The sequence below is a fragment of the Coccinella septempunctata genome, chromosome 2 (genome assembly GCF_907165205.1).
Source record: "Coccinella septempunctata chromosome 2, icCocSept1.1, whole genome shotgun sequence".
Taxonomy (NCBI): domain Eukaryota; kingdom Metazoa; phylum Arthropoda; class Insecta; order Coleoptera; family Coccinellidae; genus Coccinella; species Coccinella septempunctata.
Window position 1 is genome coordinate 11,422,475 of NC_058190.1, and position 72,089 is coordinate 11,494,563.

General features: G+C 35.2%; 3 protein-coding genes and 1 long non-coding RNA gene across 5 annotated transcripts in view; all 4 read right to left on the reverse strand.

Annotated features, from left to right (window-relative positions):
* LOC123307598 (M-phase inducer phosphatase-like) overlaps window positions 1-1,172 on the reverse strand; it is a 1,704-nt gene extending 532 nt beyond the window's left edge. The window contains exon 1 of the mRNA XM_044889971.1: window positions 1-1,172. This exon is cut by the window's left edge and continues 532 nt beyond it. Coding sequence (XP_044745906.1) covers window positions 554-970 — 417 coding nt within the window. The 5' untranslated portion in view covers window positions 971-1,172 and the 3' untranslated portion in view covers window positions 1-553.
* An 18,420-nt stretch (window positions 1,173-19,592) lies between these two features.
* Window positions 19,593-21,602, reverse strand: LOC123307759. Its single transcript, XR_006537004.1, has 2 exons — window positions 19,851-21,602; window positions 19,593-19,772 (listed from the first exon to the last, which is right to left on the reverse strand). It is a non-coding gene; the product is annotated as an uncharacterized LOC123307759 (long non-coding RNA).
* A 17,194-nt stretch (window positions 21,603-38,796) lies between these two features.
* Window positions 38,797-52,538, reverse strand: LOC123308204 (phosphatidylglycerol--prolipoprotein diacylglyceryl transferase-like). 2 transcript variants are annotated; one of them, XM_044890781.1, is made up of 4 exons: window positions 51,728-52,538; window positions 51,244-51,282; window positions 49,780-51,006; window positions 38,797-39,841 (listed from the first exon to the last, which is right to left on the reverse strand). In XM_044890781.1, the coding sequence occupies exons 1-3, from the start codon at window positions 51,737-51,739 to the stop codon at window positions 50,611-50,613; spliced, it is 447 nt and encodes a 148-aa protein (XP_044746716.1). In that variant the 5' UTR covers window positions 51,740-52,538; the 3' UTR covers window positions 38,797-39,841; window positions 49,780-50,610. The 2 variants fall into 2 exon arrangements, with proteins under 2 accessions (XP_044746716.1, XP_044746715.1); XM_044890780.1 differs by lacking the exons at window positions 51,244-51,282; window positions 51,728-52,538 and having other exon boundaries at window positions 38,797-39,195; window positions 39,292-39,841; window positions 49,780-50,590.
* Window positions 52,539-61,858: 9,320 nt separating this feature from the next.
* LOC123306972 lies at window positions 61,859-62,491 on the reverse strand. The gene is made up of 2 exons (XM_044889173.1): window positions 62,059-62,491; window positions 61,859-61,956 (listed from the first exon to the last, which is right to left on the reverse strand). The coding sequence occupies exons 1-2, from the start codon at window positions 62,273-62,275 to the stop codon at window positions 61,859-61,861; spliced, it is 315 nt and encodes a 104-aa protein (XP_044745108.1). The 5' UTR covers window positions 62,276-62,491.
* Window positions 62,492-72,089: the final 9,598 nt, after the last annotated feature.

Sequence of the window (72,089 nt, forward strand, 5' to 3'; positions counted from 1 at the left end):
TACACATTTTTGACTCAACCTGTATATAGAGGTATCACAACTTCGAATTCAAAATCGATAATATACTTTAACCTTTGGCTGGAACACATATGCTGCTGCTGCATTATTTATTACTGAGCTTAAATTAAGAGGTAAAAATGAAGATTTCCAAATAAAAACCATGAGCTTCAAACAAAATTCTATTTACACTTTTTTACCGATTTTTATTTATTTTGTGTTTGTCTCTATTCCACGTCTTCGATTGCATTTTATAATGTTGCAGCTCCTCAGCGTATTCCGGCTGCAACATTTCTATATAATTTTGAGGACTGCACATCCCCGCGTACTCCCTGAAGAATGTATTATATCCACCATCCAAGAGATAAAGCTCTGGGTAATCTAATGCAGGGTATGCAGTCCCGTTTTTTTTCTATCTATCTATCTGCAACTGGAAAAAATGAGATAAGTATTTTCTTAGCTTCAGGTTGCTATAGAAAATTAATGGGAGGGACGTTTGAGTACTTACAGGTTAGGTCCACGTTCACTTGAAAATTCACAGTGGAAAATCAAAAATTTAATTTTTTCTTTTCTTGTATGATTTATTGAGAAATTCAGAGATTTGCTGTCTCATATAAAGATTCACGGCACCACTTATATGGCCGCCATTAAACTCATAGGGATACCGGCAATCAATTATTTTGAATTCCACATTTATAATTCTTCCTGTAATTAGGTCAGCCACAGTTGAGGCAGTTATGGACTTTAGGTCCTGATGCCTTCCTTTCGTAATCGGCAGGGTATAGGGCCTGCTGAAGTCCTCTATGAGTTCCTCCTCAGTTGACCTCTGCACGGCCATTATTATTTCGTCTCCAGAGAAGGCGGGTTCAAGTACCGGCTCTTTATTACTCGCAAGCTTAATCCTCTTGGTCTTCACCGGACTGGTGTCGTTTGGCCGCTTGATCGAATTTTCCTCAATTTCCTGGTGCGACATCTTTCTTATTTCGTTCTGATGAATGTAATCCTTAAAAATGCAATTTTAAAATAAAGTATATTTCTTTTCAGCAGCTCTTCATTTTTTTGTTTCTTTTGGCAACATTCCTTCAATTTTTTTGATGGAGTGATGAACAAATCAGGTGTGGAATTATTTCAATTATGTTCCGATTATCTGTTGATAATTGACTAATTTTTTCAGTATCGCGTTCGAAAATATTCAAAATTAGCACATTAATACAAATACTCCACAGAAAGAATTTTTTTGGAGCACGAATTATTTTCGGAGTTATAAACATTTCTCTCTTTGAGAAAACCGTGGCTGGGTCAAAAATACGATTTTTCACTATTATGGACGGCGGGCTAAATTCATTTTATGATCTATTCTGATAGGGCACCTTAATACAAATACTCCACTGAAAGAATTTTCTTGGAGCACGAATAATTTTCGGAGTTATAAACGTTTCTGTCGTCTATCTATAAGTCGGAACAATACTCCATAAAGTTTTGTGAAATGTTTATTGAAATAATAAATTTTTGTTGGTCAATGATTTAAGTTGTGATTGCAAAAAATACATATCATTTTTTTTCCTCCAGTATACTTGTTCAATTCAGGAATTCAGAGATCAACACAAATTCCTGGTGATCAGAAGGCCGGAAAGGTGTGGCAACGCCGCCGGCCGAATCGCCTCTATCCCACCTTTATCGCACCGCTCGTCATAATCCGTGGCTGGAAACCCGTGGATAACTTCACAGGAGTATCTAAATACGACATTATTTATTTATTTCAAAAATAGTAAGAATACACAAAATATTATATACAACGAGAACATAATTTTATCTGGATATATTATTATTAACTACGTTCAAAAACAAAATGTTAACAATAAATCAATTTTTGTTATAACTGCTTTTTCAAGGAAAAAGCGAAGGGATCTAACAACTCTTTAACTCTAGTTCGTGCTCCAAAACAATTCTTTCAGTGCAATGTTAGTATGTACTTTAACAGAATCAATCATAAAATGAATTTCATTATTATAAATAACAAATTGAATTTGAAATATCCTTCAACAATTAATCAATCGCACACAACTAATAGAGTGTAGATGAAATCTCTGAATTTGGTTCAGATATACATCTTTTATGCAAATTCCGCAAAAAAAGCATATTTTGGACATTACTATCTGAAGATCGAATGATGACATCTTTCAAATTTACTCTATGATTTTTAAAATTGATAATGTTGTTCAAACCAAAGATTATAGAGTAGAAAGATAGGAAACGCCCTCATATCGCTAGTACTAAAAACCGACTACATTTTGGCCAGTGAAAACACGCGTGACAATGAGGTGGCGCTAAAAACGCACTGTCAATACAGGAAAACTTTTTGATAACAGTTTTCTGTTTTTTAATTGAGGGGCGCGAAATTCGAATTCTATTTCTCATATTGCATTCAAATATTGACTTTGTTTCTATCAGAAAACAAACATCCTGAGTGACAAAACAAAAGTATGGTTTTGTTTTGTGATCAGGATGTTAGTTTTCATCTAAACATTGTTTGGAATCAATTGATATCAACGAGAAACGCTGTTGGATGTGCTATATGTTTATTTGCAATTCATGAAAAATTCACAAAAATTGAAATAGTGGGCAATAAATGAAGCTTTAACTAGGACACTAAAGTATATGGTAATCTGCTATACGTCGAAGGTGTTGTTTCTGTACAAATGGTTGTTCTGAATTAATGAAGTTGAATTCGTAAAATATACATATATCAGAAATCAATAAGAACCAATATTCAATATACCATCATAGCATACATATTCCAGTTACTTACATGTGAAGGTATTATTTAAAGAATTTTCAGAACCACACTAGAAAAAAACCTTACAGACATATGCAAGACCTGTATGTCAGTATAGTTTCTTGGTGCTTTTTTTTATGATTTACTTATGATATGGTCTCTTCATGACACAATATACAAATTGATTGATGAATGAACAAAACACTCACAGCAGGTTTCATAAAACTTTGACTTTCTAAACAATAATTTGACAGTCACTCCGTTCCCAAATGGAAATCAATAAAACCTCTGCATTTCTGAATATATTGAAAGAGTAGCAATTGAGAATCATTGAATGGACCTATAAAGATCATAGTTTCCCCTTAATAGACCGTTCATGCAAGGGATGCTTTCTGCATACAACAATTGACGTCGATGAACAGTTCTCAATTGATCTGCAGTAAAATGTTCATTGCACATGGTGTAGTAAGTAGTTTTATCCACTTCGGAGCACTGAAAATTAGAATCAATGAATGACCGATTCACATGTTACGATTTTTGATACTTACGCTTCCATTTTCCTTAGTTGAGTGAAAAACTTGATCACGTAAAATACATTTTATTATTTGATCCACCGTTCTTCACCATTCAATAATTTTCGAACAATATTTTGATGTTTTCACCAAGAAATAAGACAAAAAAAATTCAAAAATCATCAACTAGAACGAGCCAGATAAACAAAAAGCGGAATGAGAATCAAAACATTCAAAACCTCTTTGATCAGAATTGACGTCTGAATCTTAAAAAATTTCATATATTTCTGCAAATGGCACTCAAATTAATATTTTAACCAGTCCTAGCGTCTTAAAAACACGCGTGACAAACAGATGGCGCTCATATCGCTTTAGTCGCCTCGTTTCCCATCTTTCTACTCTATAATCTTTGGTTCAAACGTTATCCACTGACTAATTTATCAAAATAATATAGGACATAAACTCCGCAATAAGAGCCGTCGTCTTGTTTATCATGTTGCTTCAGTTCGATGGACCATTCAAACATCTATACAAACATTTTTTTTATAAAATTCTACTTAGTTTAAGAAATTACCTAGATACAATAAAGATTCTCTTTCTGTGCTGCCGTATGGCAGCCAAACCAAAATGGGGGAAACTGGACCATTCCATTTTATCCGAGTAATTTTGAAGTATGGAAAATATTGAAATATCTTTCTTGAATTCTACATTCGAAAGTGAAGTGTGGTTTGCACCGAAACCACCCTTCAGTAGTAAAGTTGGAAAAACTTGAAACTCATTTTCATTCTTATTGAATATATTCAAACAAATATCTATTATGAAATTAGATAACCGTCTCTAACCGATAATATTTCAAAATCCTCAGAAGTAATTCCCTTTACATCACATTCAAAATCTGCCAAAAATGAAATATAATATTTTATACCTATATTTTTATAATAGCTTGAAGCAGAAACTAATCCGTTCGGTAAAATAACTATTTCACTTGATGGTCTCCATTTGATTTCTGATTGATTTGGAAATATATGGCTACATTATGAAAAAAAAACCGCTTTAATTTTGGAAAAATATCCCTCCAACGCTTATTATTATTATCTTTATTACTTATCTCGAGGAGGTATTTGATAATAATAAGGGTGCGTTTTAAAAATAGTTTTTATTTCAAATGCTATTTTATTAATTTTTCCTAACGAGATTGCTTCATCCGGTAAAAAAAATCTACACCAGTACGGACATTTCGCTTCAATTAAACCATTGTCATTCATCAATCCATCCCGAGAAACCTCAAGAAATTGATACGAGGCAGGGATTAGGTACCAAACCCGAAGAAATGCACTTCGTATTATATTAGTAGCTGCTTCATAGGCTTGGACCGCACGTTTTTCTAGATCTATTCCATGTTTAACAGCTACAGTCGGATATTGAATTCCTCTTTATTAAAAGGAATAAAAAATTTATTAAACTACCCGTGTACCTACTTCTTGCATTGCAGATCCTTCTGAAAAGGGATGCCGTGACATGCATTTTTTTCTCTGAACCAAGCTAGTGATTATCTTTGTGTCCTTATATTCTTTCAAATCTCCTACAAATATTCTAGGGATTGTCATTGAAATATTTATTACATTGCTCTTCAAAATTAATCGTAGAGGGAAGGCCTTCTTTCTGTGGCTTTACCTGCACAAAATTTACAAAAAACATCTCCGCTAAATGTTGCTTCAAGATCTCCATCTATCGGCTCTATCGCACTTAGCATATAATTTATATTATTAATATCAGACCCACTAAGTTTCGAACTCAAGCATTCCGTCTTTACCATAAATGCAGAGATCCGACGATAATTTATTAGGCTGAACCTATTAAGAATTCTTAAGTGCCCTATTCAAGAACGTTTCCAGACAGTTATTATGCATCATTTTTTCTTCCTTCTTCCAAACCTCATGTGAAGCAAGACCATCATCTTTTTTTTATTATAAGTTTTAGTGCACTTGGATTTAGTAATATTTTCGGAGCATTCTTTATAAACAAAAATCACATATTTACTTGCATATTACCGTCTATACGACCACGCAATACTCTCTTTGCTAAGATATATTTCAAAATACCAAACCATCTCTCAACAGGAGCGTTGCTCAATCTCTCCTTGTTTTTCAACAATATTCCACTCCAGAGAGGAGGAAGGGTATATAATGTTTAAAAAAATACAGAAAGAACTCACAATTTTTATATTCGTTCTCGCTAAAATTACCTGGATCGGAGTTCAATGACAAAGGTTTTAGAATTTCTCTCAAATACTGACATAATAATGTCGAATCAAAATTGCCACTCTCACTTCTATTCAATTTCAAATTAACTTCAATCTGAATATCATCTATTAAAGGACCTGAATAACTCGATATTTCAAGTAACGTTCTGAAGGCCTTTGAGAACGTTGAATTTTTAGTATCCGAATTCGTTACAAAATATAAATATTTGAACCAAGAACAAAAAATTTCCTTATCATTAATATTATGTATATGCCGTGGCTACAATTTCTTTTACAAGTCGACTTACGTTATGGTCTTTGTAATCAATAATTTATAATCAATATCTCGAGCCATTAATTTAAAAAAATGCACCTCTATTTAGCAGAGGTGCAGTTCTATTTTATTTAAATTAAATATAAATATAAATATAATTCGTTGCTTGACAATATACGAAAAGTCACATCCAAATAATCTTTCAATTCTAGAGAATTCAATGCTATCGATGCAGCATTCAACAATGCTCTCGTCAATTTCTTGTGAGAAGCACAAAAATCCCTGAATTAGGAGTCACGCACCTATGCTGCCCTCATCATATTGAGAGAAAATCATTTCCACAGCTGGACATATTCTACCAGAGTTTTCTACTTGAATTACATCCGCATAAAAATAAACTTTATTTTTCATATTATTTGGACGACGCACTATAGTTGAATCTAAGTATAAAACTTTACCCTTTCCATCAAATCAATTACATCATTTACATGTCTGTCATTTTTTGCCAAGGCTTCTGATGAAACTTTTCTATAGGCTGCGTCAAATTTTACAGTTTTTTTCCGCAGAGTATCTATCTAAATTTATTATGTCAATCTGACATTGTTCTGAAGCCTTTACATTTAACATTTCTTTCTTTAACGATTTTCTTTCAATTCTTCTCATTCTGTCGCTTTATTATTCAAATGGCTGAAATTAATATATATCCGAGTCCATTACCTCGGCCATATAATCTGTTGTGTTTAAAAGAGGGGGGTTAAATGATGTATACATTTTTTACAAGAAAGTTGGACACAAGAAGCATGTATTTTGAAATACATAATTAGATCTCTTCACATATCGATAAGTTTTATAATTTAAATAACAGGTATTTTTGACAATTGTTTCATTGATTGAATATACATACTTTCCCGAAATGAATTTTCCATCTTTACAGCTATTAAAAATAAACCTTCCCTAACGGGGCAATTTTTATATGGAGTACATTTGTTTTCATCAGTTTTTAATTTTTTTGTTCCTTTTGGCAACATTTCTTAAATTTTTTCATTGAGTGATGAACATATAACAAATCGGGCGAGCACGTGAAAAAATCGAAACCTATTTCTTTTCTTGTTCTATAGGAGATATCCGATATATTTTTTGTGCAATCTTGCATTTGAAAAGAACTTACTATTAATATTTCTGAAGAAACTGGCGTTTGTAACTAATACCTTAAAACTGGGAGGTGATGAACTTTCATAAAGAGTTTATGATTTTGAAGATAAGTACTAACATACCCAGCTATTAAGTTGGAAAAACTCCATCAACACTCTTTCAGCACTCAGGAATTTGATGCTATTTGATACTGCATTCAACATTGCGAAGCTGAAATCAGTCACGACTTTATGACATCATTTTAACATGCCACCATCCTCACAGCAGTTCAAAGTCTTTTGGATTTTAATTACCCCAGCATAATAATGCACCCTTTTACTTGTACTGTTGGGGGGGGGAGGCGAATTATAATTCCAGTTTAATCTAGATGTAAAGGCTGATGCATTACTGAATGCTTATAATTCCAATTTCTCCACCAATAAATATGAACTCGTATACACTTAGGAGATGTTTTGGATGCCCATTACGCATTTCTATCACATCAATTGCATCTCTTGCTAGGGCTCCAGAATGCACTTTTATATTTCACTTTATTGAATTTCACAACACCTAAATTTTTGTTTCGCACTCCTCATCTGAAGTAACGATGTCGTTTTTTCATTGCCCCTAAATCTTTCACATTTCTTTTTTAACAATTTTCTGATCTAAAAATCCAATAGGGGAGTGATGTTCAGTACAAATTTTTCACCTGAAGGGTAGATTTAATATGCATTTATTTTGAATGACTCAGATCCCGTCCTGAAGTTGTTATTTCATATTGTTCTTTTATAATTTACAATTGGTATGTAATAATCTCGAGAATAATCTTCTCATTCATTAAGTAGATATACTTCTGCGACGCAAAATATTCATTTTTATGTATCGATAATTAATTTTTATTTGTTGAAAAAATCCCGCCTTAAATTTTCTGTTCTTGTGACGTTCGTTCCTTCTTACTTAAAGACACATTCTTTCAATGGCTCCTATTATATCCCTGCTCTTCTCCTACTACTATCTGGCTGAGTTTCTTTTGGTAGAATTATATTTCCATTATTGGAAACGTCTTTTCCAGTGACTTCATCTACTTGAAGTAGGAGCGAGCACTTCAGGTACCACGCATTTTTTGTGTCCTAAGTTTTGAGCCATTTCATCGGCGTATTCCAAATCACGCCGTCAACTGCCTGTCTGTTGTCTATGTCAGGAGGACCCTGATATGTTGCCCTGTCAATCTGCTTCCATTATCAGGCACTGCTAAATTCACAGCCGAAGCAAGTCTTTCCGAAGAAACTGATGAGGCACGACAAGTTGAATATTTCAGGGAAATTTTGGAAATCACTGAAGCGAAATGCTGGCATTTCACCCAGAATTTTATTGGATTAGACTTTCATTCCAGTAATGGTGGTCCAGATATTGTTTCAGCTCATTGAGGACGGAGCCAGAATTTGGAACCTCTTGTGTTGCAGTACTAAGGGTTAATAGTTTTTCATTCCTGCTCCAGATTGACAATTCATGGCTCTGTTCGGCATTTACTTCAAGAGCGTTGCTATGCATTTACTTCAAGAGCGTTGCTATTCGAAGAGCTCTGACATCTACGCCTATGCTCTGATCGAACTTCGTTACTTATTTTTGTAAAAGCATTCGAAACAGCTATTGGAGAGGTGAGAGAGAGAAAACTTTTTAACCTGACATCCAAAATAGTGGCTATTGAAAGAAAACTATTCCTTTCTGACGGAGCAAGCTTAGTCAGCCGCTTTTACAGTCATCAACAGTGGTTGATGAAGCAGCTTGGTCTGTTACTAGTTAATAATTTCTTTTATAATGTAGGCTTTTTCATCTGGTCTAGGGTATGATTCTCTTTCAGACAAAAGTAAACCTATATTTCCCTTCTTCTTAATGATGTTGTTAATAAAACTCGAACTCTATTTACAAGTTGGTTATCAAATCTCGTCCTTATAATTAGTCAACAATGGGTAATCTCAGCTTGAGGACTGGTGAAACATCAACGGGAAACAAAAAACCCTTGTTAAAATTGCCAACGTTTCGAATCTTTATTGATTCTTCATCAGGGCTACAAAAATACACAAAAATATAATATTAAGTGATATCTCATTAGAGGAACAGAACAAACGACAAAACAGGTTGAGTAAATCATCAGTATATAAAGTTTTTTGTAAAAAATAAAAACACGATATAACTATATAAGGAATAAAAACCTCACTAAGCCAGATGACAGTCGCCCAAGAAGTCGAAACAATAAAAGAATACATGTATATTTATTAATTAAAAATAGTCATTGATCTTAGATTTCATAGATAAGTATGAGACTCACCTATTTATTGGGTTTTATAAATTTCCTCATTAAATTTCATGCTAGACCCACCCTGATCTCGATTAGGTCCATGCAGGCATTCAAAGGCACCTCTTGAGCATTGCACAACCCAGAAAGAAAACTCACACTCGCCAGTTCACTCTTGTAACAAAACTGCTATGTCGAATAGTTTTTGGAATGACAAGAATTAAAATGAAGTTTTCAGGTAAATGCGTTCCTTGAACAACGTAGACTCCAATACAGGCAAAAACGAAATGAAGAAGTGAAAGATAACACATGCAGAATAGTCCAAAATAACTCCTCCACCTGGAACTAGGCAACACGAAATACCAACTGATTAGGTGGATAGAGTGTATTCAACAATTTTCCCCTCATTGACTGAGTTTCCGAACATAGTTTCCGCATACCTATGACAACCATACTCAGCCATAATTTTCCAACACGTTAGCATATATTGCACTCAATAAAGATTCGAAACGTTGGCAATTTTAACAAGGGTTTTTTGTTTCCCGTTGATGTTTCACCAGTCCTCAAGCTGAGATTACCCATTGTTGTCTATTTACAAGTTTATTCACAAATATACACGTTGGGATCACATCGGATCAGAGACATTTATCTCTGATCGGATAATGGGAATGCTGGCATTCGTAGTTCGAATCGTTGAAAGATCGGCGCGTCGGCGTAATGTCAAAATCGTTTATTCGATTTTTGGCGCTGATCGATTTAATTGGGATCGTTCATTTGACGATAGATTTTTTATTCTTATTGAACGAAGGGGTACAGAGTTGGAGAATAATGTATAAGAAATAAAAATGTAGATATGTATTAGAAAATAATATATTATTATTCTTCAATAAAACAATATCAATTAATATATACATATTTTTTCACAAAAACATCGAAATTTATTTTTATTTTAAGAATTCGAATTTAAAAATATAATTTTATCCAAATTCTTTGGCGATAGTCTGTTTCTTAGCAGATTAGTAATTTGGCCAGTATTAGAAAACACTCTTTCTGAAGGAACGGATGTCCCAGGAACCGATAGATATTTCATGGCCAATTCATCGAGTTCTGGTAGAACCGACTTATGCTTCGACCAGAATTCCAGAGGATTCATTCCTCTCTCCAGAAGAGGCAAGTCCAAATATTGTCCCGTTGTATAGCCATACTTGCTGTGATTGTTGTTGTCTTTTTTTCTGAAGCGATCTTGTCGAAGAAAGTCCATATTTTGATTTTATTTTGTGGTGGCTCTTGTTCAGGTGACTCATTCCGTAAGGTGCTTTGCGTGGGTGCAAGGGGATGCCGAAGAGCGAAAATTTGTTTCGCTTCATCTGTTACCCACACTTCTGCTCTCTTCGCATTATCCTCTATTCCGAAAGCTAATTTCTTGAATCTCGGGTCAAGAAATGTAGCTTTCGAATATGGTCTCGAGCAGCTTTGTTTTAAGTGTTTTTCCTGCATCGGTGCATGGGTTGAGCATCCTTAGAGAATATTGAAATCCTCGGACCAGGGGTATTATGAGGGAAACAGTTGGGTAGGTTTCACTTGATAGAATCGTTGTCAAGTCATACAGGTTCCAATATTTCGAGACTTTCCTTCAATATATTCCATTCTTCCGAATCAGGAAATATTAAACGTGCCGACTCGTCAGCTACCACAACACATAGAGGATCTTTTATTTGGTACAGCCTTTCCAACATTAGGTTACAAGAATTCCATCTGGTTGCAACATCCTGTTTCACTTTTAAGAGAGGAAGTCCCATTTGCTGTTGAACCGACTTCAATGTTTCACTTGCTAAACTGCTGTGTTTGAAGTGACCCGCAAGAGTTGTACATTTTTTCAAAATCTGCCCTAATCTCTCATTGCCATTTATAGCCTCGGTTACACTAAGATTTAATGTGTGGGCGACGCAAGGTAAATGGTATAATTTTAAGTGTTCATTTACCGCATTCTTAAAATTTGCACCGTTGTCAGAAACTATTGACACCACCTTACGGTCGATTTCCCACTCACTCATTGTACTTTTCAAGAAGGATGCTATGTTTGTACCTGTGTGAGATCCTGGTATTCTCTGGTAACTAGAACACGTGCCACTAATTCTGTCTCATAAATGAAATGTGAAGTCCCATAATGTAGGATTTCGCACTGTCTGAAGTCCAAATGTCTGTTGTTAACGACACATATTTTACACTACTCAGCATATTCCTTAAACATGAAACTGCTTTTTCATAGGTAACAAACTATATAAGTCAATTTCTTTCTGCTAGGAGGTTTATACATAGGGCACAGTTCATTAGAATATTCAAGGAATAAGGAATCCTTTATTCTCTTCAAGTGAAAGAGGCTGATATAATCTTTCGTTATCATATTCAAAAGTTTTCTGTCAATTTCGGCAATTTTTGTTTTCGAAAGTTGATTTGAACTTCTTACAGCGGTAAGTTTCAGTTGCCTCGGTTTTTTTTTTGGGAATTTGAATTTGTTCCGTTCTTCCTTGGAAAGGACCTGGTATTGCATCCAAATTCGAAGGAGCTGCCTGTGACGTAGATGGATTTGCAAAATCTTCAGCGATTTCAGTTTCTGCCTCAGGGCGGGTTTTTTCTTCTTCATCTTCTTTTATATGAAGTGGATGAGATGCTGTTTCAAATTAGTTGTGCCTCCAAAATACTTCAAGCTTTTTTGCAAAAATTGCAGGAAGCACTCTGGTTGTCCATCTTGGTAAAATACTTCCAAACCAGATTTTTTCGCTCCGGGTGCCATGATTATCGACTATCGAGCCTGTTAAAATGTTATCAAATTTCGAGTTTAAAGATCGACTCCAGAAATGAATTTTTCTAATTGAAGATGTATTTTTATGATAGAAGATCGTACCTAAGGAATGCTTTCAATGTTTTTTATACAGAAAATATATTTACAATTCACACTTACCCCAATAAGTCTCATAATCGAATTTGAATTCCCTGCATTTTTAAAACTTCATTAAAAAGTAGATCCAGCTTTTGAAGAAACCCTTTCACATGACACAGAAGTAGGTGGCACACATAATCGGTGCTTCATTAAAATATATAAATTTGGGTATAATAATTTACGCTGGTGCCACCATTGGAGAGGATCATCAGTTCTCTTGATTAGTGGATCATTCAAATACTTATCAATTTCAATTATACTGGCTGCGATGGGGTTTCGGATTACATCCTTCTTCACTTCCTGATCAAATTCCGCCTAGAAGTTCAAACTTTCTGCATTGTTTGATGCATTGGGTAGCTGCTTTGATATTACTGGTAATGATAAATTATCCTCAGCAACAATCAATGCTCGCAATTTCGATTATATGGATCTGAGGCACTGTTCATACCTATCCCTACTAAAGAATCCATGTTTTTTTCAATCTGGGATCCAATAGAGCAGCACCTGTCACCAGAGGATTATTCTCTATATCACCGAATCTGTGGATCAACTGATCACGAAGAATATAGAGGAACCTCAAATATTTATCAGGACCATTCGTCTGAATCGCTCTCTCCACATGGTTTTTTATAATAATGAGAAAGATAACGCCTTAAGAGGAAGGCACTGAATAATAAGATCGAGTAACGTCAATTCCAAACGTTTTCCATCGGAGAAAATAGCCATGTTGCCCTGACGAGGTCAAACGAGACAGAAAGCATGGTCAGCATTCTGCTTTTCTTCGATGGAATGAATAATGACATCTTTCAAATTTACTCTATAATTTTTAAAATTGATATTTCTATTCAAACGTTCTCCACTGACTAATTTATCAAAATAATATAGGACATAAACTCCGCAATTAGAGCCGTCGTCTTGTTTATCATGTTGCTTCAGTTCGATTGATTCATTAACATCTGTAAAAACATTTGTTTTATAAAATTCTACATATTTTAAAAAATTACCTAGATACAATAAAGATTCTCTTTCTGTGCTGCCGTATGGCAGCCAAACAAAAATGGACCGATCCATTTTATCCGAGTAATTTTGAAGTATGGGAATTTTGAAATATCATCTTGAATTCTACATTCGAAAGTGAAGGGTGGTTTGCACCGAAACCACCATATTATACAAATATTCTTTTACTTACAGTAAAGTTGGAAAAACTTGAACCTCATTTTCATTTTTATTGAATATATTCAAACAAATATCTATTATGAAATTAGATTACCGTCCCTAAATTTTGATTGATTTGGAGATATATGGCAACGTTTTAAAAAAAAACGCTTCAATTTTGGAAAATATCTCTCCAACGCTCATTATCACTGAATATTCGATCTATTTGAATACCCTTGAAGGTCCAAATTACAAAATCACACCAATCTTTATTTCTTATCTCGAGGAGGCACTGTATTTGATAATAATAAGGGTGCGTTCAGGGGCGGATGGGCTACCTCGAACCGGCCCGGGAATTTCCTTCCAGACCGGCCCACTTCAAGAACGAAAAAAGTACTTTTAAGGTGGGGGTTCAGTGGAGTAGCTAGCATGAGTTGCCATGAAAAAAAAATTTTGATGAGCAGCCCCTAAAGATGGCACCTTAAAAGCAATTTTCAAATGTTTTTTTACAATTCAGAAAACTGTCAAAAAATTGTGCAGACATTTTGTGGGAGCGAGAAGGCGATGAAAGAATTGGGCCATGTTCCCATATAATTGCGAGGGATATTAAAAACACCTCTAAAATCCCTTCGCGAGAATTTTTTTTTCTTATTCATATAATACTTTCGAGAAATTAATTTTTGATTTCCTGGTTTAAGTGAAAGTTTTCACCTAGTTGGCGGATAGCATGCAGACATTATAGGAAAACATCAAAAAATTTTTTATTACCTATATAGAAAAACTACTCAATTTGATTTTTGTCCGCTTTCTGGTTTCTAAGAAAAAAATTGAACATTTCTTTTCATATGCTTTCTTCAGGAAGCTGTATATAAACATGGGCTGCTCAAAAAAAAATATATTATATGAAAGATCCACTGTTTTTCGACTATAAATCGACCCTTAAATTAACTAGGTACTCCTTTACAATCTGCATTATGTTAGTTTTATATTTATTTCAATCCATTTTATTCAAAACAACTTTGAGTAAATAGAATCAACGGAAAATGTATCTATCTTGTCTATAGGTGTGGTTGAAAAAATGAAAATTTTCAAATTTTCTCACATTTGACATCAAGTATTTTCTGAACCATACACAACATGGATGCATAGTTTCCAAATTCCGATTTCAAATTTCCTTAGGGTAATTTTGAATGAAATTGGTGAAATCTTAAATGAAAAAAAAGGTTAGAAATAGTCTCTATGTACCATTAATTTCTAAGCCAGTCGACACTGAAGAATTTTGACTAATTTGAAAAATGGTTTTTTAGTTTTTTACCATAATACCTTTCCATTATGTTAGATAGTTTTTTCGATATCATATTTTTATATACCTTGAATTATCATCATATTGATTATTCACTTCAAGATTTTGCTAAACGAATAAGGTTCAATCCAGTGACCCACTTACGTAAGATACCCACTGTACCTACATAAATTTTGAAGAAACACTCATACATATTATTCAAAACTTAAATAAAATCTATAAACTATTGACACTGCAACTAATTAAATGTCCACTAAGCAAAACACGCCTAATGTTGCTAGTTTCGTGATGTGGAGAACACAAAAATTTATAATAATGATAATTTTGACTGTAGAAACAAGAAAATTGAGTTGTAGGAGTTTTTTGTTAAGAAATAAGAATACTTATATAACTCGTTTCAGTGTAGATTATATAAGGAGCTAGATCTCAAAGGAGAGACCTATCCTGTCAGAAAATATATATTTTCTCAATAACCTTAAACTTTTTTAGGAGATTTTCGTTTTACATAATTGAATTGCAATCTATGCATCTTCAAATACTAAGTTGGCCGACATAGATTTTGTTTTTCCTATAGCGAGCAAGCTTCTGTTAAATAATATAATATTAAGTAATAAAGTTTGGTAGTGTGATATTAAAAACAGAGGTTTAATATCACATAACACATAACTAAACTTTACTTTCACAACCCGTGTTCCATGGACTGGCAACTTAAAACATTCGTATAAGGCAAGTTCAGCATAATAATCATACAATCACTAGTAGAGTTTTTTGCAACTTCTGTATTTCATTACATTTCAAGCCACCCTGTTTATGCCAGTGGTTCAGGAATAATTTATTTTTATCAATTATTTTCAAAACTTATTGAAACATATATTTATTGGTAGTTTTCCAACATTCATTTTGAATTGGTTTTCAATATTTGTAAAAATAAAAATATCGACGTCAAATATGTTCCGACTGACCAGCCCTCTGGCCCAACAATCGACCGGCCCACCGGGAATCTTCCCGGTTTCCCGGTGGTCCCATCCGCCCCTGGGTGCGTTTTAGAAAGAGTGGCCGTTTTTATTTCAGATGCTATTTTATTAATTTTTGCTAGCGAGATTGCTTCATCCGGTAAAAAAAAAACTATACCAATACGGACATTTCGCTTCAATTAAACCATTGTTATTCACCAATCCATCCCGAGAAACCGAAAGAAATTGATACGAGGCAGGGATCAGGTACCAAACACGAAGAAATACACTTCGTATTATATTAGTTGCTGCTTCATAGGCTTGGACCGCACGTTTTTCTAAATCTATTCGGGGTCACGGGATGCCGTGACACGCATTTTTCTTTCTCTGAATCAAGCTAGTGATTATATTATTATCTATCTTTAAGTCCTGATATTCTTTCCAATCTCTTTCAAATATTCGAGGGATTTTTTGTAATTTTTGTAATTGCATTGAAATATTTATTATATTGCTCTTCGATATTAATCGTAGAGGGAAGGCCTTCTCCCTGTGGCTTTACCCGCACAAAATTCACAAAAAAAATTCCGCTAAATGTTGCAATATCCATCTATCGGCTCTATGCCACTTGGCACATCAGACCCACACAGCTGCGAACTCAAGCAATCCCTCGTTACAATAAATGTAGAGATCCAAACCTCTTGTGAAGCAAGACCATCATCTTTTTTCTCCTTATAAGTTTAGTGCACTTGGATTTAGTAATATTTTCGGAGCCTTCTTTATAAACAAAAATTACATATTTTCGTATTTTCCTGACGATACGACTACTTTTTTCACGTATTACTCTCTTTGCTAAGATATTTTTCAAAATACCAAACCATCTCTGAACAGGAGCATTGCTCTCTACTCTATTCTTGTTTCTTAAATTTCATTTTTCAATCCCTGATTCCAATCATAGAGGCTCAGGTTTACAAAAGATAATGCATATTCAACGGTCGATATGGTAATTCCAGCCTACTTATTAAAAAGGAAAAAGTATTAAATTTTTTTCTATTGCAATATTCATGTGAATAGCGACATATGATACATTTTTCAAATAAGCAAAAAAATTGCAGCAAGATTGAAGAACTTTCTCCTATAGTTTTTATTTGAAAAATCAAAATTCCCCGTCGTATCTCGAAAATGACTGAATCAAAAAATTCAATAATATAATAAAAATAACCCGTAGAATGTAACAGCGGATTTCGAATACGAGTTCACATAAGCGAGTTATTCAGCTTAATTGAAAATGACAATTTCTCCATTTTCGTTCATAACTCAAAATCCATTAACGTTAGGATAGATCTGTTTTCAGTTCTAGTTTAGTCAAGAAAAAAGAGCTAGAGGATGTGTTATCAGTTTTCCTCTAGATGCTATAGTTCTCGAGATCCCTTCAGTAGACAACGAATTTTGCCCACCCTGTACATACATCTTCTTTGAATCATTCCTGGATATTGACATTTCAATATGAACATCCGACTTCTATCCGAAATTGCCGAATTTTCCAGTATGATTGTGACCTTCTGGATTCTGGAGTTCGTACAGCGCCTTGCAACAAGTTTGCTTTTGGTGAGCCATTGTTCCGACTAACCAACAAAACTGGAAATCTTCTCAATGCCCACAGTCAAGGACCGTCGACTTCGTGCGTACCTCAAACTACAACTCGAAGTCGCCAGAATTTTATTTCCAACAGAATATTCGGTGTGTGGAATGGTCTACAAGTTGACGTCGTGAATGCAGTGAGTTTAAATTTCTCAAAAACAATTAGGATAACCTACTCTACTTATTCTTCAACAATATTCCACTCCAGAGGGGAGAAAAGGGAATATAATGTTTAAAAAAATACTGAAAGAACTCAAAATTTTTATATTCGTTCTCGCCCGGATCGAAGTTTGGTGACAAAGGTTTCAGAATTTCTCTCAAATACTGACATAATAATGTCGAATCAAAATTGCCACTTTCACTTCTATTCAATTTTAAATTTATTTCAATCTGAATATCATCTATTGAAGGATCTGAATAACTCGATATTTCAAGTAACGTTCTGAAGGCCTTTGAGAACGTTGAATTTTTAGTATCCGAATTCGTTACAATATATAAATATTTGATCCAAGAACAAAAAATTTCCTTATCATTAATATTATATGCCGTGGCTACAATTTCTTTTACAAGTCGATTTACGTTATGGTTTTTATAATCAATACTATGTAATCAATATCTCGAGCCATTAATTTAAAAAGGTGCAGTTCTATTTTATTTCAATTGAATAATTCGTTGCTTTACAATACACGAAAAGTCACATCCAAATAATCTTTCAATTCTAGAGAATTAAATGCTATGGATGCAGCACTGAAGAATGCAAAGCTGAAGTCTGTAATGATTTTCTGAAAAGCCGTTAATTTCTTGTGAGAAGCACAAAAATCCCTGAATTGTAGGAGTCACGCACCTATGCTAACCCTATCATGTTGAGAGGAAATAATTTCCACAGCTGGACATATTCTACCAGAGTTTTCTACTTGAATTACATCCGCATAAAAATAAACTTTATTTTCCATATTATTGGGATGACGCACTATAGTTCCAGTTGAATCTAAGTATAAAACATTACCTTTCCATTAAATATCAATTACATCATTTACATGTCATTTTTTGCCAAGGCTCTGATCAAACTTTTCTATAGGCTGCGTCAAATTTTACAGTTTTTTCCGCAGAGTATCTATCTAAATTTATTATGTCAATCTGACGTTGTTCTAAAGCCTTTACATTTAACATTCCTTTCTTCAACAATTTTCATTCAATTCCTCATTTTGTCGCTTTATTATTCAAATGACTCGGCCATATAATCTGTTGTGTTTAAAAGAGGAAGTATACATTTTTTACTAGAAAGTTGGACACAAGAAGCATATATTCAGATTGGGGGTTATTTGGGATTGCAGTCAAAAAAACGAATGGATCACTCTTTATTCTTTATACTCGAGCTTTCGGAATGTATTCATTCCTTCCTCAGGAGCAGCTACAATTCAAAAAACAACACAGATTAAATCGTACAATCAAAAAATAATTTCTCTTACAATGTGAGGTTGTCTCGTTTTTTTGACTGCAATCCCAAATAACCCCTAATCTGAGTATAAGCAGACATTCGATACTTATTTACCTGAAGCATATATTTTGTAATTCATAATTAGATCTCTCCACATATCGATAAGTTTTATAATTTAGATAACAGGTATTCTTGACAATTGTTTCATTGATTGAATATACATACTTTTCCGAAATGAATTTTCCATCTTTACAGCTATTAAAAATAAACTTTTCCTAACGAGGCAATTTTTATATGGAGTACATTTTTTCTCATCAGTTTTTAATTTTTTTGTTCCTTTTGGCAACATATCTTAAATTTTTTGATGGATTGATGAACATATAACAAATCGGGCGAGCACGTAAAAAAATCAGAACTTCTATCTCTGAAAAAGCGTCATAAATTCGCCCTATCTTACAAATTTAAATCAATTCTCACACAATTTGTTTTACAGAAGTTCAGGGAAACTAACTTGTCTAGCTATCTTGTCTCATATACAGTAAACAGATACAACCACCCACATGTTTTTCTTAATGATACTTCTAGGAAAAGCCATTTCAGTGTTGACATCCCACTTTTCGAGAGCATAATCAGATGCTCAATACCATAGCCACGGATTTCAGACCTCATCGTTGTCTTTGGCTGTGTTCGGCTTTCTGACAGTCCGAGAATTGTTCTAGGACTGCGCAAAACTGTTGCGCCCTAGTATTAAATCCTCTGCGTAGTTCTAGAACCATTCTCGGACTGTCCAAAAGCCGAACCCGAAAACAGCTTTTGTCTGTTAGTATTGTTCCGAGATGACTTGAGTCTTGACTAGGGCTGCCATAAATGTCGGAATATCGACCGGGACAAAGACAAAAGAAGGTTCAAAATCTTAAATATTAAAAACTCATCTGATAGGTTTATGATTTTTTTTTATTATTATTATTTTTTTGTTTGATGTCTTGTTTGTCTACATGTCATTAATTTATCATCTGTTTATTATGCACTGTATGATCATCTGGGAAAAACTCTTTCAATGGCACATATAACTTTAGCAATCGTTCGACAGCTGGAAGTAGTTAAAGCCATCGACTTCTAGAATGAAAGAGTTTATTGCTATACCTAAGTTATTTCACCATACTCACAAAAGCTATTTAGTCGTTCTACCCTTACAGTAGGTAAATTTGAAAATTTTGAGAACAATAGACTCCACATCAATGGACATCATATCGGCGGCACTGGAAGCAGTATTGTGAAGTATGTGCGCAGGACAACCGATGCCTTTGATGTCTTCAGACAAAATCTCTTTTAATTAAAAAAAAAAAAAACATTACCTATTCACTCCACGCCTATCTTTTCCTCCGAAATGAGCATTCGTATTATCCGCGCTGAAAGCAGCAATATTTTGTATTGGAATATTTAGATTCTCTGAAGATTTAATGAAGAATGAATCAGACGATTTATTTGGCAATGTATCTAATTTTAATAATTTTGATTTCAAACCTCAAACATCTTTTCGGATTTATGATTACTGAAATCAGTTGAAATTCCATAAAACGGAATATTTTCCATTTCTGTTTTGATTTGCTCAATGGAGTGTGGAACTAATAGTTATTTATACAACAAGTAAGTTGAATGAATGTTTATTTATGAGAAGAAAGTTTAACCCACGAGCCCGAAGGGCGAGTAGGTTTATTTCTTCGGATGGATGTTGCTAGGGCATTATTCAATCCATAGCGACAAGATCAAGATGACGTTTATCTAGTTTAGTTCATGTTATTTAATTCAACTTGTGAGTTAAAAAAAAATTATTTCACTGAATGGATAAACGTCAACTTACCCTTGTTTCTATGGGTTGAGTCGTGTATAAACGTCAAAATGGAATAAAATATTTTCAACTATTGTCGTACCATTGGTTCTGGCAGTTGATTGTTTTACTGCGATGCTCGAATCCGGATACATGACAGCATTCAGTTTTGTCGAACAATCTATCGAACTAAACGATTGGTGGTGCTTCACAACTTTATAAGCAGTGGTAAGTTCAGCAGCGCATATCAGAGTATCTTCTGTCGAATTTTGTTTGATCATAAAAGACAATATATCTTTCGACGTTGATGCAACTGACAATCTGGAGTTGTGATTTTTGATTTGAATATGATCTTTCACACTCGATTTACCGCCATGACTTACGGATATATAAAGTTCAAAAATTGAACATAAAGCTTCCTGGTCATTTCTTCATTTTTATTGAATGACCACTCTTTAGTGTATTCGGCGGAAAAACTACACTTTCTCTTCGGCATAATTTCTTTTGAATATTGAGTATTACGATTATTACAAATCCTACGTAAAACTGGGCAGCGCTGTACGTTTTTGACGGAATGGTGAATATGTACTTATTATCCGCCGCGCCGACGCCGTACGTGGAGTGTGGGTGACATGCCATTGGTGTGCGATTGCGTAGAGTGTAGACGTAGCGTAGACCCTCCTTTATTGGACTGCCAGGGAGACGTCGGCTGATTACGTGCTTACCTCTTAACTAACATATGTAAGGAAATATGAATCACGATAACGACCAAATTAATGACCGGGACAACCGAACAACTAACCGGGACACGGGGACTCAATGCCTCAAACCGGGACATGTCCCGGTGTACCGGGACGTATGGCAGCCATAGTCTTGACCCTTATCTGTCGAAAAAATTATCATTTCTTTTCTCATATATCGGATGCTGAATATCCTTATGACGAATGACCACCCAAATTTACTGCCAAACTTAGCAATGAGAATTTTCAATGAGATTCAGGAAAATGATACTCTGCTAGTTCGCAGACGTTTAGGAAAAATTTATTTCCATCATCAGGGCTAGACTAAACAAGTATATCTTCCCAAAATCATCACGTTAAAATCAAAACAAATTGCCAATCGTGTAGAAAGAAATCATATACAGGGTGTGGCGTAATGAATGGATAATATTGAGCCAGGGGGTAGAGGACTCTATGGCGGTTCAGAAAAATATATTTCACGTTTAGTAAAAGTGCCTTAGTTTTCGAGATATTGGAGATTTTCGAAAATTCAAGAGAATTACACCCTTCGCCACTCTTTTTGCAGGCAAGACACCAAATGAAGGAATTTTTTCAAACTGTTTTTTGGATAGTATTCCTGGATAGATGATCTATCGAATGTAATTCATTATTTTTGAGGGGCATGAATAGTTCTTCATGAAAAAAAGATCTAACTCAACTTTTCCGTTTTGCTAATTTTTTTTCATAAATTCAAACTAGCGCGGTGTAAAAAATAATATGGTTACCTAAGAGCCAATGCAAGAAAAAACATGCCAGTTTCATTGAGATTCCGAAATGGTATAACTCTCTGTATTCTCAGCATTTAATACAAAATAAATTCCTATTGCAATCAGTTGAGGCCTAGTTTAATGTAAACAGTGTTTCTAAAATTTTTAGCATCTAAAATGAGAAATGCAAGCAGAATGAAGCAATCGTCTATAAGAAGGTATAGAGCATTTACTGAAGCTCATAATGGCCTCTTAGAGATTCTTTTGTGATATTTAATTCAATGAAACGATACTCATTTTGAAATTGTTGATATCTATGCAATAAAGCTATGATTTATTAGAAAGTGTAGACTATAGAGTATGTATCAGAACTCATGGTGGTCAATTTAAGCATCATTCGTGATTTGTGAAACTTTATTCAATGAAACGATATTTTAAATTTGTTATTTTTTTCTCGTTTTTTTTTATTATTGAACCCCAACGTTGTGAAATCAATATTTTCAAGTTATGCATTAAATTTCAGCATTTTTGTAACAACGGTCTTGATTCAGTGTAATAAAAATTGATTAATTTTCAGCTTTTTTTCTTAATTACAAAAGTGCTAAAATTCACTTCGTTACTTGAAATTCGCTTAACAACTATTAACTTTATAACTATAGGGCTTAATAATGAAAGAATACGAGGGAAAAAAACAATTTTAAAATATTGTTTAATTGAATCGAGTTTTACAAAAAGTGTTCAAAGTGTGCATCAGGAGCTGTACTAGATGCTCTACAACTTCTTATGAATAATTGCTTTATTCTGCTTGCAAGTCTCATTTCAGTTGCTAAAAATTACAGAAAAAGGCTTACGTCAAACTCTGCCTTGACTCATTGTAATAGAAATTTATTTTGTATTTAATGCTGAAAATAGAGTGAGTTATACCATTTCAGAATCTCAGTGAAACAGACATGTTTTCTCTCGCTTTGGCACTCAAGTAACCATATTATTTTTCACACCACGCTGGGTTGAACTTAGGAAAAAAAATAAGCAAAACGAAAAATTTGAGTTAATTCTTTTATTTATGAAAAACTATTCATGCGCCTCAAAAATAATAATTTACATTCGATAGCGCATCTATCCAGGAATACTATCCAAAAAACAGTTTGAAAACATCCCTTCATTTGGAGTCTTGCCTGCAAAAGGAGTGGCTAAGGGTGTGATTTTCTTGAATTTTCGAAAATCTCGAATATCTCGAAAACCAAGGCACTTTTACTAAACGTAAAATATATTTTTCTGAACCGCCATAGAGTCCTCTACCTGCAGGCTCCATATTATCCATTCATTACGCCACACCCTGTATATAACGATTACAATGAACAGAAAAAACAATATTTATCCACTGGTGAACTTTTGTTGATCAATAACCATTTCAAGTCGTTCCTGATTTCATTTATATTGATGGAGTCAGTTAGACGTTCATTTTTCACTAATTTATGGGAATAGTAAATTACAAAAAAACCGCAATTAAACGCATCCTGCTGAATTATGCGTGCGAGTATTTCTTCCTTCCACTTTAGGCTGTCCATCAGTGTCAATCCCATAATATCTGAGATTTTTCTTGAATGAAAATCTAAATTTTTTGATTTATGGCAGGGTGGATCAATAAAAATTTTATTAGAACGAAATGGTGATTTCTTACGATTGGAAGAATCTCTTTCACCTTCGAGAATTCAAAGATTTGCAGAAACTCAATGGAAAATGTTTTGTTCTTGAAAATTATTGAAGAGTTTTCCTAGGTCAATATTTGATAACTCTTATCGTTGATCAGTTGTAAAAATTGATCGATAGCAAAGCTACTCAAACATTGCTTTTCAGAGAATGTCTGAAAATCCTCAATAAAAATTTCATTCTCTGCGAGGTCTGGGCAAGCATTAATAGAGCAGACGTAGCTTCGATTATTTGAATTTGAATTTGATTTATCTCAAATGTGATTAATTAGACAGTTGCACTATTACTGTACTCGAAATCGAAAGTCAGTCAGCGCGACCGTGGTGGGCGTGGGCGTGGGAGGCGGTGAAACTCGCCGGAAAAATCTCAGAAAAAAGTGATTGATCTCCACGTGAAACTTTGTAATAATGTAAATTATTCATGATTATCAGTGAAAATGGGCGTCAGTCACTTTCCCGATGGTAGAAACATCTTCAGTCTGGCGGTTGAAGTGGTCGGAAAAATCTGAAAATTGACAAGTAACCGATCTTCACTTGAAATTTTGAAAAATGATTATTTCAATCAAATTGAACGTAAAAATGGACGTCAGTCACGTTTATAGTGGTGGATTCTTGTAGTTTCCTACAATCAGGAAACATTTCAACAATTTCGAGTTTTCATTTCTTAGAAACGCGTCATAAGGCCTATATTCAAACTTCGGCCACGTGATTCATGTCGTCCGATTTTCAGTTAGTTTCGTATTCTTCCCTTCCCTTGTAAATTCATCCTTAATTGACTTGTTTATATCCACCTGAACATCGGAAAATACAGGAAATGCTCTGATTTTCATGGGCATGAAACATGACACACTGATACCGTAGCCTTCCCCAGGCATCATACAGTTAAATATGAGTCCTCACCGAGTTATATAGGTATCAAATTATATAACCATTTACCCAGTCGCTTGAAATCGATGAGTGGAAATTCTTTCAAGAGACAAGTTCCTTTCAACTAACAGGTGTTACTATAGTGTGGAGGAGTTCCAAGGACTCCATTTGTTGAATTTATTATTATTTTTTCTCTTGTATTTGTCATAATATATGACATGTCCTATTCATTTCATAAGTGTCCAAAAGAATCATTAAAGTTTATTTATTTATTTATATGATAAAACACCCTGTATAAGCAACAGGGGCGGATGGGCTGCCTCGAACCGGCCCGGGAATTCTCTTTCAGACCGGCCCACTTCAGAAATGAAAACTAAGTAGGGGTGGGGGTTCAGTGGCGTAGCTAACAGGATGAGCATTGTTGAAGGTGTCATCAAGCATAAAGGCTGATATTATGATTATGATATTACGTACACAAACGTACGCAGAGTGTAGATGGCAGTGGATATCCATGTATGTTCAATAAATATATTTCAGACAGTGATCAAATTCAATGGATGAGGATTGAGAAAAAATAGTGTGCTAAAAAAGAAAAAATATATATTCTGACATATAACACATGTAACATGTAGAGTCATTCGGGGTAACTGAGCGCAGTGGGTAAGTGTGCGAAGTGCGTATATCTCGACTATGCAATGTATGAAAGAGGGGTTCATTTCGGTGAAGCAAGGGCGCAGAATCGCCATATTAGTTTTTCATAGGAGTGCGCCGTGACACGTTTCTTTAACTTTTTATTTGCAATCAATCAAATTCACTAGTTTTCTTGTTAATTTTTAGCATCTCTGCACATTCTGCCAGGTCCAAGTTCCGAGTCCCTCAGTGTTAAACAATATTTTATTCGATCATGGGCATATTAATCTAAATATATAATAAAAATTTTAGGTTCTCTTAGCTGCTCAACTCTATAAGAACGTCAATTCAAATTTTGGCTTACTGGGGAAAGTGTGCGCGGGTAAGTGTGCGCATAGATTCATTATATGGGCATTTGTTCAGTGAGGAATAAATTATGACATTGTTGATTTTCTTCGTTAAGACTCGATCAATATGGTCCTATTTGTTCAGGAAAATATGAAGAGCCACCAACAGGGGAATGTATCAAGTGTTGTGTTCACCAAGAATTGTGGAACGAACAATAATGCACTGCTTGTAAAAAGGCGCTTCTGTATTGACAATTTCAGCATTTCTCTAATATTGTAACATTTTGATGACATTATTTTGTAATTTGTTTCGATTGTGTGCTTCACTAAGCACTGCGTTCACTTACCCCGTGAGGGTGCGCACACTTACCCGCAATACGGGGCATGTGAACGCACTCCGACTTTCTCTACTAAATTCTTTTTTGCGGAAAGAAAACGTTTTTATTTGTTTGCTTTTTGATGTTTTCTTATAGATTAGAAAATTCTCTATCTTATGAATATGTTTTAATTTTCCTAGCTTCAACATTTGAAACAGGGTATGGCTTGAAAGGCAAAAGTGCGCACAGTTGCCCCGAATGACTCTAATGAAAAAAAAAATACAGATAACAAAAAAAATAGAACAACATGGAAATTCTTATATCTTGAGTGGTATATGAAAAAAGGTATGAGGTATATGAGTTATGAACACTATAGAATTTTATCGTTGTTGTATATGAGCGGAGTTCATTCATTGATTGCTGCTTTTACTTCAACAAAAAAAAATGAACAACAATGACATCTTTTGCATGCACAACCAGGATATTATTACTAATATTATAACAAGAATACATATCACATCAAGTCTTCTTCGAGAAATCACGAGACCTATCTATATTAATCAAAGAGGATCTATGGTTTACTTCAAAATGCTTTATTGTTCAAACGATCGCACCAAATTGGACAATTCTTTTTTTGTTGTGTTTATTATTGTTAGGGCAAGGTTTATATAACAAAATATTCCCAAAAAGAATTGTACAGAACAGAAAAAAAGGCATTCCTTTTTCTTACGACCAATCGAGCAATCATAGAGTACTTATAGGTTTGCCGGGTCAGCTAGTATCACTATAAATAGGAAATAGTGTTTGTATTAGTTCAATAAGCATTCAACACACTAAAGACTTTCGCATCAAACTGCTAGTATCTACAAGCTCATTTATATTGTGTTCATTATCTATTCCACACAATTTTTTTTTTCAATATTCATAATCATTAAAGATTTCAAGTGCTCATCACTCATGATATTTCTGAGACTGTTTTTTATATATTTCAAAATTGAAAAACTTCGCTCACATGATACTTGTGTAACTGGCAAAGTTAAAATATACTTATAAATAATATATAAAAAAGGTTAGGCATTTTGATACATATTATATTTCAATATAATCAAATAACAACAGTATACACAGTTTTTACAATAATTTCCTCTACTCTTACGGCATATACTCTTTGGGTTCTCATTGTCTTCATTCTCAATTGGATGCTCGAATTCGACACATTTTCGGATGAGTCTTGAAGGGTCATTTTATAAACGTTCCAATTGCTAACAAAATTATATAATTCCTCCCTAATTTTAGAAGGAGTGGCATCTGTTCGATATATAAATTAAACCCCTGTTAGGTATACCATTACTTTGCAAATCATTGAAAGATCTGCACATATCAAGAATTTATACGGCAGAAAATATTTTAATGGATCATTACTATTCAACAGCTCTTTGGCCAAGCCAATAGTCCTCTTCATTGACACAATAAAACCTTGACAAATTGTCTTTCTACTATGATGAATTACATCTATGCCATCGATTTTCAAAGTTTTCATATAGTCGATGCTCTCTTCGAAAACTTCCTCAAAATATCTAAGTGAAGTGAAGTCTGATAGCAGTTTGATAACCTCACTCGATTGGATTCCTTGCATTTAGCATATCGAATATTCTATTAATAGTTCGGATGAATTGAACCGTAGCAGAACTATATTTAAATTGAGACACTTCACATTTGCTATCTAAAAATTCTATAGCATCTGCTACTCGACCGATTATAGTTTGTGTCGCTAGTTTTACATTCATGATTTTATTTTTATAATTCGCATGCTGTGAAGAGAGGCAATTAGCTAGCTTCAGACCTTCACTGCTTTGAAACTTTTCTAATTCTTTTATATATTCCCAAGAAATATTACCTTTCGGAGAATGCAAATTCTTCTCCGCAAAAGTGTTCCGGGCAAACTTCTCCATATGACATAGATCTAAACTACAATACACATTTATATTGGCATCAGAAAAATGCTTGAATGCTACAATCAGATACAATATAATGAACAGAATTGAGATTTGAAATTTGAAAATAAAAACTGTAATCTCACAATGATAATATACGAAAAAAGAAAGCATAATTTTGAAATCACCTTTATAAAATTGAATTTAGAAATGAATAAATTGATGTATTAATAAACCAAATACGATATTTTATAGAATAAATTGTTGCATACAGATTGCAATTTTTTTTAATGATTTTCATTTTTCTTGCGAAATACCTGAAAGCCTACAAGAAATGGATATTATAATAGGAAGAAGATGGAAATGATAGAAATAGTTCAGCTTTTTTAACATACCATTTCAGAAAACGTTTGACCGGATTACATGAACAATTTTTATTTTTTTATGGGTGTAGATCATACCAATCACGGTTAGCAATTTCCCTTTTCTATGAAGCTTTAGATTTGGTAATGATATTGGTTGATGATCAATATCTGATTTTGTTCCTTATTCAAATAATCGAATTTGAATTAGAATGGATCAGCATGTCCAACGGAAAAGGAACATTTTATTTTTCCTAAAACACCATCTTCTCCGACTAGACCATCAAGGGTAGTACCAAGAAATGAATATTTCGGGTGAATTAATAGTCCTTATTTCCTCACTTCAGTGCCAGTTTCTTTCATACATGAATCAACGAATGTTGCAGTTCCCTTTTGCTCAAAATACTCTATATTATACCTGTAAACGAGATAGTATTCCTTATTTTACATAAATGCGACCGAAATAGGAGCTTGTTACTCTCCTTTTCCTCTCTTGACGCCCGCCATAAACTGCTCTGGTGCTCTGATGTTCTGATGTACTATTTACACTCAACTGCCTCCTTTCTTCGGCCGTCAACTCCAAAGTTTTCAAGAAATTTCCAGTTTTGGACTGCATTTTTATCTTCATTTTTCCGTGCTTTATTTTATGTCTTCGGGTGGATTGAATGAATTATTTCTCATTTCGCAATAATTGCCTTCAGATGCAAAATGTTTCAAAAATCTTGCATTGAAGTGTGAACCCTGTTTCTCGGTCTAAGGCACCATGATTCTTGGGATGTTTTCTCATCATAATCGTTTTTGGTGAGACGAGATCTCTCAAGTTTTGAAACAGCCTCAACTTTCAAATTCAAATTATCCACCATTAGTTTTCTGATGAAATGAGTGCATTTAAGATCCTCTCCCTTCATTTTTATTCTTCAATTGAGAAAATTAATTTTCTACTATGGAGTTGCTCAAAGGAGTAGCCATTTTCAAAAGAAGGCAACCCCATAATGGAAAAAACGGCATATATTTTCTTATTATCAATTCTAGGAATTTTGGATTATACCATTATTGCCGATGTTTTTTTTTCAGAATATCCGGGATATGACTTTCGACATTCAACTGAATATTCTTATATCTTTTATAAAAAGGACTGTTATTATAAAAGATATCCGATTCTTCGTTATCATCGTTTGTTATTGATTCTTGATCAATTTCTTCCGTGACGAATGTCTTCTGGGATAGGAGGTTTAGCAAATATAATTTGGCCCTTTGCACTTCTGGTTTTTTCTTCTTGATGGCTAATAGAATTACATATAATTTGTTTCATATAGCGTTCCAGGTTCGCTAAATTGTCTATTCGCTGTTCACTCAATACAGATAACTGTATGAGAGACACTTGTTTTATGTATTCATGATGATCTGATTGCATTTCTATTGAATCAATCAGATCATCCTTAAACCTGTCTAAATGAGAAAGAGCCTCTAACATTATTTGCCTTCGAGTACAGTCGGATGCGATACTCTGTAGTTTTTTTTTCTCTCTCACAAGTTTTTTCTTGAGGAAATCCATCTCTCGCATCCTGTGATGGAACTGTTCAAATACCTTCTGTGATAATAATCTCGCGAAGAGCTGTAAACTGAAACCATTTTAGTTTCAAGGAATATAAATATTTGGAACCCCTTGCATCCATAATTATTTTGTTTGAACTGAGCATTAATTATATAAGCATTCCTCCTTTCAGAATATTTCACATATTTGAATATAATGCAACAAACGTTGTTCACATTTTTTTCATCCGGTTTTTCATATATAGCCCTTTTTTTCCGCTTGGAAATAAAAATTCCCATAGTTGAGGTTATATTGGAAGTATGCCTCCATAAAGGAACAAAGAGTTTTTTTTCTCAATGGGCGTATCTGAAAACATTTGTTCGTTATGCTAAATTGTGAGCATTCGTAGTTAAAACTTGAGAATTATCACCGATACCTGATAGGCTGAGAATTTCTTCATGAATTCTTATTTCATTTGGCGTAATGTCGTGTTTCAACTTCTCCTCGGCCTCGGGATTTTGCTCATCACATTCTTTGGGGACATCGGAAGTTGGGGAGCAATTATTTATTTATTATTCTATGTAATTAGAACTAGCAAAACCGCTAGTTCTCAACGGTTGTGAACTGTACAGTGCAAGCGCAAATGGATTTTCACTAACCTAAAATAAAATTGCGCTTGCTCTGTACCGTTCACAACCGTTGCAAACCACTCTACGAACCTATTCCTTCAATTCGATGGAGCAATTATCAATATCGAAACAATAATCTTTTTTTATAGTCTTCTAGATATTTCAGGAAATTACTAAGTACAATGAGGTTTTAGTTTCGGTACTACTATAAGAGTTAAGAAAACAAAATTTTCTACTTTTTATATTTACTATCGCCAAACAGAAATGGGGTGCGAACTTGACAGATCAACCTTAGCCGAGTAATTTTGAAGTATTCGAAATGCCAACATATCCTACCTAAACTCTACATTTGAAAAGATGGTTCCTACTTGAACCATATAAAAATATTCTAGTTGCTGATAAGGTCGAAAAAATTTGTTATTCATTTTTGTTTGTATTAAATATAATTAAACAAATATCTACTATAAAGTTGGACAACTAATTCTTTCCTCACAATATATCAAAATCCTCGGAATTAATTTTATTTGTATCACATTCAAAATGAGAAAAAGGAAATCTAATATTTTCTTGCGATACCACCATTTAAAAAAGGTGGGATTTTTAACTGATCTCGAGAGATATGGCAGCATAATGAAATTAAAAAAAAATTCAATTTTGTATACATATCACTCTAACATTGAGCATCTCTAAGTATTCGTTCTATTTTGATACCTTGGAAGGTCCAAATAACGAGATAACACCAATTCCTGTTAGTTATTTCTAGGAGACTTTGTATTTGGAAGTAAAAAAGGTGTGTTCTAGATAACGATTGCGTTTTAATTTTGAAAACTTTTGAAATTGTCTCATTCGGGTGTAAAAGTATACATCAATATGGACATTTTACTTCTATCAAACTGTGATCATCCACTAATACATCAGGAGAACCGAACCAGTAATAAATTGATATGTTGGATGGACGATCAAACCTGAATGAGTGCATTCAGTATAAGTTGCTTTTCACACGCATTAACAGCTCGTTTTTCAAAATCTATACCATGCTTTATTTTATAGCAACATTGGACTGAAAGTCAATCGGATCTTGCATTTCTTTAAAAATATTTAATAAAGTAGTATCCTACCAAAATTAGATGCCGTCACACATATTTTTCGCTCTTCAAACCAAGTAGGTTTCTCTTTGCTTTTTTGTATTTTCTTCGATACTTCTCAAAGTGTTGTAAGATTTCATATAATTTATTTCGTAGTAATATTTACAAAGATACTCTTGATTCATCCCAGAGGAAAGGCTATTTTCATCGACAAAAAATTTACAAAAAAAATTACCATTGAATGTTGTTTCCGAATCACCAATACATATAACATGTACCTTACCATCGCACTTTATCGCATTGAACCCATTCGGCTTCGAATTCAAGCATTCCCTCTTTACAATAAATACCAAGATCGGATTTGATTGTATCGCTCCAAAATGATTGGGAATTTTTAAGCAGACGTTCCTAGAAAATTAATATGCATTACTTTGTTTTTCTTTTTCCAAATTTCTTGTGAATTTCTTTTTGATTTACAGCCTCAGTGAATCTAACTTTTCTTATGTTTTTAGAACTCTCCTTATGAACGAATGTAACATATTTTCTAATTTTTCTAATAATTCTACTACTTTTTTGGCGCATAACTCTGTTTGCTAAGGTATTTTTAAGTACGCCAAACCATCTCTCAACCGGACCATTGCTCAGCACCTCTTTATTATTCAACAATATTCCGCTCCAGAGGGGTGAAAATGGAATGTAATGATTTAAGAAATACTGAAAGAACTCACAATTTTTATATTCATTTTCGCAGGAATTTCCCTGATTGGAGTTCAATGGTACAGATTTTATAATTTCGTTCATATATTGACAGTATATGGTTGTTTTAAAATTTCCTAATTCAATTTGGTCTAATTTGGCACTTGTTTTACTTACATCTTCTACAATGGCGGCTTCTGCGCAACTTTATAGTTCTAATAATTTTCTGAAGGCATTTTTAGAATCTGAATTATTTATGATGTATAAATTTTTGAACCAAGCACAGAAAATTTTCCCATCATTTATATTATATGCCATGCCTATAATTTCTTTCATATATTTTCGTTATTTATGATCTTGATTAGGAGTACCAACATCCCGAGCCATTAATTTGAACATATGGAAACAGCATAGGTGCAGTTGTATCTTATTCGATGGTGAAGCTTAATTATTAGAAACAAATTGGAACGTCAAATTCCAATACTAAATTTAAGAATTTAGAGCTATCGAAACTGCATTCAACAGCGCAAAGCTGAAGTGTGTTACGACTTATTAAAAGCGGGCCATTTTTTATGAGGGCTGTATTCGGGTTCGGCTTTCTGACAGTCCGAGAATTGTTCTAGGACTGCGCAAAACTGTTGCGCCCTAGTATTAAATCCTCTGCGCAGTTCTAGAACCATTCTCGGACCGTCCGAAAGCCGAACCCGAATACATCTGAGACATCATGTTGACATGACACCATCTCTACAACAGGACGCAAGTCTTCCAGAATTTCGAATTTTAATGACCCCAGCATAATAATAGACCCTATTACCCGTATTGCTGGGACGGCGAACTACACTTGCAGTTCAATCCAGATGTAAGTTTGATGCCGAACTCAATGCTATCAATTCTAATTGTTCTTTACTATAAATATAAATATGGAATGGGACTCCTACACATTGGATATAATTTGGATGCTCATTATGCATTTCCATCATATCAATTACATCGTTTAAATGCCTATCATTTTTTGCTAGGGCTTCAGAACGTACTTTTCTATAAGCGGAATCTGATTTAACATCACCTAAATTTTTCTTTCGCAATGAGTCTTCATCCAAATTTATTATACATCATTTTGTCGTTGTTCTAAAGCCTTAACATTTAACATGTTCTGCTTTTGTCTCGTAAAGTTTTCGTTTCCTTGGGCAACATTTCTTTCACTTTTTATTAGATTTAACATGAACAAAATCTGGCGAAAACGTAAAAAAATCGGAACTTTTTTCTTTTTTTGTCCTTGAGCAGGTTCCGGATGTATCTTTCATCGATTCATCAAGTTCAGAAGAAGTCTTTTTGAAGAGAATGACGGAGCCTCATTTTCATTTTTTAGTAATGATTGAATAGATTCGTTCGAATTCGATAAATTACTCAAAATGGGCGTGAAAGATTTATGCTTTCGTTAAGTAGATTATTTTCTTCCAATATATTCGAACCAATATTTTTAAATATTTCAATGTTCCTTACAACGAAATTTCCAGGGAAATTAATTTCATAAATATGTGGCAAGGATGCCATGAAAAGGTCAGTAGTAGGAATTTGGTCTTGCAAAAGGTGCAAAAGGGTAGTTGCTGGTGGCGCATGGGTATACTCCACAACAGCAGCAGCGACAGTTAGATCAGCTGTGAGACGTCTTGAAGATGTCAAGGATATATAGTTGATAAATAAATATTCCTTCGTGAAAAATAATACAGCTTCCTACGACTCTTCGAATTGTTTTTGAAACCGAACGCTGTAACGAAATTGCACTTCGTACATAAAAGGAGGATTTTCACAAGAAAACACTGTCTTCAGGGATGAAGATATCAGTATGTAAATTTATTTTAATTCTGAGATAAAGCGAGCAATTTTACATGTGCATATGCATACAGATACTCAATCAGGAGTTCAAAAAAGCAGAGGATTGCAAACGGTCATGAGATGCAATTTACGTATCAAAGGACCCCGCACACTTACTTAGGAAAAGCGGGTCCAGTGAATTTTCCCCATTTTTACATATTATATTTATATGAACCCTAAGAATAATATATCAGATTTTCACGGAGGTCTTACATCCGGTTTGTTCTATAGGGCGTTCCAAAGTTGCAGCTACGGAAAAATGAATCTTTAAATTTTGATGATAATTCTTCTAATTTTCAGAATTTCATCATGATGCCATGGGTTCTGAATAACAAGATATCATAGATATCCAAACATCAACCACCACGTTAAGTTTCGTTATACAGGCTGTTTCATGAAGCTGTATAAGTAACTGAATGTAACTTTGTTAGTGACTTTGGGATCACCCTGAGTTTTTCAAAATATGATACCATGATGTATGTCCACCTCTGTAGGAAGTTTCATTAATGTACAAAGAACAGTTGCAACATTATTCAGGTTTAAATTCGGATTTCATTCAATTTTTTTTTTTAACTTATCTGTAGTTGAGATTACTGTCAATTATTTGATTTTTTATGAATTCTGTAGGCTACTCTGTGACCTTTCAAAGTGACGTTTTGTGGTATTGTTTAAACGGTTGGTTAGCTTTCCTTCTGTTGAGTAGTTTTCAGTTGGGTTTTTTTTTATCGTTGCGACTATTATTGGTATAAAGTTATAGAAAGTTAATGCGAAAAGACAGCAATGAATGCGCGAAATAGATATGCATGTTTCCTATGTGAACATGAGTTTCCATTGAAAAACCTCAGACGAATAGATAGAGAAGATGATGTAGATAAGAGAAATCTGGCTGTTTTGAAGCGTGAAGTATTAGAATTACCGGTAGTTCAAGTAACCCAATTAACGAGATTGTGCATTAATTGTTTGAAAGAGATAACTGAAGAAATCAACGACATAAATGATGATTCTACAGTACCAGTTAAATTAAATACTTTGTGTCAAACTCCAAGTCATGCGTGCTTCATTTGCAATGGAGACGGTGGTGATCTAGAATTTGCAGACACCACATGAATGAGGATCTTTTTATACCTCGTCCTCTCCTCGTTGGTTTACGATACACCAAGAAATACATTAGAATGAACGGAATTCAAATCTCTACATTTCTACATAAAATGCGCGAATGCCATGGAGAAGCCCTTAAATGGAGGTATCATGACGAGAAGGATTTTACTGATGAGGAATTCAAAGCCCTTTGTCCAATTACAAAAGACGAATTTCTTGATTTGTTCAGACAGTGTTTGCCAGTTCCCGAAGATGAAACTAAATCAAGGCACATTTCTAAGAAAGATCTTCTCACTTTTCTTTGCAAAATAAAACAAGGATTGTCAGATGATTTCTTAAGCGTTATTTTTAATTATAAGAGTCGACAGTCTGTTAGCCTAGCAATAGCAAATGTGAGACAATCCTTATAGCCACATTTGTTCCCAATAATCTTGGATTTGGGGCCATCAGCAGAGAAACTTTTATTAACGAGCATGTAACCGAGTTTGCAAATAGTCTTTACAATCCTAATCCCGCTGAACCAAAAGTAATTGCTTATATTGACGGTACATACAGTTATATTCAAAAAAGTAGCAACTTTCAAGTACTGAGGCAATCCTACAGTACCCACAAAGGGCGGCATTTAATAAAACCTGCCTTAATTGTGGCTCCAGATGGTTACATTTTAGCTGTGCAGGGTCCCTATTTTGCAGATGGAAAAAACAACGATGCTGCTATGTTACGAAACGAATTTATGCAGGATATAGAAGGCATTAGAGGATGGTTTGAAGATAATGATATTCTGATAGTTGACCGGGGTTATCGAGATGCTTTGCCTTTATTGGAGAATTGCACACAGAATGCCACCATTAATACAAAGGGGTGCCCATCAGCTGTCCACCGAAGAAGCAAATGAGTCGAGATTAATTACAAAAACACGATGGATAGTTGAATCGCGCAATTCTTTAAATTTTTCGCTAATGTTGTTTCGGGGTGACTCAGGGTGGTCCCAAAGTCACTAACAAAGTTACATTCAGTTACTTATACAGCTTCATGAAACAGCCTGTATAACTAAACTTAACGTGGTGGTTGATGTTTGGATATCTATGATATCTTGTTATTCAGAACCCAAAGCATCATGATGAAATTCTGAAAATTAGAAGAATTATCATCAAAATTTAAAGATTCATTTTTCCGTAGCTGCAACTTTGGAACGCCCTATAGAACAAACCGGATGTAAGACCTCCGTGAAAATCTGATATATTATTCTTAGGGTTCATATAAATATAATATGTAAAAATGGGGAAAATTCACTGGACCCGCTTTTCCTAAGTAAGTGTGCGGGGTCCTTTATGGTATTTAATCTGCTGCTCTTTACAAAATATCAGAAAGAGAACCCAGAGTAGGGGTATGATCTTGTCAAGTTTGTCTAATGACAGATTCATTTCTGTGTGAAATATTCTGAATCTTGATCCCAGGATACCAAATGCATTCTTAACTACTCTTCGTGCTCTGAAAAGACCATAATTGAATATGCGTTTGTCGTGATCCAAATTGAGGTGGCATAAGGTTTGATGGAATTCTCAGCAAATGCCTCATCTCCAATGAATACAAAATTCAAATTTCCGATACTTGTGAATGTGGTAAATTCAGCTCTTCCCTCTTTCCAATTTATCATAAAAAGAAGTATTTTCTATTACACCCCCATCCGAGTTTCTTCCAGTATGAACGTCCCCAGAAAACGACTCGTGAGTGGTACCCATAACACTTGGCTTGGCAGAAGTGCAATTTGATATCGAATGCTATATTTGAGTTGATTATGATAATTCGCATATAATCATGGTCAAGTTCCAAATCAACTAAAACGCAAAGAAGAAAATTTTCTTCTTTCTGGAAGTACATCTTTCCTTCGGAATATTTAGTGTTATTTCTTTATGGTAGGACAACAATCTTTTTCGCATGAGTCTGACAATACGACTACATTTCTGTAGTTTGCTTGTTGTCATTAAAAGATTCTTCACACCGAAAACCAATTCTCAACAGGTGCATTACTCATTCTTTTCAATTCATTCTGTCCAATGAACAGACCTGTCCATAATGGCAAACAGGTCATATATTTCTTGAGAACTAGCTCTGCGAAAATTGGATTATAATATTTGTTATTTGTTTCTCCATAATCTTTACTTAAACCTTTTTCTAATTTCGATGAAATTTTTTTTTAAATGTTTATAAAATCCACTGCTTTCGTAAAGCGATATATCCTCCTTTTCAGAATCATTTCCTCTGCAGAATTCAGAAGAATTTTCGATTTCATCTTTAGTATTATGGCATTGTCGACAAATTGCTAGTAAATTTTCCATTGCTCTTTGAACAAATATACTATTTATAATAACTATTTAATAAGTACTATATTCAAATTTATAAACCATTTCTCGATTGATTCGAAAGTCTTCATGTTAATACAAGCTGCAATAGTTTCTCTCAGAAATTTGCGGTTGTTTTCATCTGTTTCATTGTCATCAATATCTTTTGAAACCATTTTCATGAAGTGATTGCAGCATAAATTTATAATGATTTTATTTTTCATTATATCGTTGTTACTGGATATCAAAATTTCGAATGTACCTACAACTCAAATATTCTTTCAATGTCATGTTGTTCGAAAATATTAGCGTTGCATTAATGATTGCGAAACTAAAGTCAGTCACTAGTCTAGGCCATTTTTTTTTTCTGCTGTATCGCAAATGACTTGAATTTCGCTAGCCATGAACCAATTGAAGTGGTATCGTGATGGCAACTAAACATTTCAAAAATTGGGCACACTCTATTATTGAATGATGTGACGATTACGCCTGCATAACAAAATATTCTTTTTTTAACGAATTTTGGTTTTCTTATGACATTTCCTGTGGAATACAAATTAAAAATATCTTCACCTTCATTTCTCAATAAAATATCGAGTTGTTCGGAACTGAATATATAAACATGGAAAGGCTGACCAACACTCTTTATGTATCCCTCATTGTCACGTTGCATAAGACACATATCATACAGATCATCTTTATCCCTATCATTATGACCTAATGCTTCCGATCTCACTTTTCTCAATACCGAATCCGATTTTATATTTTGCAAATTACCAGAATTTATCAATTCCGAACCACTGTTTTTTATTCTTTGTTCCCTAGATTTAGAAGCTTTAATCGATAGTAGCTCCTTCTTGGCTATTTTCCTATCATCACCTTTCAAATAGGAAGTAACTGATTCCAAGTGATTATAATTTGTCACGGAACAATATACCTACTGAAACATTATGATCACAATGCATTTAACAAAATCGATCCACTATGAGTACATAGGTATTACATTTTTTATGAGCACAATATGCATACCTATATTCGTAGAGAATGTGTTTTCTTAACATATCTTTCATGTTAAATATTCAAGCTGCATATATTGTTGATCATTTTGAACTTATTCGTCATAATATAAGTCCATCGGCCTTTCAATAACATCTTATTTCGAAACATAGTCTCAAATTCCTCCGACGATAGTTTGAATTCTCCTAAATAATTTTTGCATGAGGCAAAAGGTGGGGGATGAGGTCAGAATTTTTCAAGTTAATCTTATTTTGGGCTTATATATTTAGTCGAGTTAGTGAAAATAAGATGGTGTGTGGGAATAAAGGTATAAATTAGTAACTCATTTTTTCTTCTCTTGATCTTTCAAGATATAGAAAAATTGTTATCAGTAAAAGAATGAAGTCATTATTTAAATTTATTTTCTAAAAAATTGACCAATTTTTCATGGCTATCAGCCAATCTTCCGGTTGTTTCTGACAACCTAGCTATGTTGTCTGAAATGCATCTCAACACCTCCAGCGTTTCTTGGTGCATTAACTGCATCGAATCCCAAGTTGAATTCCTGCTTCCACCATTTCCTGAATTGTCCACTCTACTCCTTTTCCTGGGGGTTTCGGACACCTCAGTCTCCCCAATCAGTGGGGTTAATGGAGGTGGGAGTAGAGATGGAGATACTTTAATTTTAATTCCAGATGCCTCTGACCTACTATTCCCCATGGGTTTTGTAGGACGTTGTTCCTCCGGCATGGTCACTTCAAGAGGAAGTATGGAATGGTCCTCCGTTATGGTATTTCCAACGGGCTAAAAATAATATCAAATGGTTGTACTACTAAATACTTTTGTGAAGGACAATTTTACAACAGAAACAAGAAAGGTTCAAACATGTTAAATACTTACAGCTCCCAGTTCCTGTTGGCTGTGTCCATACACAGATGCATTTCCAATTAACTGGAGAAGCCTCTTTTCATTTCCATTAAGTGGAGGCAAAGACGGACCGCCACCACCAGTTTGAGATCGCTTCCTATTTATGGCGGCTGCCTTTGCCCTCAATTTCGATTTCCAGTCTGCCATGGATTGCAATAACAAATAGTAATTTACATACTATGGTTCAAATAAATAACTAACGGATAGTACGATATGCATTATGTAGGTACCGTTACCTGGATCTTTAGTGATTAGGATGAATATAGTTGATATATTTCATTATAAATCCACTCAAGTAGTAAAGCCAATCTAGTTTAAAAAAGATTTACATACATTTTGCCATTTCTTCATTGGTTTTTGCTGGAAGCTCAGACTATTTAGAATGGTGGTTGCTTCTTTCCACAACTCATCATATTTTTTTTACCATTTACAGCGTCGAATTTCTTCGTCAATATTTCTGGATTATGCTCCAGAAATACCGACCACTGCTGCTGATTTGTTTTTACCCTTCGGACCATGGTTTCTGAAACATTTAAAAAATTGGAGTATACATACAATATAGAGTTCTTTACATTACCTTCACGATTGGAAAGATTCTAAAGAAAGAAATATTGAAGAAAATTCGTATCTAGATTGAACACAGTATTATTAACCTTTTTCGAAAAGGATCATATTCGCAAATTGCCTTTAGGATATTATTCAAGAGGCATAGATTAATATTCAAGAAATATTCTTCACTTAGTTGGCAGTAGAAATATATGGATGAACTAAGTAACATAATTGTATACTTATAACAATTTTATTAAATTTGAAATTAAATTCTAATAACACAAACAGAGGGAGCGTTAATTTTGAATTTTTTACTTTGACAATTGACATATTACGAAATACATGTGACCAAATCCAACCAATCATAATAGCCTGAATCGTGAACGTTATCATAACGCGTTCCAAAACTTATTGTTTCGCTTGGACTTCGGGTTTTTCGTTCGGCTGTCACGACTTTTGTCGAATGCTCTTACAGAATACCAATCCGACGAAAATGATCGCTTCGCTTCGATATCGTTTCGTTTTGGGCTTACAGAATCGCCCGACAGGACATACAACAGTTCTGAATTGGGTAGGGTTCAGGAGGTTGTAAAAAGGTTTGGACTCAGATACAAGGGCATCCGGCCTTAGTTTTAGACTTAGATACAAGGGCATCCGGCCTAAAGTTCGACTCGGATACAACGGCATCCGGCCTCAGATTTCGACGCAAATACAACGGCATCCGGCCTTCGGGATACTAGGAAGGGCAAAATCCACAAAAGTTGTATGTTTGTCCAGTAACACAAATATGAATTATTTCCGCTCTTGGCTATCACGTTCAAATATGTCAAGTATTGACCAACTCAAAAAAATGATAATAATGAAAGAAAAGGAAAAATGATTATTAATGGTCCTTAATGCAATTACAGTATTTACCCTGTTGGTCGTACCTAAGTGATCGAATCAATGGCTTGGCTTGGGGACGCTTCAGCTACATTTACAAGTATCCATAAGATTGGCACAAAAAAATATGCGGAAATTAAGAAATTAATACCATGAATATTACATAACGTAAGCGCATTCATAATAAAACAAGTTGATTATAATTACTAGCCCTCAAATCATAACTTGTATCGAATTGGAAGCCAAAGTAATAGCGTCTAAAATGGCGTCTAGCGTCCTTATGACGTGTTCAAAGAAAGAAAGACTCAGAAAGTACGTTATTATCTAGAATAAGGAAAATGAGTCATATTTATTGTGTGTGAAGCACATAAAATAGAAACGAACGATATTGACCCTCGAATAATTAACGGAATATATACCTTAACAATGAATATTAATAGAATGCATTAAGTACCCAAAATCGCACATCAATGAAACCTTCAAATTAGTAAAACAAGAAACGGTAATAATGAAATGCGTGGTAACTTACATATGAAATTCACAGAACAAAATGAAGAAAAAATAAGCTTTGTCTTACGCAAAATTCATTCTAGAGAAAAACTAATAGGGAAAACTGGTTTAACTCGTTTCAAGAAAGGACGCTTAATGAATTACTCATTAGGGATTTCTTGGCTCTCAGATCTCAAGTAATTAAAAAAGAGCATCTTCAAGGGCCTGCGCCATCTCCCCTTTCAACTCGACAACTCGTATAGAAAACCCTCTCTAAGATTTCATTTCGTCTTTGATCGAGTCCACTAGAGGGCAGTATTTATGGCAATAATGAAAAAAAACAGTCCCTTCTAATAATTGCCGGTAATACAAAATTGTTCAACTACTCCGAAAAGTGCTTCTTTATTACCAATGATAATGACCCATTAATAACAGTCATCCTAATGAGCCAACAGCTGCTAGTTAAACGTTCGACTTTACATTAAACAATACGCACGCATTGAATTATTCACTTTTCCGAGCTCCCTCTGTGAATTCGCCATAAAAAGCTATTTTGGCTAGTCGTGTGTGGTGCATCCTCAGAATGCGGCCGCTCCATCTGAGTCGGGCCCCCGTTACTTGAGTCTCAATTGTTATACAACTCGCGCGTTGCAAGACTTCCGCATTCGACACTTTGTGGAACCATCTGATGTGCATTATTTGTCTTAGATGACGTTGTTGCGTTTGTTCAAGCTGTTTAATATGTCGCCTGTAGGGCGTCCAGCTTTCGCTTTGTAAACATATTTTTCAATATCGGGAAATGGTTCGAACAATTCGCAACCCATAGTTGCTCACACATCTTCAGTAGAAATGGTGGAAATTGGTGTGAAAATATAATATTGAAAATTCCAGAGCCCAAAATCTATCGGGAACTGAAAAACTAGCGATCACCTGAAGTAAGGCTCATTTTTCAATTGATAATATTAATTTGATCTGATGAGATGAATTTGATACTTGTTCCGTTGCTAGCAATATGTTTTGCAAACTCAAAAAGATTTGGCTGTTTTCTTTTATGTTCGCAACATTTTTTTTTTAATTTCACTCAATTATAATTATTCAAGTAGCTGTGCATTTCAAACTTGAGGACTTCTCTGTCTCGTCGTATATGTATGTACATGTAATTGCTTGAATCTCCGAATCTCAATTCCTCTACTTTGGTTATGACATGCCAAAAATATAAGATGACAGAATCGAGAAACTCCTGAGAATCAGTTTCGCATTTACTAAGAAGTCCTAACCTCTTATTGAAATTCATCTCCATCCAGGCGTTCGATACTCAAATATGTAGGAATGTCATCCCATGCGTAAAAAAGTTAGATTTACTATGAACATTTCCGATTCTGTATTCTCGAACTATGAAATATCAAAATATTCCTCCAAGATTCAGAGGCACTGCTTGCAATGGTATTTAGGGATCATGTTCCTACAGGTTCTAGTTCCTATAAATTCGAGAATCGATTCCTTGAACTGAACTACTACTTGTGCAAAACTTTTTGCTTATATATTTTGAATCCCTTGAATCAAAATTCCTTATATAAAGTTTTCGATTTGATTTTTGTTGAAATACCAAATGAAATATTTTTGATGAAGCCATAAATTAGGATCGGATTTCTAAGAAATCAATCATTGGTCTTGGACTATTAGTATGGATAGTTATAGATGTAACTTGTTTCATTTTTTTAATTTTTGGAACTACCCCATGCAGAATACTTATGGTACATGGTACTGACCGAGAAAATGGTTCTATATTCGTCAATGGTATATAAAAAAGCTCCTTTATCACGAGGCAAAGACAGAAACTTACCACTTGAATTACTATTGATGGCTTCTAAGTGCTTCACTGTGAAGAGAGAAGATGACTTGGCTCTTTCAAAATTATGAAGTCTCAAGAACCATCTCGAAAGTAATAGTGGAGGGGGGTTTCAATTTGAAGAAATACCGACACAAAACGATCAATGAAGAAATATTTCTTCTTCTGAAAAGCAACTACTAGTTGGTCGACCGTTAAAGTATCCTGCATGGTTTGGTTTTGCCATGACAACTAAAATACTTCAGTTGTACTCTGATTTTGCCAAGGAATTTATTCGAAAATATTTGAATACTTGCACATATTTTACAATAATGCTGTATGTTTGCACATTTACGTTGTTGTTCGAGACACAAGCTATTCTCGACAAGATTTTCCTATGCTGATCCGACTCTATTTTATGGTTATTTTATTTCGAATTTTTGGGACGCAAGATATAAGTAGGTATATGTATATATATGGATGGGATTGAGAATATGCCTATACCGATGCAACAACCGATTTTGATCACTAAGGGATTCAAAATTTTTTAAGTTATAAGGGCATTTTGTATGTGCTGCGAAATTGATTCTTTTTCTGCGTTTTTCACTAAAAGGCAATCTGTTTGAAGAGGCGCTGGATCTGATGAAGTGGATTCATGGAGCATTGAGTAAATAATAGGTGCCAATTATCGAGTACCAAGCATCAAAAATGTTACCATTTATGCAGACCAAATTAATGATTGGAAACCGGATGCAATATTCTGTTGCGAAGTGTTGCGAGACATCAGAATCAACACCGCTTGCAACACTTTTTATGAGAAAAAAATTGATGCGCAACTTCACGCAACAAAATCTTACATCCGGTGAGTTTTCGGCCTAAGCAGGAGCATATTTCCAGATCAAGCCGTTTGAAAGAACACTCAGTTTTGGCCAAGAAGGCATAGAAAGAAAGCGCAATTCATACCACCTGTTGGAAGGGTAATGATGAAGTCGGCTTAATAATGATAGCTACGCCACTGCGCGCTAATGTGGCGTAGCATCTGGCTACACCCAAGTGACTCCTAGATGCCTCCTCTCTATGTCTTCTTAGTTTTGGTAGAAGTAAGGTTGAGTTCTATAGCCGGATTGGCCCAATCCACGATTAAATATACAAGGTTTTTACATATGATTGTAACATCGCATTGGACTTTCAATTAATTACATTTTCCTGCCCACTACATTCTCATTATTGATTCTCTTCTTGAAATATCAAGAATGTCCAGAAAATGTGAAAATAATTGAAATCTGTCGAATGAAAATATTTCGACTCCCACTGCGATGTCACAATCATCCAGAAGAACCCCAGAGTTTAGCACAATAATAATATGGCTTTCATTCAAAATTTTCCTCGCTTGATTTCTTTTTGTGGCTGCATAAATAATTTCATTGCAATTAACATATTCAACTCTTAGCTTATTGATAATTAGTACCTGTCATTTGCGGCTCCATAACTCCACACAAAAATGGTTATTCTGAACGTAAAAATGTATCCTGAGTGGAAATGCAAGCAATGTTTGATAAATGAAAGCTCTGTATTTGATGTTGAATTGTGTTCAAAAATATTTTCAAGATAAATTCTGTGTGGCTCGTCGCTAGTTCAATGTTATGAAAGCTTGACATCGCTATTGACAACGATTTGCGGTTCAAACTATGCCATAATCTGCTTTCAATATTCACGAAATATTTGCAAACTTTTTTGCGTGTGACGTCACCGTTGAAACACCAAAATGCGTATTTTTCAAAACCTTCGAAATATTTTTGAAAAACGTTCACGCCAAAATACAGCTCAGGTTCATTTCACTTTCACAAAATAATCTGATATAAACCATTACATTGTCATACATATATTATGTTACATCGTATTATTGAGAATTACCTCAAACGGCTGAATTTTCACAGATACTTAAATATCATTTCAATTGAATAATTTTCTGTTATTCATGAATTTCAGCGTAATTTTGGCATATATCGCTAAGAAAATCTTTGCAATAAATGAACAATTGAATCGTCGATAGGGATGGGTCGTCGACGAATTTCTCGTTAACTTAACTAGACCGTTATTTTCCGTTGATCAACTAGTTGAATTCGTCAACTAGTTGACGCATCAACTACGTCAATTGTGTAGTAGTGGACTAGACGCTTGAACTTGAAACGGTGTTAACCGATCAACGATATACCGCTAGACTAGACTACTAGTTAGTGGTTATGCCATATTCGCTTGATCGTCGCTTAACATTTCACACGAAGTTTTTTACACTTTTATTCGATTCAAATAGAACTCGTATCATTTTATCAAGTCAATATCAATATGTTATAGGTACTAGAATTTTCGTATTGTTGAGATTGATACTACCATTGAACTGCTTGTATATTAATATTATCAAGATATCAAATATGATTTGTAATTTGTTGCTGTTATATGAGTTATAACGATTTTTCAGTGGGATAGCAGCAATCTTCAATTAAATCGTGTTATTGTAAGTAGTTCTCCTGATGAAGAGATAATAAATTTATATTATTAATATATATTATTATTCATTTGAAATCGGTCAACAAAAATAAATCAATTTTTTCTCGACTTCACTTTTGACAATTATATGAAACGCATCGTTTGATTCGTCTACCTATATCGATATGCAAAATGGATGATTATTGCAATATCAATAAAGATTTAGAAAGATAAGGGAATTGCATTTGTGAGAGTTTCTGAAAAAAGTACCTATCAGCATTGCTTGAATGCACAGAAGATATTTTCGGATGGAATGAAAAATGAATGTACAGAGTGCTCAGGAAAGAATGGCTGAATTTTCTCTTGCATCTCTTCGCATAAAAATAAGGCACTCGAGGTACAAAAGATATGATATTTATGAAAAAAAAATATTAAACATTTTTTACATTTAACATTCGTGTACAGTACTATTTACAATTTGTCGAGAAAAAAATAAAAATTGGCGACATTTAGGAAGAACTCTGCTGAAAGGCTGCAAAACGTTCTTCAAGAGAATTGACATTCTTCAACAGCCTGTTCGTATCCACTCCTGGACATAGGCCTCCCCTTGAATTTTCCAATTTACTCGATCTTGAGCCAATTGGTGAATTGATGAATTGACATTAAGGAATATAATTTGTTCCTCTTTACTAGTCGTCAATCTTGTGCGCCTTGCATATAGATGCAAGGCGCAAGGTGCAAGATAATAATATCAGACCAGTTTTTGCGAATATCCGCTCGCATGGAACGGAGGTACACAATATTGCACCTTGATTCAATAATTTTCTTCAAATTTGGGTAGACATACTGGTGTTGTCTCCACCATCCTTGAGGACTTGTGAAATTGCCCTGGGCAAGTATTGTCCATACCATCTTATCAAATATATTCCAGGGACTTAGGTCATCTTGGTTTATATAGGGAACTCCAGTGACGGAGGAGGGGTGACAGTCGCCATTTCTTCAGCTTCCGCAATCATTCCAGCAACTAGCTTTCTTATTTTTTCTTTAGTTTTCAGCGCTTCATTGTGGTCCGAAAATCCGTGGATCTTGAAAGGAGGGTCCAAAAACGTATTTATCGAAAAAGTTGCACTTCGCTCTATACATTTAAATCGCTCTTCCAATCCCGACTTCAGAGGAAGTGCCGTTTCTCTCGATCCCTGTAGTAAGTCCTTTCTTGCCAAGAGCCTTTGGCATGCTTCTTTTAAGCAACGGGTTACTATAATTATAGTGCTACCCGTTGCATACTTTTCGCCACTCATCGACCTAGTGTAAGCTGACCAAATTATCCCCAGTTCAATGACTGACGGACCTGGTGATTGTGTATATATTTATACATATATACAGGGCGACTCTTTGAATCGTAAAAATATTTTAACAGTAGATTCTTGAGGTGAAAAGAAACACTGTACCATTTTTTTTTTCCGATTCAGCGCTGATAAATATATAGAGCCATTTTAGTTTTCATAATGAGCTGTGCCACTCCTGGTAAAACAAAATAACCACATCTGTGGATCTTTTAAAAAGAGTTGCATTAGGTCAAAGTAACAAATTTTTCGAATTCCATACATATTTTTTATTTTCGAACGTCAAATTACTCGGAAACTATATTTCGAAATTCATTTCTTTCGATAAAACCGTTTGGGAGAATTATAAAAATAACATTTTCTTATGTTTTTCAACAACCTGTCTCTTTCAAACCCAGCCGATTCGAAAAAAGTGGTAAGGCAAAAAAAAGTTTTTCTTGGACCTCAAGAATCTAATGTAAAATATTTGTACGAGTCAAATACTCACCCTGTATATGCTATGGTGTATATACGTATGGTGTTAAAAAATAATAATTTATTGTAAACAGAGACATAATTGAACTTTATAACAGCACAAAAACGAAAATATAATAAAATTAATACAATGGTTGTGAACTACACTGTGAAATGAGATTAAGGCTTCAGGTGTTGCTAGAGAAGCTTCTTCATCCTCAAAATTTGAATGTCTGAAATATTTGGTAAGGGAGAAAAACGCTGCTGCTTTAACCATTTTTTTTTATGTTTGTAACTTGAAACATGCCGTACAATATCCCTTCTTTTTCCAAATGCAGTGCTTAATTGACCCAAACACTTCGTACATTAGAGTTCAGAATCAAGTTTTGTTTTTTTAAGGAATGGAAATTCTTTTGAAAGATCTTCCGTAAATTTGCACTTTTTTTTTATTATCCATCTCGAATATTCTTGAGAAAAATACAGAATTGAATTGAAGATTTTGACGGACGTTTTCCAGTGACGGACTTCTTGAACGATTGACGGAATGTCCCTCACAATGACGGACGTCTGGTCACCTTAACTTAGTGATATCTTCAAACGGACTCAAAATTTGACACAATTCATTATATTATATTCATTATAATATATATTATAGCGTCCAATCTTCTGTCGTTATCATTGGCAAACTTCGGTCCGCGAAAGCTAACGTGGACCTTATGGCTTTCTCCAACTCGATGAATCTCTTCAACATGAAGAATGTTGAGTTCCACCTTGTATACACCGCTTGGATCACACGCTTCGGTTCTTGTCCCTGTTGGATTTGATATTTTTGTAGCCATTCCGAAGATAAAGTGCTCTTCTTCACGTGACCCACAATTCGCTCCACCTTTTCAATTTCCGGCTTTACAATTTGAAGAGCGCTTTCTACAATTGAGTTAAGGCTATGAGCATAACAGCCAAAATGCTTCCACCCCAACTCCTCCCTTACCGCCTTGGCAATATTTGCAGCATTATCAGTGACCATGAAATTTACTTTACTTCTGAGATCATACTCATCTACCAAGGTGCCAATTTCTCTGGCGATATTCTCAGAAGTATGATTGCCGGGAAACTGGCAACATCCCAATAAAACTGTTTTCCTTTCTAGATTTTTATTGAAATAATGGCCTGTGAGGGCTAGGTAGCTCTCAGTTTTCAATGAGGTCCACATGTCAGCAGTCAGGCATATGCACTGGACCTCTGTCGATAACTGAATCTTGATTTTCTCATGCAACTTCAAATATGTTTCTGGCATAATAGAATTCGATAATGTTTTTCTAGTGGGCAGTTGGTAAACAGGTATCCACCGGCAGAATTTTCTGGAAGCCCTTTCCTTTACAATGGAGAATGGATGGAAGCTGTCTGTGCACAAATCAAGCAAATCAAGGTTGATTTATTTCTTTTTGCTCATTTGAAATTTTCTTGTTCAAATAGAAATCCATTAATTTGTGGAGTTTATTCGGTCTTTGGTCTTCATCACCAACAGCACATGTAATTGGTCCTGGATTCTGGTTAGCGTTACTAGTAGTACTAGTACTTGGAATACTAGGATCCACTTAATATGAACACTGCGGTGTACTACGAGTTTCGGTTAGTGACGACAATGAGGAAAATACAGTCACATGTTTCCTTTTCAAGTGGCTTTTTAAATTAGCCGTTGTAGACTTATACGACAATTTATCTTTGCATAAATTGCATATAGCTTTTCCCGAAGAATCGTCTTTCGTGAAATGATGCCACAATTCACTACGTCCAGACATATATACTTTATATAATGAAGTGGATTAGTAATCTTTGTTCTTGAACTGTTATGTTTCTTTATATTGACTTGTTATTATACATATTAAAAATCGTTGGTATAGAGGTTTCTTATGTTCCCGTTGTAAACCATGTAGAATAAATAACTGTTATTTATTTCCATATAAAATGTTGAAAAAAATATTTCAGGATTGACATATGATGTCCTATTCATGAATTTATCTACGGACCTACCTGTCATTTTAACAGTATCTTCAAACCTTAACCTTTGAACTTCCTAAGTTTAAGCCTCAATAGTCCGGGCAATGAAATCTGCCCGGACTACTGAAGTACTACTTACTGTATAATATAAAATCGTCTTCGCTGCCAAAAAATAAAGTGCCTCGTGACTCTGAAGAAATGCTTTTGAATAAGGCAGAGAATAATTTTGGGTACGATATAAAAAGCACCAGACGAAATTTACTGAATTATCGAAATAATTATTCGCCATCTTCAAAAAAAAAAGATGGAATATGCCTGAACAAAGAGTACAGGACTAATGTCTAACCATTTCAGGTTAGACAAATTGAAATTTAAATTTTTAGTAGGTAAATTAGGGCAGAGAGAAAGGTATTATTAAGGAAAATCGAATACCGTTAATTGCTTTTATTGCTTAACTCTCTAACTCAGTCTCATTTCTTCTGTATGAGGCGGCGCCTCCGTCTGCTCTTCAGGCGCCTCTGTCTGCTCTTCAGGCGCCTCCGTCTGCTCTTCAGGCGCCTCCGTCTGCTCTTCAGGCGCCTCCGTCTGCTCTTCAGGCGCCTCCGTCTGCTCTTCAGGCGCCTCCGTCTGCTCTTCAGGCGCCTCCGACTGCTGTTCAGGCGCTGCAGGCGCCGGCGCTGGCGTCTGTTGTAGAGTAGTTGGGGGAGGTACTCCTCTACTTCCTCTTCCCCTCCCTCTTCCTCTTCCTCTCCCCCTTCTACCCCTGCCACCCTCTCCAACTCAGTCTCATTTCTTCTGTATGAGGCGGCGCCTCCGTCTGCTCTTCAGGCGCCTCCGTCTGCTCTTCAGGCGCCTCCGTCTGCTCTTCAGGCGCCTCCGTCTGCTCTTCAGGCGCCTCCGACTGCTGTTCAGGCGCTGCAGGCGCCGGCGCTGGCGTCTGTTGTAGAGTAGTTGGGGGAGGTACTCCTCTACTTCCTCTTCCCCTCCCTCTTCCTCTTCCTCTCCCCCTTCTACCCCTGCCACCCTCTCCAACTCAGTCTCATTTCTTCTGTATGAGGCGGCGCCTCCGTCTGCTCTTCAGGCGCCTCCGTCTGCTCTTCAGGCGCCTCCGTCTGCTCTTCAGGCGCCTCCGTCTGCTCTTCAGGCGCCTCCGACTGCTGTTCAGGCGCTGCAGGCGCCGGCGCTGGCGTCTGTTGTAGAGTAGTTGGGGGAGGTACTCCTCTACTTCCTCTTCCCCTCCCTCTTCCTCTTCCTCTCCCCCTTCTACCCCTGCCACCCTCTCCAACTCAGTCTCATTTCTTCTGTATGAGGCGGCGCCTCCGTCTGCTCTTCAGGCGCCTCCGTCTGCTCTTCAGGCGCCTCCGTCTGCTCTTCAGGCGCCTCCGTCTGCTCTTCAGGCGCCTCCGTCTGCTCTTCAGGCGCCTCCGTCTGCTCTTCAGGCGCCTCCGTCTGCTCTTCAGGCGCCTCCGTCTGCTCTTCAGGCGCCTCCGTCTGCTCTTCAGGCGCCTCCGACTGCTGTTCAGGCGCTGCAGGCGCCGGCGCTGGCGTCTGTTGTAGAGTAGTTGGGGGAGGTACTCCTCTACTTCCTCTTCCCCTCCCTCTTCCTCTTCCTCTCCCCCTTCTACCCCTGCCACCCCTCCAACGCCTTCTGTTACTCTGCTGAAACAAACAATTCATATATTATGTTCAATTTTCTTACTATCTAGTTTAAAGTATGAATTTATTCGATAATACAAATTAGAAACATTTCCAGATTTTTTCAGTTTTAAAATTATAGTCGTAGTAAAAATAATACATATATAGAATATTCTCATTTTATATTGTTGTACGTTCGAGTAGATATTTAGAAATAAATCAACTCTTTTCTGAACTTCTTTATACCCTACTTGTACTTACAAACATCAGCTGCTGCATTACACGAAGAAATTCAATCACCTGCAATAAAAATTGGAGTACATTAATTGGAGAAATTGTATCAATTAGATTCAATCAATGAACTTGAAAATGTTTACAACGCTAAAATCATCATGAAATAAGTCTGCTAGAATGGTGTGATCAGATTCTGGATAAATATTGTATTAGCGGTTTGGTTCTGCTAGTTCAACGGTAAAGCTAGCAGAACCCTCTTTTTCAAAAACACATTTTAAGGAAAATCCGCAGTAGATTCGAATGAGAGCCTAAAATTATTATAAATGGTTGGCTGATAAATTAGCCTAAAATAAAAGCACAAAAAAAATTCAAAAGTGGTTCCGCAAGCTTAACGGGGGAAAACAGGCGAGAAAGTATCGCCGTGAATGAGGGCCTTGAATTTGAGAAATAAATTTTCTGATTGATAGAAGAATAGATGTTAAGATAATGCTTAATATTCATTACCACTTACCCTGTCAGGCATGATGAAGGAGGAACAGAATCTAAATCTAACGCAAACTCAGTGATGGGAATATTGGGAATGGGAACCTAAGCCTAGATTGTCTATGACCTAGGCGAGCGAAAATTCGGTAGGAGGGGAGGTAAACTTTCGGTAGATTTTTATGGTGCAGTGCAGTATTTCAAGTAGAGGAGAGTTCCTTTGAATTGGACAGCCCATGAACCAGTGTAACATAATTATCAGATTGTAACATAATTTTTCGAAAAAATAGAGTTGACCAATAAAGTGTAACATAATCGATAATTGTAACATAATTTAGAGAGTTGAATGACAATTAATATTTGTCATATTTTCTGTTTATCAAAAGTTCGGCAACAGATATCAGGCGCTTCGGCTATTGAAATTATTTTAGTTCTAAGAGAATTCTCTAATGCAGGGGAATCCCAGAATTGATTGAAATACTAAGCGTTAAGGTCGAACTTCCAAGTTTACTTCCTTCGGCGCTGTGCGCCGCCACACCTACAGAATTTTGAATAGATCTACGGAATTCAGACGGTAGTTACCGTCTCAATTCCGTAGAATCTCCGATTTTGTTCGATATTCTGCGGAATCATTATGAAATTATTTTAAGATGGTATTCCTCTCTTTATTGCTGTCAAGTCTTTGAAAAGATGAAATTTGTTTATCTTTTGCGCTACCCATCAGCAGGTAGTTGGAATTTTTCGCAGTTTCGCCGAGTGGGCCTTGTCATAAAAACCATCTGCTACCAATGTACGCCCCTTCTACATCACTCGAGCAGTACTTTTTCTATTACATAACATTTAACGCGTTCATCTGTAACTTTGTTATTTTCGTCCTTTTTATCATGGTAATAGGGTTTAATTTCAAAAAACATAGTTTCGGTTTATTTGTGCATTATTTAACTTTGAAAAAAAATTGCATTTTTCATGGATTAGACAGAGACATCTTCGATCATTCACATAATTTATAACAACATTTTTCACCTCATCATGTTAATGAAACATGAAAGGTATGTATTTGCCAGATCAGAGATAAATCCCCTTTCTGCCATCTATTGTAACATAATTTTCAGGAAAATCTGATAATTTAGGCAACCCGGTTCCATAATTTCATTTCATTTATCTGGCAACACTGCCATGAACCGGACGCTACAGTTTCCTACTACACTCGATAGTAATTTAGCATCCTTTGCGTAAATCCTATTTTCGCAACAAGGCGCGAGCCACAGGGTCAGCCATTTTCCAAGAGATCTCGATCGATGTTGCGAAAATGGGATTTACGTAAGGGATGCTAAATTAATATCGAGTGTAGTAGAAAACTGTAGCGTCCGGTTCATTCAACTGTCGAAGTAATACATTGCTAAAAAATCAATAAACTATTCCGATTGTTTTCACGGGAGCACCAGAAAAATAATGAGAGGACCAACATCTGGCTCTCAGATACCGACATGAGTATTTTTAAGCCCAAATAATAAGGGAAGAAACCGACATTATTTTATTGACTGCAATAAACCGTGAAAGATATTTACCTACTATCTTTACATTCCAAGTCCTTTTCTGTTCGAGTCTCTGAATATTCGAAGGTTCAAGCTAAAACCACTTCAAGAGGAATGGAAATGATTATTTTATGAATCATTTACGAATGGGGGATTAATTATTTATTTTATTATATTTATTGCAATTTATTTATTAATTATTTAAGCTGACCAGATTATCCCCAGTTCAGTGACGGACAGACCTGGTGAATGTTGTATGTATATGTATTTATATATACAGGGTGAGTCTTTGAATCGTGAAAATATTTCAACAGTAGATTCATGAGATCAAAAGAAACACTTATTTCCTGTACAATTTTTTTCGATTCGGGTCTAATGAAAAGTTATAGCCATTTTGAGTTTTCATAATGAGCTATGCCCCTCCTTGTAAAACAAAATTACCCTGCTAAATCTGAGACACTCAAAGATATTACACAATGTAATATCTTTGGAGACACTACACAAGTGTGGTTCATTTAAAAAGAGTTGCATTTGGTCGAAGCACCCAATTATTCAAATTTCACAGATATTTTCCAAACAGCTCAGAGCGGCATCTTCAAAGCAAGCGCAATTGTGTCGTAAATCAGATATGTCAAGATTGCTGCAGTTTCTATCCAATAGGAAGAGGGCCACAAGTATCTTGAACTTCCCTCGTTCGCAGGTGGTCATCTGATGGCACTGTTGCCACTGTTGCCGGTATGATATAATTATCAGATTGTAACATAATTTTTCGGAAAAATAGAGTTGACCAATAAAGTGTAACAAAATCGATAATTGTAACATAATTTAGAGAGTTGAATGATAATTAATATTTGTCATATTTTCTGTTTATCAAAACTTCGGCAACAGATATCAGGCTCTTCGACTTCGCGCTTCCTAGCGCAAATTCGGTGTTTTATACGGAAAAGGGTCGAAAAAGGGTAGTCTGCAAGGGGTGCAAGAAAAGTTCTTTACGGATTATGAATCCTGAATAGTTGACCATCATTTGAGTGAAAATCTCATCTTGACAGTCATAAAAACATAGAAGTTATGGTCAGCTGACTGCGCGCTTCCTAGCGCAAATTCGGTGTTTTATACGGCAAAGGGTCGAAAAAAGGTAGTCTGCAAGGGGTGCAAGTGAAGTTTTTTACGGATTATGAATCCTGAATAGTTGACCATCATCTGAGTGAAAATCTCATCTTGACAGTCGTAAAAACATAGAAGTTATAGTCAGCTGACTGCGCGCTTCCTAGCTGAAATTCGGTGTTTTATACGGAAAAGGGTCGAAAAAGGGTAGTCTGCAAGGGGTGCAAGTAAAGTTTTTTTACGGATTATGAATCCTGAATAGTCAACCTTCTTCTGAGTGAATATCTCATTTTGACAGTCATAAAAACATAGAAGTTATGGTCAGCTGACTGCGCGCTTCCTAGCGCAAATTCGGTGTTTTATACGGAAAAGGTTCGAAAAAGGGTAGTCTGCAAGGGGTGCAAGAAAAGTTTTTTACGGATTATGAATCCTGAATAGTTGACCATCATCTGAGTGAAAATCTCATCTTGACAGTCGTAAAAACATAGAAGTTATAGTCAGCTGACTGCGCGCTTCCTAGCTGAAATTCGGTGTTTTATACGGAAAAGGGTCGAAAAAGGGTAGTCTGCAAGGGGTACAAGTAAAGTTTTTTACGGATTATGAATCCTGAATAGTCAACCTTCTTCTGAGTGAATATCTCATTTTGACAGTCATAAAAACATAGAAGTTATGGTCAGCTGACTGCGCGCTTCCTAGCTGAAATTCGGTGTTTTATACGGAAAAGGGTCGAAAAAGGGTAGTCTGCAAGGGGTACAAGTAAAGTTTTTTACGGATTATGAATCCTGAATAGTCAACCTTCTTCTGAGTGAATATCTCATTTTGACAGTCATAAAAACATAGAAGTTATGGTCAGCTGACTGCGCGCTTCCTAGCTGAAATTCGGTGTTTTATACGGAAAAGGGTCGAAAAAGGGTAGTCTGCAAGGGGTTCAAGAAAAGTTTTTTACGGATTATGAATCCTGAATAGTCAACCTTCTTCTGAGTGAAAATCTCATCTTGACAGTCGTGAAAACATAGAAGTTACAGTCAGCTGACTGGGCGTTTCCTAGCGCAAATTCGGTGTTTTATACGGAAAAGGGTCGAAAAAGGGTAGTCTGCAAGGGGTTCAAGAAAAGTTTTTTACGGATTATGAATCCTGAATAGTCAACCTTCTTCTGAGTAAAAATCTCATCTTGACAGTCGTAAAAACATAGAAGTTATGGTCAGCTGACTGCGCGCTTCCTAGCGCAAATTCGGTGTTTTATACGGAAAAGGGTCGAAAAAGGGTAGTCTGCAAGGGGTGCAAGTAAAGTTTTTCACGGATTATGAATCCTGAATAGTTGACCATCATCTGAGTGAAAATCTCATCTTGACAGTCATAAAAACATAGAAGTTATGGTCAGCTGACTGCGCGCTTCCTAGCGCAAATTCGGTGTTTTATACGGAAAAGGGTCGAAAAAGGGTAGTCTGCAAAGGGTGCAAGAAAAGTTTTTTACGGATTATGAATCCTGAATAGTTGACCATCATCTGAGTGAAAATCTCATCTTGACAGTCGTAAAAACATAGAAGTTATATTCAGCTGACAGCGCCGCTTTATATCGCGAATTCGGTGTTTTATACGGAAAAGGGCCGAAAAAGGGTAGTCTGCAAGGGGTGCAAGTAAAGTTTTTCACGGATTATGAATCCTGAATAGTCAACCTTCTTCTGAGTGAAAATCTCATCTTGGCAGTCGTAAAAACATAGAAGTTACGGTCAGGTGACTGGGCGCTTCCTAGCGCAAATTCGATGTTTTATACGGAAAAGGGCCGAAAAAGGGTAGTCTGCAAGGGGTGCAAGTGAAGTTTTTTACGGATTATGAATCCTGAATAGTTGACCTTCATCTGAGTGAAAATCTCATCTTGACAGTCGTAAAAACATAGAAGTTATATAGATTAAACTTCGCGCCTAGACGATTTCAGTTCAATTGATCGAAAAATTATATCGAACAAATTCATTTTTCCAACGAATTGTTCGAATTATCAAATTTATATATGCCAAACATCAAATATTTATATCATTTCCACTACTAATCTCATTTCGTAATGAAGAAGCGATTTTTCGGCGAAAATAATAGTAGGGGTACGCCACTGGCGGTCGTCGCCGCTTCGGGTATCTTCGGGATTCTGTCAGCTAGAAATTGTCAGCCAACTTCACACCGCTGGTTCCGTTTCCCTACCCTCGGTATCACCTTTACAATCCAGAAATTTCATCTCTGCACCACCGGGACCTGCCGGATTTGATGGCAACATCAATAGTGGAGATAACTCATTGAATATTGAAGAGTACCATACATCGGCACATACTAATTACCACAATGTGCCACAGAATTTTTCCAAATGAATGGATTTATTTTCAGTTTTTATTGTTCCTACTTTGATATTAAACAGAAATATTTGATAAGTTCGTTGTTGCATATTTTTTGATGTTACTTGGATCAAAGAATAACTTTTATGTTTTGTTATTTATGATGTTAAAAATAAAAATATATTTATACAAGAGGTTTTTCGTTTTGTGTCATCTGTAAAAATATAACCTCCATCTACTATATATAATATAAATATCATTCAATAATAACAAGTGGGTATCTACTTACCTCAAGCATAACATCAACCTTTCCTCTGCCCCAATGGGTTTGCGAGACGGACACTTTTCCTCAGTAATGGCTTCTCTTCAATCTCTCCAATAATGAATGGAATTTAACTCGCGTCATTCTGAAGTAATTGAAAAACTTTTTTTCGTCCTTCATCAAGTCCGGAAATAAATGAACATATTTTCCAAAATCCTTCCTTTTTTTACATATGTCATGTATCCACATTCGTCTAGGATTCCTTCGCTTTTGAAACTCTTCTTCCTCCAGAACAAAAGCTAGTTCCTCATCGCTTGAAGACATATTCGCAACTATTCTATTCCTCCGGCGATTCCGATGTTGTATGTGCGCTTACCTCAAATAATCTCGAAGGGAACTTATGTCTTCCCTCTATGATTAAGGAACTTTCTTTCGCCTTTTCATCTTGAGTTGTGTTTCAATAACCTGCTTATTTACAGAAATTGATAAGTCCACATCTAGGATCTTTAAGAAATCAAGAACCTTCGACTTTAGTTCATGATTTCTTTGTTTGATCAATTCAGCGACAAACATTTGCACATTTTCTAATAATGTACCGGGGCACTAGCAATTGAGGGGTCTTTATAATAGCTGATCACAACATCCATCATACCGATAGGGAAAAAGAACAGCTTCCCCATCAACCGCAACTTCGTTCTAATCATTGGGTGAAGATGCGATCTCAGGTATTTTATTGCCATATTATATTTTATTGCCATATTATATTTTATTGTAGGTAATGACACCTCCCTCTGAAGTGCAGCGAAAATTTAGATTCCTCAAAATCACACCAGCTTTCGAGCTTATATCGCCTGCAATTTTGCGCCCTTCCACATTAATCTGTCTATTCCCCGCTGCTGTTCCGCTACAAATTTTAACATGTTTTCTCGGAGATTTGGTACTGTAATATCCCATACAGTTGGGACATGGTAGGTAGGAAGTCTGAAGCATTGAGCCTTTTCCTTCTGGTTGTGATCAGAACTCATGAATTTAAATTCTGGACGCAGTTATGCTGGAGGTTTCCGCTTTTTCTATCAATTTTAATCAGTGAAAAATGAACTTGATTGTTACTTCTTGGTAATGACTAAATTTTTTTCACTTCTTCTTCATCCTTATGAGCCAGCTGTAGATGTCTGGGAAGCTGTGTGAAAAGCTTTTTGCAGAAAATGCCTAATTTTTTCTTCTTTTTGCCGGATGGCGCTTTCTACTAAAAAAATTGATTTCCTTTGTTCCTCTATCTGTTTCGGCAACTCTCACACCATCATCTAACAGATGTTTTGCTTGGCAGCTATCGTAGGATTCGATAGATCCATTGATGTCAGAAAAAGGAAACTGATAAAACGCTTCAAACATTTATTTTGTAAAATTGACAATTTTTTGCTTGCATGTCAATTTCAAGAGGCACCTCTGGATTATACTTCTGTCAATCTCATACACCTTCCTGATATCAAAAAATTTTATATATTTTCCTTCATAAATGAAATGGTTATTGTTGTTTCTTTGGTTGAAACAACACTTGCGTGAAGTTTTTAGGGCAACTGAACGACCAGACTCAGAACGTTCAAGGGAATGTCTTAACTCCACAGTTGCCGAAGAGGTATATTGATCAAACTAAAGATGAATGATGATTTTATTAATTGCAATCTAAGCTTATATACTAAATCGAACAATGACGATAGAAATAACATTGCCATATTTGGTATTACTGCACTGACGGAGTCCCCGGTTGCATCAATTGTTTCTAGCCAGTCAGCAGAATTCGGTAGATCGACGGCTCGCTCGGCGTGACCCAGTTTTGTGAATAATTCAGATGGAATTTTCCATATTATTGAACTTGATTATTTTTTAGAATAATGTTCGAATTTCGAACAGTTATTGAGGAAATTATTTCTTGGGTGTTATAACCATTCTCTCGAAACGTGAATTCCGCTAGATGGCACTATATAAAAATATCTTTAACTGAACATATTTAGGTCCTACCAAGACCATAGCTGCACCCACTTTTTCCGCTACAAGATCTTTTGCCTGCGAGGACAGCAAGCGAAGGATATTCGAGTTCATGTGTTTATTTATCCCTAATAAAAGGGTCTACTAAAGATTTGGTTTCTTTCGAATCACTTCCACTTCCACACGGAAATGAATATTGTTGAAATCGAAAAATTCTCTCTTGAGCTTCGGTTCGAAAGGATCTGAAACGAACACAAAAAATATGTAGACATTTCATTGCATCAGCTAATGATGCTTTAGGATAGAGAAAGAACAGAAATATCTTGCAGTATACAAATTAACATGCCCCGAATTAATGATTATAGCTGTGATGATAGTGAATAGGTATAATTATTTAAAATACTGAAAAAAAAACTCAAATTCGAAATATTTCATTTGTACAACTTCAAAATTATTGCCTTGTTTCATTTATATCCCGTGCTCGCATTCCTCTTGGTATTCTCCCATCTATTATTTCAGGAAGAATGGAATTCATATAGAACTGCTCCAGCTTTGGCAACATGATATTTTTCCACAGCGCCTCGTCACATTCTATTCTTTCTATTTGGAAATCATCATCTGGATATAGAACGAAATCACAATTTTTTTTGCAGATATTCAATTGTTCTTGCACTTGGTAGAAATAATTGTGATTTTTTTCCAACCTAAAAATGATAGAAAATTATATTTCTTCGAAGATATTACGAATAAGCTTAGAATTACCTTATTCTATCATCCTCGATGGTAAAGCAGTGCGGTTTCTTGTAGGCCCTTAACTTTCCTCTGATTGATTGGAGACATTTGATTTCTATCAAATCATCGTCCCCAACCAATCCATCAGGAGAGGCTCCCAGGAATGGATACTCCGGGTCAATAAATAATCCGCACCGGGTAACCTTTATATTTTTTGAAGGTTCATATAGTGTTACCGCCTTACTTTCGTTCACTCTGCCATAAAGTACCCCCCGGTATTCAGTTGATTTTTATACAGAAGCACTTTCACAAAATTGTGGCAAGGAGTGGTCGATTATCTTTTCACCACTGAACTAAAATTCGATAATCTTCGATAGTCCTGCCTGTATTGCCTCCAAAGTGCATTGTCATGCTGCCCTCGAGTTTTTTCCTCCAAATCCTTCAACTTTGACGAGTCAGGTATTCTATTTCTAAGAATATCTAAAAATTCTGACTTCTTGGAGGACATTTCTTCCTCAGTGATGTCAGGTTGGGCAGCATGTGGTCCGTAATTGAAATAATCGGGGCGTTTGGGAGAGTTTTCCTCTGTCTTGAGGAGGTCAATAATTTCTCTCTTATCCTTTCATGAATTTTCCTCCTCCTAAGGAAAGTTTTTTCGGTGTTTACCCCTAAAGGACCTCTACAAGTGTGTAGGTGCCAGGCAGGACCAGCAGCATGGGAAAGGGCTGCTCCGTAAGCCCGAACTGTGTATGAAACGGACCGACTAAAATTCACCCTCTTACCTCCAGTACATTTTGCAACAAGAGCCATATACCCGAGAAAAATAGGTTTCAATTATAAATAAATTGAAATAATCGGGGCGATTGGGAGAGTTTTCCTCTGTCTTGAGGAGGTCAATAATTTCTCTCTTATCCTTTCATGAATTTTCCTCCTCCTAAGGAAAATTTTTTCGGTGTTTACCCCTAAAGGACCTCTCCAAGTGTGTAGGTGCCAGGCAGGACCAGCAGCATGGGAAAGGGCTGCTCCGTAAGCCCGAACTGTGTATGAAACGGACCCACTAAAATTCACCCTCTTACCTCCAGTACATTTTGCAACAAGAGCCATATACCCGAGAAAAATAGGTTTCAATTATAAATAAATTGATAGCACGATTAAAAATAAACTCAGAATTGGGCTACTCTTATCTTTCCGCTTGATTCGTAGTTTCCTTATAAATCAATCTCTTGGCCTTATGTACCATGGACTCTACAGTTTTCAAAATTTCCATCAAAAAAATCAGGAGTCATATTTTTGGTATGATCTTCGTCCCCGGAATTTTTCCTTTTACAGTAGGAATCTCTGTAACGGAAATATGGTCGAAGTTTAGTCTACACTTATGAAACAAAACACACAGCTCACCTGCAGTTGCTGTGATTTCGAAAAACATGGTAGGAAGCATTTCTCAGATCGTTTCTGAACATGACTGTGTCATGTACATTATTCTTCACGATTGTTCTAACAGACTTAACAAATCTTTCAATATTACTCATAGGGCCATCTTTTTCAGTTAAAATTTTTCTGTTAGAAATATTGAAAGGGGTGTTTTTAGACAATCTGTGGAGTTTATCACTCACACAACGAGTAATGTAATTGGCACATTCAATTTTCACAACATCCCGGCTGTTCGATATTGAGTCGAAATGCGGATTTCTTTATTCATGCGGTTGATGCATTGTCGGACTGACCCGGTAGATTGATGTCAGATGATGATTTGAGAGGAATTTTCACATATTGAAATCCCATCTTAATTCCTTTCACGTTTCCATCCCCTCCAGATTTTCCAATCACTTGGTTTTCCGCATCGATGTCGCACGTTCCCGGTCTTACCGCAATTTAAAAGGGTTGAAAAATTCGCTTTTCCGCATAAACGTTTTGATTAAATTAGTTAATAAGTTGGTGCATAGCTGAGAGAAAAAAGACTCATCGCTAGTTAAAGGTGAAGGTGACAGTGGAGTTGGAGATACCACCAGGCTAGAAATTGGTGTAAAGAAAAGGCAAGGAAACCACGGTGAGTCCTTCTTCCTTTTTTTCGAACTTTCCTTTATTTCTTTTGTTGTTCCTAGTTGAAATTCCTCTCAGATAATTCAAGTCTTATTCGCATTGTTAATATCATTTTATTGTTCATTCACAATCTTATGTGGCGGAGGAGCCCAAATAACTCATCAAGTAATATACAGTCCACTTTAAAACAACTTGAATAAAGAAGTTTGGATTGATCCGTTACACCGGCCATACGAAACCTTTTCCAATACTCTCGCATATACACTTGAATCTCCATCACCTTAAATATCAATGTTAATTGGAGAAATCAAATATGTGTAAGAAATTGAAAATAAATCCTAATGGAAGGTTTTGTATTTACCAATTAAATATTTGTACATACCGCCATGGTGTTCTATACTCTTAGAAAACCCCTCTAAAATAATGTCTTGTTCCATACCAGTAGACGGACCACTAAAATTCATTGCGCAAATATGGGATTTTGGAGGTATATTGCGGTTTCTGTAGAAGGAGCATGCAGAGCCGGCTTTATCATCATCAGGTCTTGCCGTCTCGAAGTTATTTGAAATGCTCGCTTGTATATTTTTCAGCGATTCCATTATGGTGTCCAATTTTATTTTGGATATTCTGCACTTGTTCTTCTATAGCTATGCTAACAAGATGCGTATGCCTGATCTTTGCTTTTAGATTTTCTGAAACTGTCAATAATTAGCTACGAAAAATAGATGATTAGGAGTGAATAAGAAAACCGTCATCAAATCGGCAAAAATTCTACATTGCATTATTTAAGCTTAACCGTATATTATAATTTGTAATTCTCATTACTTCATCAGATGTAGCCATTTAAATTCTTTCGGTTTCTTCTTCCGAAGATGATGTTAGGTTTAAATATCTACTGTTTGGAATTGAATGCCGTTTAGACACTTCTCTATCTCTATCTCTACTTCCGTCTCCAGGTCAGTCCGATCGATATCACTGTAATTCAACAGAAATTTGTCTGCCTTCACAGCTTTCTTCCATGAATCTGAATAAGCATTTTAAACAAATTTTATGGAAAATGGTTATTTATAGTTTGGCGGTGTGTGCTGCGATTCTAATTACCCTGAAAAAATATCATGAAACTGAAACTTATTATTTGTGTTCTGTGCTGAATCATTCAAAGTAGATACATCCACCTGGCATGTTGTGAAGAATTGAAGCATTCAAGGTTGAATAAAAATTAAAATATTAGGAACGGAATGAAGGCAGAGATGAGAAAAATACTGCAAGAAAAAAATCCTTTGAGAATTGAGGAATCAAGAAATAAATACCTGAATCACTTCGAAGATGAAGGTGAAAGCGAATTCCTGAAGTATTTGACAACGTGAGTAACTATCATGAAATTGTGACACCTTACAACAGAAGGTAATTGGACCGTACTCTATAGGAATCTTTTTGATCGCAACCGTCGTGCGCAGTGATGCCGTCGTTTGGCTACCCTTGGTACCACCATGGTGAGATGAAGTAATCCTCTTATCTACCATGGGTAGAACTACGCCGCCACAACACTCCCTCACCAGCGGCGCTGACTGGGGAAGCGATGCGATACGGTAGGCAGGGTACCGCCGTTTACGAAGATGGGAAAGGGCGTCTAGAGTAGCACCAGAAATACCAGAGATGGGAGCGTGCATCGTGAGCGAGCTATTGTCTCAACCGGTCTGGCCTTCTGGGATACATCGTTAAGACGTATGAATTACTTCATCTTCCCAAAACTTAAACATTGATGACATTGACTTATACATCGTATTTTTTTATAGAATGTGAAAAGGAACTTGTAAGGAAAAGTTAATTTCGGCCAAAGTGCGAAAAGCATTTCTTCCATTAATTCAGATCACAAAAATACAAACAATCTGAGGCGGTTAGAAAAATTCTTGGTAAAAAATTTTAACCGATGTCCACTATTTTCATACGTAAGAGACATGAATCTTGAACGGATCGTGGTATTATGTTTTTTATCAACATTAACATTCATTAATTATACATGAAAAAATTTAAATTAGTTGTCAAACTTTTCATAACGATCAAGATATTCAAAGAGGAAGTAATCAATCAATACACACCTACATAAAAAAATGTGTGGAAATTCGATCAAACAAAAATTTCATTATATACAAAAAAATATACATTTTGAGCATTATATTACGTGATAAATACACAAACTGGAGATTTTCAATTCAATAGACACAAATCACAAATACTATTTTTAAACTCCTTTTGTGGTTCAGATCTATTTTTCAAACACGTGATATGTAATTTTCGTTGATAGCAGAGGTAGATAGACAAGTTTTCTTTGGCTTGCTTGGAACAATCTATATATTTATTTATCATTGCTATTGATTTCTTCAAATTTTTTTGACGAAATATTCATTGATATTGGTAGATTCATTCAGAGGTTTCCCCAACAATATCTGTTGAAAATAATAAAGAACTATCATTCCACAATTGAAAGTGTGCTGGTAATATAGCAAATCAGAATCACTGATTTTCCACTAAAAAATTATATTCATTATATCCCAAAAAATTTTCATTTTGATGAAATAAGCCATTTTTTTTTGTTGTTTTGAAAATTCAGATGTTCTCTGAGGATCAAAAAGCTAAATGATTTAGTTTCTAAATTCGATATTATCAATAAAAAATGGCTATTATTCTCCTTCACAGAAAAAGCATTTTTTCAAAGTTATATGAACATTCTCTGGTGAATTGAATATCAAGCTTGCCATCTGTACCGGAATGTTTTCATATTCTCCTCTCCCATCAAACAGACAAACAGTTGTCGTGACTTAGAGTAAGGTAATAACAACTGATACCTATGACTTCACTTTAGGACGCATGTTGCTCTGCCAAAAATGTCTCTGCTTACCCTGATTACCTTCATTCCTTTAAAAGTGAAAATTACTTGGTCACACCATTCTCTACCAGCAATATTCAATAAACTTTTAATCTGATAAAAGTACTGGGTATTTTTCAATAATCCATTGTTTTCAGCCAAAAATTTCACATATATAGTGTTTGGGTCCAGATTTCTGATCTAGTTAGGGCATTTCATTTCGATTAAGCCCATTTCACCAACAAGTGAACAAGCTAAAAAGGGATGAATCGTATTGATTATTATCAATCCGCTGAGTTTTGCTACTATAATTAATTTCAATGGTATTGGGATTGGCTAGATCCATGACACATTTCACAATTTTGATCCTGGTGGTCTCTGCATCGACAAAATTTGAAGGAAAAAGGAGGAAGTCCCTTTTTTCTCTGTTCCCTTCAGATCAAAGAGTCCCTCTTTGCAGACACCTCATTTTTCTTATTCCTCCTTACATTTTTCTTTGAGTTGTGTTGAAAAATTCTGATGGAGAATGAATTTCTTCATCAATTATATATTAATGGTTTCCAAATCTTTATCGTTATAACTGGAGTGATGGATGTGATAGAGCGGATCGCGGAGCTGAAATGGCAGTGGGTAGGACATGTGGCGCGGAAAGATGGAACACATTAGACTTATAGACTGGTGCACTGGCGACCAAGATCGAGGCGAAGCGCCGGAAGACCACAGAAAAGATGGCTCGATGACATCAAAAAGCAAGCAGGTATAGGGTGGTTTCAAACAGCACAAGATAGGACAGCATGGAGAAATTTTAAGGAGGCCTACGTTCAGGAGTGGACAAGATGTGGCTGATAAAGAAGAGAGGAAGAAGAAGAAATCTTTATCGACTGAAATCGGGCTACAACTAAGATGGGAATGTGTCTGTTTAGCATTTGTGCGCCAATTTTCTTTGACCATGTTTTCTTCGACGGTTTTTTCGAGTTCCATTTTTTCTACTTCCAACTCTGAAGTGGGCTTCGTGATAACAAATGTTTTGTCTTTATTCTCGAAAGTAGCATTCATTACCTTCATATTCGTTTGAGACCTTTCGTTCAGTTTCAATTTTGAAATTGCGATATCCACTTCTTCACACATTGATTTGATATTATTTTGGTGTAACGGTATGAATCTCGAACATATAAACAAATAAAATCAATATTTTGATTTTTTTCTGAAATGTCCTTTTTTAAGAAACTGAAATATTTTTCAATAATCGCATTGCTCAGTCTCTCCTCATCAGGGCATAAACAGAGTCAAGTCCATAATGTCGCGTATGGCAAATATTTTTTCAAAATTGTGTCGAGAATTTTCTCATTACAATAGTTGTTTTTCAAACCTGGATTCTCCTCCTGACAAATTTTTTCGGCAACGCTATTTTTGAGCTTTTCATATCTCTTGAAGTAAGGACTATTTTGATGAAGTGATTTCGCCATTTCTAATTCTTTTAATTTGAGATCACATGTAGGTATAAGCACACAAATTTTCTGATGAAATTTTTGTTAACAATTCATCGAAGCTTTTTCGTGTCAGCTCCCTCATATTTTTACTATAGAGTAAATCCACTAGGTATATTTCTAAACCATTGATCTAGCTCTATCAAAGTTCCATTATTTATTGAAGCGGCTATTAGACCTTTGAGGAGAATCTTCTGGTCATCGCTTTTTTCCTTCCGCATCAATATCTTTGCACACCATTTTCATGAAATGGGCACAGCCTAAATGAATTGTTATAAATGTTTTAGTACCTACTCTGAGTAGAAATGTCAATTACATTATAAGATCATTCTATTGAAAGTTTCGATTGCAGCCTGTATTGTGACGAACGCAAAATTAGTCACGAATCCCGAAAACAATGGCCATATATTCTCTTCTTCGCAGCAGTATCTAAAATCGTGAAGAATTTAGAATATGGCATTGGAATCATGCTCTTTTTCCATACATTTTTCAGCGGATGTCGGATGATTGAACCAGTTGCGTCAAAATGGATCAAATGACTACCAGCTTCATTAGATCGTACAAGTCTTGAACTTTTGATATAGAATGCTGTAGTAATTTTGTTATTGTGACAATTTTCTTGGGAGCAAATAAACATTCATCAACAAGGTTATTAATAAAAGCGATTAATGATTGAGATATTTTAAAGTGTGAGCGAAGCGAGCACGTTAATGTTCGAGATCATTAATCGCTCAATTAATAAACGAGTTGATTACAAGATTTTTCCGTCGACCACATTTCGAATTTAATGTGAAATCTTGATTGCAAAAATTTTCTATCGATACCTAGTCAAATTTGACACTTTATAAATTTTCTTTGCTCATATCGGAATGTTGATATTTATGCGGCCGATCGAACAATTCGAGAAGTCCATAGAGGTCATTTTCGAGTTGTGACATTTTGAGTAAATCACATTGATATCAGTCCCTATTATATCTGTTAAAGAATGTGTGGAGCTGGTGGAAGCTGGAGTTGTAGTACATAGATATATTGATTACTCTCTAACCATCATAATTTTTCTGCAACCTCCACAATTCATCTCTTCACGATTCACCCGCTAGGTACTACGAAAATCAATGCTACATAAAAATGAAATAATTATTTGGGAAACTGCTGAATACTTCTATGTTCGATTACCCATGACAATAATGCATTAATAGGAAATTAATCAATAAAATGGTTTATTAACAGCTAATTTCGTGTACGTTAAACAGTACTATTATTAAGAGGTCGGCGGAAAATATCATTTTTGTCCCCATCAAATTGAGCTAGTTTCTGATAGAATTTTTTTTATTGTATGGTCAGAAACGATCGTTCTTAATTTTTTTTTTATTCATGAGCGGCTTATCGCATTTCAGCAATATTTTTTTTGTATTGTTTGTAAGGTTTATTTTTGTAAATAATAATAATGAAAAAGAAGAAGTTCCTCAATCATTTTTCGTTCCAAGCCTTTTACATAACCCGTGAGATTTATTGAACAATTTTATCTGTGGAGATTTTGTGTCGATTAAAATTCTGAATATTTTACAATGTTTGTATATAAATCGTGATAGAAGAAGTTTTCTTATAGCATATTGTTATTACACACGTAGGTAATACTGATATGTTGGAGATATCAAATTTTAAGTAAGAAGTTTATGGGCTACTTTTTCATGACAACTTCAAAGGTGCTTTCATTTTTTTTTATATATGTTGAACTCTGAAAGTTAGAGGGTCATTTTGAAATTATTGCCTTGTCTGGGATATCGTGTATCTCAAAAGCCTCTTATGATATTTTCAAGACGAAATCTGATTTTGATAGATATTTTTACCTATAATTCACTGTTGTACACTAGAAATTTTTCTGAGCTGAGGTACTGAATTACATAAATTATTGAGTATTAAGTCAAACATTAAATTCAGGATTTTGACGGACCTTCCTTTTCCAGTGACGGACTTCTTGGCGTCACCTTATCTTTGTGTAATTTGAACCTAGCCTTCCACTAGCCTCTCTATACTGGTAGTATAGAGCCATCATTTGCACATAAATCTGCAAAGCTATTCTAGTAATATGTATTGTTTGATCGTTTCCATTCGATGATTTAGTGTGAAAAACTCTTTCCCGGAGGGGGGGGCAAAATATTGTCAACTCTTCGAATCTATTTTTCAAGGAATTGATTGTTTGATCTAGTATCCTAAAATAAAACTCAACTCGGTATTTGGTTTTTGGGTCGGATAAAACTTCATCACTGTGTTCATATTGAAATTGTGTTGGTTTTCTTCTTGGTCTGATTTTATTGATTGGTGGAAAATCTGTTTCTACATTGAGTTCGTGGGTCACTTTGGAAGATTCTGCTAAAACAATTTCAAAATGTTCAGCCGTACGATATTGTTTGAACTTATCAATCAGCGTCTTCAACAAATACATGCAAATTTGGGTATTCATGGTGGGGCTCTGCATCATTTTACTCAGGGCATTAATTTCATTTAGGATATCAAACCAAATTACTACCGAGCAAATAAATCTATAATTTTGTACGTTTATGGCCAGCGAATGAATTTGTGGGAAGTAGTACAATCCCATTCTGAGGATTTATCAGATATTTCTAGCAAAGCATCAAAAATTTTTTCGAGTTGATAACGTAAGGGTTTAACTGCATCGATTCTGCTTGACCATCTCGTATTACTTAAAGCTTTTGATTTTAACTTTGGTAAATGTTCACAGATAATAGAACCTTTTTGTAGATGACGAAAAGAAAACGTAAATTTCTTGAATTATATTGAAGAAATTCACAGTTTCGTGCGTAATACTTGCTGCATCATTCACTACCAAATTAAGACTATGAGCCGAACACGGTACGTAAAATGCACGGTTCTTGATTTCCAAAATTTTTTTTTTTAGTCCACTGTGTTTTCCACGCATATCCATATTTGAAATTTCTAATTCTTGCAATTTCGATTGTAACATAGCTGCTAAGTTATCAGCTGTATGTTTTTCGTTGTATGAAAAACAATCAATCAAATGAGATCTTAATCTAAATGATTGATCATCTTCTAATGAGTAATGGACTGTAATTGCAGTGAATTCGTGACTTCGTCAATTAATAAATTGACGTCCAAGAATCCGTAGTTAGACCAACATACTCCACAGAATTCAAGTCTTCTTGAATTTTCCTCTTGGTTTGATCATATTTTTGCTGCATCAAACCTTGACTCAAGGTTTTCCTACAAGGTATTTTATAACCAGGGATTGCTATATTCATCAACTTGATGAATTCTGGATCCTTCACTATTAAAAATGGGTACCTAATACCGCTCAACTATCATTTTCAATAGTATCTAGTTATTTGCACTGGAGAGTGGAGCGGGTTTTGTGGTTCTGAAAAATGTGGAGATTCTAATTTGTAAAGGTTCCGTTCTGAATACTTTACTTCCAGTGTTAGCTGCACTCGATGTTGGTTCTAATTTAGTTTCAACGAGTTGAAAATCTGTGTTCTGCGTCTCGCAGAATAAATACCTGCATTTAAATCTTCACATTTTATATTTGATTCAGTTCTAGCACATAATCTTTTAAGGCTTTCTTCTGTTTCTTCATTTGAAATTTCATTACAAAGGAGAACTATGATGTTTCTGAACCAATTATCCAAATCTATTAAATTATCAATATTTATAGAAAAAGCCATGAGTTCTTTGAAAAGAATTTTCTGTTGTTCATTTCTTCCCAAATTTTCTACATCTTTGCATACCATTTTCATATAATGTGCACTGCAAAGATGTACAGTGATCAACTTTTTGCTCAAAATTTCACTTTCAAAAATTTGATAACAGATTTCCAAATATTCAGAGAGAGTCATTCTGTTGAATGTTTTGACAGCTGCATGAATAGACGCGAAACTGAAGTCAGTTACTATTCCGGAAAATAACGGCCACTTGCTTTCTTCTTCGCAAAAATTTCTAAAATCGTTTAACAACTTGAAAATAGCATTTGAGTTGTGTTCGGCAGAAATCATGGACAGAACCAGATATATCCTTTGTGTTTTCAACATGACAACTCCTGAATATAAATAAACTCTTTTTTTTTCCTTATAAGGGTGTCTCACAATAGAACCAGTAGCATCGAAATGGATATATAATTCTCCAGAATTATTTTGAAATAAATCGTGCAAAATTCGAACCTGGTCAGAACAAAACAATGTGTCTCGAAAAGGAAAAGACTATTCTCGGAAAAAATGTCGTTTATCAGCCTGCCGTTTCACCAAATCTAATAAATCGTTCTTATCCCTGTCGAACTGCGCCAATTTTTCTGATCTCATTTTCCTCATTGTGGGGTCGGATTTGACATTTTCTAAACTTTTGTCTGATTAATGAAGGTGTCATCACATTTTAACAGTATTTCCTTCTTATAGTTCAAAGGTTTTCGCCTTAGTAGTTGGTTCTTAAGAATTTCTCTCTCAACTCCTTTAACTTGGGCGGTCAGATATTCCTCATGGTGAAAATTCAACGAGGAACTACATACTTTTACTGCGGCAGAAATAGTGGAATTGATTATTTTGAAATGTTTACACCCTTTATGTGCACAATTAGCATAAACATTTATCGTCGAATTCCTTTTAATACTTTTTTTATATTTTAAAATGAAATCTTTCTTCCTATAATTCAAAGAACTGTTTATGTTCTTTATACAACCAATATCATTCAGGACATTAGCTATGTCTACTAGAGAAAAATCGATTTTTTTTCTTTATGCTCATGTCCGTCGAACACGTTTTTAAATGTTTTATTTGCAATTAGAATTCTTCTCAATTTACTAGCAAAAATTTTTTTCTTATGTGTACTGACCAATATTAATTCGATGTCTCTCAGTAAACTATCGTTCAATAAAGTAGGTATTGCGTCGTAGGTAAGATTTGGGAATTTAAGCTTGAGAAAATCCACTCATTGTTATTAGATCCATGTCGGATTCTAAAAATGAGAAAAAAAAAGAAAAATATGAAAAAAAAATCGATATAAGTGATTTCTATAAATACCTTGTCGATGGACGAAGCACACGTAATTCGCACTTTCACAAATTATTTCCACTTTGATTGAATGTCTATGTTGGCACTTTAGTATCTATTTTATGCTTTTTGGATATTCAGGGTTGTCTATCCTACGAACGATTATGAACGTATGTTCAAGAGAACTTAAACTGAAAGATCTCTGCTACATCTCCTTATATATAGAATATTTCAAAAGAAATATTCCCTTTCTCACTATTTTGGACCTTTTGTTTAATCACTCCACTCCAATAAACAGTACCGATCCTTTGTCGGTTTATTAGTTACTCTTCGTTGAATAATTTTTGTTTATATATATATATATATATATATATAATAAAATATATATACATTATATGTAATAAACTGAAATGTATATAGAAAAACCTGAGAATGGTAGGTTTGGGAAATCCAAAATAGTATAATAATAACAGTTTATAGCTTGAAACAGTATTTCCGTATTTCGGCATATCTGTCAATTGTTGTACATCAATTCTAGAGGTGTTGTAAAAGGTACCGATTTTGTTATTTAAACCTCCCGACACCTCATTAGTTCACCAGGGTGCAGGGATTCCCAAAATCGATGCATATTGAGAGCATTCCGAGAATTATTACTCTAAGGGTTGCTGACCGTTATGTTATTCATTCGTTGATCCCTTAAACGGTTTCTAGGCAAATTTAGTCTCGAAGTACAAAACGAGTGTGCAGAAAAACTGTTTCGACTTTTTTGGTTTTTACTTGAGATATCTCAAAATTTTTAAAATTTGCCGATTAACGGTTTCCGAGATATTGAATTTGGAATATTAAAGAATGGAAATTCACCCCCTAGATCCCAAGGGAAGTGGATGAAATTTTCAGAGAATAATCGCATTCGTGTAAGGATTGTATGTGTAAAATCTCTTTGTGCGCCGATTAACGGTTTCCGAGATATCGAATGAACATTAAAGGGTGGATATTAACCCCGTCGACCATAACGGAATTACGTGGAATCCGCAATAATCAGTTA

Excerpts from the sequence above, each read along its gene's own strand:
- LOC123308204 (XM_044890780.1), bottom strand. The coding sequence starts at position 39,465 with ATGGCAGACTGGAAATCGAAATTGAGGGCAAAGGCAGCCGCCATAAAT. Across the intron at positions 39,196-39,291 it reads GCCAACAGGAACTGGGAGCT|CCCGTTGGAAATACCATAAC; the intron begins GTAAGTATTTAA and ends TATTATTTTTAG.
- LOC123306972 (XM_044889173.1), bottom strand. The coding sequence starts at position 62,275 with ATGGAATCGCTGAAAAATATACAAGCGAGCATTTCAAATAACTTCGAG. Across the intron at positions 61,957-62,058 it reads GAGTATAGAACACCATGGCG|GTGATGGAGATTCAAGTGTA; the intron begins GTATGTACAAAT and ends TTGATATTTAAG.